A 72,089-nucleotide genomic window follows, 5' to 3' on the forward strand; every position below is an offset into this window, starting at 1 on the left:
TTGCCTAAAAACTCGCCAAATGCCCCAACAAATATCTCTGAACTAGTAACCCACATATTGAGCCAAAATAAATTCGAAGTTATTAAATTTACAATTCTTTCAATTCTTGTCGTCACCGTGTTTTGTTTTGTTTTTCCAAAAAGAAAGTTTCTACATGCAACAATAAAAAATTGACATCGGCGGAAGGCCACTCTTAGGACTGTAGACTTTGTTCCTAACTGATTACAAACAGCTTCATAGTGTCCAATGATTGCTTCTAAAGTTCGCTCCAGCGCCTGTGCTGGAGCGAACGTTCACGGAGCAAACGTTCGGCATAGTCAATTTTTAGGCTGCACGCTCGACCTGCAAGCCTGCCTTCCACTGACGTCACCTCCCTAAAAAGTGCAGGCATATTTCAATGTTTGTTTTTTGAGCATCATTTTCACTGGCCGATTTCACAATAACTGTTCTTAATTATGGCGTCACTAAATATCATACCGGAAACGGTAAACTCCGGTGATTCTGAGAATATAGTTCAGTCTGTCTATGCTAGATCGCAAACTCAACGATGAAGTTAACTCAATCGGTCGCTGATTGGCTGCCCTTTTGGTCACGTGATGTGACGTTGCGATTGAGTTTTTCCCTACGGATTCCGATGGAGTTCGAGCTATGCTGGTGAAATAATGAAGTTCGCGGTGACGTCAAAATGTCGTCATGATTGAGTTTGGCGATGGAGATAACTTTGTAGTAGTCGGGCAGCAAAAGTTGCCAAAGTCAATGAAGATGGCGACGTTCAAGCTCGCGGACGGGGTGGACCAAAGCGGACTATCGCTACGTTTTTATGTGTTCGCCGTTCAAGGTTCGCCAGGAACGTAATCGGGGAATACTGCCCGACACTCGCTGGTGCTGACATTTGCCGTGAAAGCTTTGGCGGCGTCGCGAGGGGCCCCATATGGTGACCGCCGAGCAGCAAGTGCTCTTTTTGAGCGTTGCTGGCGGCACAATTTGCTGCGACGAAGACGTCACCGTGTGTCGGTGTGCTGCGAGTCGCATTCTTTGGATGCTACAGAGGCGATAATCGATAACCCGGGGCTGAAGGTGGGTGGGCTTCGCGCGCCAAGTGAAGGCGGAAAGACGACGACCAAGAAGTTCAGCGATACGAATTCAGTGGTGTTGGTAAGTGCTCAATACACATTTTCTTAATGGGCTTGCACGAGAGCTCTCGGTAGAAAACGGGTGCCTCGTTCACCGTGATGAGTGTCGTGTGAGATAGTCGCACGGATTCAAGCTTACTCGTGATTGCATGTGTATCATCCAAATGTCTCGGGCCTCAACATCTGGAAATTGTTCTGCTGCAGCACGTTGTGTACGTTTTCATTTTACGATTGCAGGTTCAAACTGGTACAGTATCTTGTTCTTTTGCTTGTGTTGTCTGAAACGTTTCTGCTGCTTTTCTGCCACACCGGGTAGGGCGCCTCGTCAAGCTGCAAGCCATGCAGCTTGCCGTTTGACATTATATGTCCCATCTCCCACCTTTGTATATAAAGGGAAATAAAGAGATTATTAACTCAATTGACACCTCTTTGCTCTGAAGGCATAATTTTGGGTATTGTGCAAGACAAGTGGAATATCTCCATTTTTTTTTCAACTTTTTTATTATTACATTTTCAGCCTTTATTACAAAGCTATGCAACTACTATCTCCAAGTAGAGGCTGCATTAGCATATAGAATTTCTATCTAGTCTTGATGTGCTTTTGGACAACTGAAAAGGTTATGAAACAATCATGTCAGATACCGCCTCATTGTTGTGTGCAGGTGACAGCGACAAAACCCTGAAGCCATGCTTGCACACCAATTCCTCGCAACCCCAATGGATGCTCTGCTGTTTTGACTCCAAGCTTAACAAAAAGCATTGCTTAGGATTCTGTCGTAGAGCAGTGAATAGGATGCTGAAAAGCAGGTTCCGGTGGTTGTAAAGGTGCTAGGCACAGTAACATCATTTGACTTTCTGCACAATGCGGGCTTGTATAGCTCTATTTTGGGGCCTCTCCCTTGAGCCCCAAGAGTCCAACCCCGAGGACGGTGCAAGCTTTGACAGCAGAGGACGCGCTGTGCAGTGCTGAAAATCTGAGAGGTGGCCACCTCTGCAAGTATGTGCTGCCTACCAGGGTCTCCCTGCTCAAACTTGAAGCCTGGCAGCTGTCGAGGCTACTACGAGCTTTGTCTCTCGTCACATCTGCGAAATATACTTGTGTGTATCCGCTTGCAATGTTTTGTCATACTTTGTAACTTGCCAAATCAAGTAGACACAGTAAGTCCCTTTGGCTGCAGAGTGGTCTACCTAAACGACAGTTCAAGCAGAGTTTTGGTATGGCACCTAAAAATGGAAGTTTGTAATAAGTTGATGTTTCTGAAAAAGCTTTTTAACACAATGTTTTTGGCAGGGTAACCTTGCAAAAATGCAAACCGCATAAGCGAAACGTCGAGGCATTAGAATAGAGAATAAAAGAGGGCCTCCTTATGGGTGGCATCTTGTTTCCCATTGACTGCATAAGCATTCTGGCTCTAACAGTATATTGTTCCAAGCATAGAGGAAGAAAAGGTGAAGAATTAACTGTGGTTGCTGGTATCTGGACGATTGAACCTGCACCACCGTGTCACCGTTAATTGTGAAATTTCTGGTGCCCTGTATATGAAATATACATCGACATCTGAAGTCGAGATACGAGTCCCGGCACATAAACAATTGCACCGAGATTTCCTGACCCAAAATTTGTATTCGATGTATGACAATTTTGTCGAGTGACCAAGCTAGTGCTGCAAACCTTTTTTCCATGCTATACTGAAATCATGACAGATGCAAAATGGTGCCTAGGGAGCATGTTTTATTGTGCATGGAAATTCTGCACCCCCATGAGGGGCAGCACGAGTGTGGCCAGTGAAGATGACTGCTGGGTATGTGGAGCTGCTTGTCCCTCCACAGCCTGCAAACAAAGTACACGAAAAGGGTGAATGTTTATAAAAACAAGCATTTTTAAAGACTATGTTACAGAAATTGCATAGAACAAGAGAATTCCCAGGGGTGTGGTGAGCAGTAGTGTATGGCATACCACTGCTTTTATCTTTTATGACAATTTTGTCGAGTGACCAAGCTAGTGCTGCAAACCTTTTTTCCATGCTATACTGAAATCATGACAGATGCAAAATGGTGCCTAGGGAGCATGTTTTATTGTGCATGGAAATTCTGCACCCCCATGAGGGGCAGCACGAGTGTGGCCAGTGAAGATGACTGCTGGGTATGTGGAGCTGCTTGTCCCTCCACAGCCTGCAAACAAAGTACACGAAAAGGGTGAATGTTTATAAAAACAAGCATTTTTAAAGACTATGTTACAGAAATTGCATAGAACAAGAGAATTCCCAGGGGTGTGGTGAGCAGTAGTGTATGGCATACCACTGCTTTTATCTTTTTAGAACTCTTATGCAGTGCTGGAATTATCAAGAATGCGAGACTCCTGAAAGACATTATGTTTATGCGGGCACCTTTCAACCAAGGAACTGCTCAGACCAGCAAGCTCATGCTGTGGGTCTTACAGTACAACACGCAACCTGTGAAGCAAGCAGCCTTGAGCAATGTGCACCTAGCATGATCCAATTACTTTGCAGCAGACAGGCCTGCTCTGTCCATCACATGAAAAATGGAAAGTGAAAAGTTGGAAATCACTCACTTCGAAACACAACACAAGGTCCGAAAATGAAAAGGAGCGAAAAAGGAAGAGTCCTGCATTCACTTTCCTTTATGCTATAACTGTCTGTCATAACTGATTCCCACTGACAAGTTAACTGTTGTTCCCGTCAATGTATTTGGCGCTGTGGAAGTCCAGCTCTTCCGCATTGCATTGAGCAAACAACAAAGACTGTGAGCCCAAGCTGCTCTGGGTGTAACTCAATAAAGCAAGGACGAAGAAACTTGGCCTGGAATAATTCATTAGTGCCATATGACGCAGGTTTTCTTTCGACGGTTCTCCAAACAATGCTTGCCAGCCAATTTTAGACCTTGACTGCACTTCTCTACATCTAGGGCACTCGTGCTGTAATGTTGGGTGCCCAGCAGCATGTGCAGTGCAACCAGCTGCTCCCGCTGAGTGGGCGAGAGGTCCTAAACAGTGCAGCTGGGGGCAGTTCAGGCCCCTCACCATCCAGGGTGGCAGTGTACAGCTGCAGCTGAAAAAGATTAGCACAAGTGACCAATGACCGGAGTAGCAAAATTGGGACAGGCAGCGCTATTGTTCCCGAGCGCGCCGATAGCAAGTGCCAGTCATGTTCCATGTCTCAACGTTGGTGGCTGCCAGAAAATTGAGGGATAAGATAGCTTTCGGAATGCAAGCTTTAGGATGGGCTGCTTTGTGCCGGCCACCACCGTGTCGCGATTTTGCTGCTCCGGTCGTTGGTCGCTTGTGCTTATCTTTTTCCACTGCAGCTCTACCTGATGGCTGGTGCACAGTTGACACGACACAGTTTCAGCAGCATGCATACATGGTTTGCAGGTAATGTCATGTCAGTATAAAAGACAAGACCTTTGAGTACTTCCAAGGGCACCGTGTTGGTGACCACCACTTGGTACATGTCAGATGTGGTTAATGGCAGAGGCTGCTCATATTGCCATGCACGTCTCCGAGCAAGCTTGCCCGTGGCCGAATGGTTATTGTGCTTAGCTTGCACACAAAGGGCTGAGGTATGATGCCTGGCCGCACATGCACCTTTTTGTTATTTCTGTAAATGTTGCATTCTGGTTTAATTCAAGAATCCCATTGCTTGTTCAAACTCAGAATGTTCTACGCACCGAACTTTCTATGCCGATTGTTCCAGAAGTCCACGCATATACATGAGGGGCTCTGCGTGGCGATACAGAGAGAGTCTCGCTCTTGCGCTCAATCGTGCTACTGCGCCGACCTTCGATGCCTGCGATGCTACCTCTTTGTATTTTTGTTTTTGGCACAAGTTTGCCAAATTAAACGTTTAGTTTCTGTTCATTCTTCACCTGACCATCTGTCATTCGCGAAATTTTGGTGGATGTGCGGGACATTAACAAAAAGGTGCATGCGCGGCCAGAAATCGAACCTTGGCCCTTTGTGTGGGAAGCAAGTATGAGAACCATTCGGCCACAAATGCGCTTGTTCGGACACGTGCGGGGAAATATGTGCTAGTGCAGGCACTTGGGCCAAGCCTAGGCAGAAGTTTAAACCGTCAAGTGATGATGACAAAGTTTGTCCGTGTTTGTTCAGTTCAGTACGCAGAAAATATTGCTCTGTGTGGTGGCGAGAACCATCTGCTACTTACTGTCAACTGTGACAGATTGTGATATCTAGCCAAAGGTGGAGGACGTGAATACCCGAGTGCAAAAAATGAAGAGAAGTATATAAAACTGCACGCCGATGATTTCGCCGAGTTCGACAGGCAATGCCCAGCCAGGTGCGTCCTGCTTCCACAGCCCTTTGCAGCAAATATTTTTAGAAGTGGACCTTTTATATAAATAGCAGACACCGGTTTTGGAATTGGTGAGCCAGTTTTGTCTTAGTGTCATTCCCTTGTCAGTTTCAGGGCAGTGGGTAGATGTGGTGCTGCCGGGAATGCTCGGTGGAAGCAGGTTGCTATTGGGAAACAGGACCGCAGGCACCGTCTTTTTCCTGACACAGTCTCATTAATTGGATCTGTGTCTTGTCCCACACAAAACTCAAGTAACCATGTGTGGATTGTCTCTGTACCATGTTTACACTTAAGTTTTTGTAAGTCTTGCTGAGGTGTCACCTTGCTAGAAACATCACGGTTGGACCTACAGTCACCTTGGGAGCTACCGACCAGGCACAATATGTTAATGACAGCATCTTCTACATAGTTACGCACAGTGCAGGTCACATTTTTGTGCAATTGCTGAGATGGGTACAAAAGCTGTCACTTTGGGCCACTGGAGCCAGCGCAGTTCACCATGATCACAGTGTAGCAAAGCTGCAACCCCACAACATCAATGGCCACCAGCATGAGGCTACCGACGGCACTCATGCATAATACATGTCCTGACACAGGCGCAAACCACGTATTATGGAGATGAATCCAGACTGTTTTTTATACCTACCATTTGGTGGTGGTGGAGCTGCCATCTGTGCTGGGTCCTCACTAGCACCTTTGGCCACAGCAGATGAGTCCTGCATCATCCAATCAAACACAAGTTAACGCATAACAAATTGGCAGCTTTTCTGGTTCCGCGTTGATGTAATGCCCAATTGCCTACACTTTAGAATTCAGGTATCGGAGTGCCTCATGCACAGCTCTAGAGAAATTAACTCGTCAGCTTGAGCGCTACGATCCGAGCTTTCAAAGAAACATCACGAGGCAGCACACTCGTGCAAAGTCAATAAGACCAAAAACAACACAGTGTCTGTTTACTACAAGTAGCAAGTTTTAGGAGACCGTTACCGTGTTCTGCGGTGGCCACGGTACGGCTGGTAAGGCTTTAAGCGCGCTGAAAAGCATGCTTCAAATATACAGCGCGAGCTCCCAGTAGCAATTTCGCTGCGCACGGCAACGGTACGCTAAAACCGCCCATTGAGATGCCATGCACTTACTTACCAACACTGCAGCCGAGATGCCGAGTGGCGACGGACGAGGCGCGTCCGCCCTCGAAATCATGCGCCTTCTTCCTTGTCTTAGCGAGGAACCTTTCTCATATGGGCCAAGATTCTGTCCTACTCCTCGAGTTCAGCGAGGACACTTGGTTCACGTTCCCCACCAGACCGCCGAGTGGTAATCGCGACGTGAAAAAGCCCGACTTGACAGCAAAAATTCCAAAAGTGAGGCAAATCTTTGTACAGACACACGAGCACTTTTCGTGCGACATCCACCGTCGGCCATGACGATTCATCACGATCGCGATGCAGCTCACGCATTGCGATCATCTAAATTGTTTCACTTACGTAAAAAGACATGATTCATGCGACCTAGACTTGACACCGGTAATTATATTTAGATTGTACCGCATTATACATTTGCAGAAGTTAAAAATGTTGCTTTTACAAGACCCTTCGATGCGGCGTTGCGCATTTCCCTCTAGGGACATATTTTGGGGACAAATCCCGATGAAGTTTCAACTCAATCGCCACTCTCCGTCGACGTCATCAACGCGCCGCGATGAAGTTCCCTGCCAGTTGAGTTCGCCGCCGATTGAGATTAGGCTCCTCCCACCGGCGACGTCACGATGAAGTTTCTTCATCGCTTTTTCCAGCATAGACAGACTGGTCCGTTTACACTCTTGTCGGCCGGATACGACCAAGAGATACGAAGCGTGGTTAAAATCTCTTAAAATTTCTTAGGACGAGAGAACACGCTGGCGCCAACTATGCGGTGACCCTGGAACTGCGTTCCACAAGAGCGAAGGTTTTGCGAGATTTCTGTGGAGAAATGTGCGTAATACTTATAAGAAAGGCTCGTTTATAACGTTGACAAAAGTTTTTTGAGCCAAGAAAGAAAGGATAATGCGCGAAAGAATTGGGGAAATATGCTGGACCGCCAAGTTTACACTGCTACCCAATGGATGGCGCCAGTGTGTCCTCTCGTTGTAAGAGATATTAAGGGGTTCCAAGGCACAAGGTTCTAAGAGGTCGCAAGTGTGTAAACGCGCCTTTAGTTGGGGTAGCTAAAAAAGAAAATCGCCGGAGTACCTCTTTAAAGGGGTCTTGCAACGATATTACAGGAATTTTTCCTGCTTGCACCAGCTTGCTGGCACTAATGGGACCCAGAATACTCGAACGCAACACCATTGACCAAGAAGCGTCTCCGTCGCGGTGGAATTCCAAGGATGAAAGCCGAGCTTTTCTTTCCGTCTCTCCTTCGCAAAAATTGATGACGAAACTGGGGGGACAACGCCAACAATGCGACCCTCGGGAGTGCGTCACCAATCTTTGCTATTCCCGGTGTGAAGATATTTGAATATAGCTCGTACAGTGGACACTAGCACTGCGTAGGCATTCGATTTCGGCTCATGACAATGTTTTTACATGCATTCGGGTAGTGGGTCGTCCCTAATCGCTGAGACGACGGGAGTAGCGCTCCCCGTGCTCTGCCAGCTCCAGCGCGCGGCTGTTAAGACATTGGCGGAGTATAATCGGTTTGAGATTACGTGACCAGTTTTTCTGACTGCGAGTTGAGGGAGCAAACGGTGTTCGTTTTTCCAGGAATTCTACTTCGTGGAGAAAGAAACAACATGTGTTTTATACGTTAGACCCTTTCCGGCAGTCAGTCTACCCACCCTGTGTAGTGCCAAACCCGACGCTCTGATGGCGGAGTTGCACGGTTACTCCACGCCAGAAAAATCGAACGTCTTCGAAAGCACAGAGCAGAAAGGGGAAAAGATTTTGGTCGTTTCACGGCACCTTGGATGCCCGAAATCGAGGGTGCTTGATTTAGCCGCGCATGATGTCCGATCTTCGCCATTACAGCGCCAATGTTGGAGCTTTTGGGACTGCCACAAGGCGGCTCTGACTTGTGACAAAGGTCTATTCTAAGCTATTGGCGACGTGAGCGATCGAAAGCGTCGCTGTGGTCGGCCCATCCCAATTGGCCGAATGCTGACTATGACGTCAGCAAAGGATGTCTCATCGACGGAAATAAGAGGATTGTAAGAACTTCAATTTTGACGGTGTTGGCAATGTTGCTTTGAGAGCGCTATGATTTCAGGCTTCCACCATGCCCATTACAAACACCATCGAACTTGTCGTTCACAAGGTAATGACGTCACGAAAGGTAACCGAACGAGGGCGCCACCGAAACATCTCGCCGCTAATATTTATTGAAAGTGCAAGAATTGTTGCATCGCCCCATTTATTTCGGCCAGGTTCGGTGACGAGACACTTGAATTTATGTACAGGAGGGATTACCATCGTCTGCGGCCCTTCCTGAAGGCGTCCGTTTCCAGAAAAATAAACCAATCAAAAGACTAATGCGTGAATGCATAGTAAAGAAACAGGTCGACAACGTAACTAACAACGTGCTAAATTGCAAAGAGCAGATAAACTCGCAAGTTTTCTGCTCGCTACTTGATTTTTGTGGATATCAACTTCTGGCGAACATCGCAGACTGGAAACGTCTCCTATAACGACACATTATCTAAAAAGAGACGTGTTATTGTTTAAACCTGTTTTCTTTGGGAAATTAAGTACTCGAGAATTACGTCAAGAGTTTTTCCTAGGCCAAGTAGAAACTTTTTCTTAACTACCGACCTTGCTAAAGTTCCAATTAAAAGCATATCCCAAATATTGACCTCAGAAAAAAAAAAACAGTTTGTTATATGAACATTTGCTTACGTGGTATTCAAGGTGTCCGATTACTGATAGGTCCGTCAAATTAAGTCTGACACTCATCTTTCGTAAAAAGTTATCAAATAAAATTAAACGGCGCAAGAGAAGAGATCTGCAAGTTTCGTTAAGTCGAACGTCAAACGCAGCTTTAGAGACCTATGTGGACAGATCTGTATCTGCTTGAACAGCTGCTCTTCGTATATTTTGTCGTCGCTAGTCACTGAAACCTCTCTTGACCATCGGTGATCTTTTTCTTTTTGCGGGCGGATATTTCTTGACGTGTTATGTTAAGGACTTTAGGCACTTTCATGTTGATTCTGACAGATTCCTATGCGGGAAGTCACAACCTTTTCGTTAAAATAAATTTAATTGAGCCGGTTACCTAAATAAAACACTGAAAAAAGTTGACAGTTCAATTGGGAGGATTGTACTAAAAAAAAAACAAATTTTACTCGAAAAAAGATTTGTAGAGCAATGTTGACGGCGAGAGATCTATTTGAAATTCTGGGCGCAAAGTCCACGACGTCACGGAATGGTCAGTAGCTCTTTCCACCTCAACGTGAAGACGAAGCCAATCCACCTCTCCTCCACGCGCCCGAAATGCCGAGAGAGAACACAAGTTTGAAAGGAGGTGACTACCGACTAAATCGCATTTCGCGCCGCCAGTGTTTATTTATTTATTTATTTACCCTCAAGGGCCAGAGGAATTACAAAAGAAAGTGGCGAGAAAGAAAGAAAACAGTACAACGGCAAGAACAATTAAGACACGAAGAATTAAGAAAGGGAAAAAAAACATGGTTACTGACTTTTGAACAAAAAATAGCACAGTCAAAAAATGGTGCAACTGGTACAGGCAAATGGTTCCATTCCTTTGAAACTCTCGGGAAAAAATAGGCAAAATGTTTGTTATAGTGGCAAGAAGAAACGCCTACTGTGATGGTGATCAAGACGAGCTGAAACGAATGATAATAAAATTACCGACTTCTAAAAATATCATGCTCAACAAAATAAATTTCCGTAAAATTAAGTTTTTGAAACGCGTGTCCGAACCAGACTCTTTAAAACAAACTTTTTTTAGGGGCCCTTTAAGAAAATCATTATGGCACTAGAAAGACTGTAGGCATGAGACTGAGCATGGGTATAATATACAGGGTGCTTCAGAGAACGCAGGCCAAATTGATCCTGCGAAAACTACTCATCGCAACGAAAAAAGGCCTGTGACGTTTTGGTCCTGGGCCAGGGGACCGTTTAGGAAAGTTATTAAAGTCCGGGATAATTAAGTTGTTAATTATTTTGCATAATTAACTTTTTTAATATTGTGTTTAAGGGCATGGTTTAAATTAGAAAATTGCTCAGCATCATCGGAAAACACTAAATCAACAAATTGCAGAACGATAGGAGGCACGTGAAGCATTTTACGGCTTTCTGAAAAACCGCACAAAATCGACGGGTTTTTAAGTTTCAGTTTCCTATTGGAGCGCATCTCAGCCCCGGCGGCACCGCGCCCCGTGGAGAGATAGTGCAACGTCCTCTGCTGCGCTGTCATTGCGCGACGCAGCAGAGACAATATTAAAAAAAAGTTAATGACGCAAAAATAATTAACAACTTAATTATCCCAGACTTTAATATATATATATTTTTTTTTAAATGGGCCCCTGGCCCAGGATCAAAACTCCAGAGCCTTTTTTTGTTACCATAAGTAGTTTTCGCAGGAGCGACTTCGCCTGCGTTCTCTGAAACACCCTGTATATTAAAATGTGTTAATAAACTGATCGAGCGAACGGTTATATCGCACGACTTAGAACGTCAAAAAAAGGAAGTGATATTATGACCAAATCTCCCAATGTTGACATATACCATTATCCCTAGCATCCGATGAAATGCAAGTTAAATGTTCGTTACCTATCTTCTCCACAAGTTCCCCCGTGTAACCAAAAGCTACTGTTTTCATTCCGCTATGAATACAAAGAACGATGAATTCAGGGAACACACACACACTGACACATTACGTCGACTAGTTTTGTTGCCTTCCTTAAAATCCGACAAGCGCGATCATAAATATACCTTGCGTTTCTTATTGCGAATGTTCTACCGCAATTAGTAAGCAAGCCCGAGTGTTTAGTAATTGGCCTTTATAAAGTTTCAACCACCTACCTACTCAATCTGCGTCAGTGCTAACGTTGATTCCTGCGCCTCAAATAGCCCCCTCGTACATATCCGGTATGCCGGCGGCGAAAATACTGAACACACGCGTTGCAAAATAAACCGCGGAAGCTACGCAGATAATGATAATAGGTGGTAAATATCAGTATCGGACGACACTTTCCGGAGGACGGCAAGAAAGGCGACAAGTGACAGACTCTTCACTGCGATCCTTCTGCAGATCTCCAGAGAGGTACCTATTCCTGTACTTAAAGGACCGGTGCAACGATATTCAATTGGAATGTTTTTCAATCTACACGAGCTTACTGGCACACCTGGGACTCAAGGATACCCACACGCAACGCTACTGGCCAAGAAACTCCTTTATTGCGGTGTAATTTCAAGGACAAAAGCGATCATTTTCATTCAATCTCTCCTTTGCAAAATTTGATGACGTAACGTGGGGGTCGCAGTACACCCAAGTGACGATATTTGAATGCGGTTCATAGATTGGACCCGAGCATTGCGTGGGCACTCGACTTGGGCTCGTGATAATTCCTAGCTCGAGAAGCATCCGGGTAGTGCCCCGTGTCCAATCGCTGCAACGACGACAACACCCGAGCCATAACAATGTCTGGAACTCAGCGCGTGTCCTGCGCTTTGCCAACCCCAGCGCGTGGCTATGATCAACACTGGCGGCATATAATCGGCTCCAGATCACGTGGCCGCTTGTTCTGGCTGTGAGTTGAGGAGGTGAACGCTGCTCGTTTTTCCTAAATTTTTTTCTGGGACTTCTATTGCGTGGGGTGAAGAACGAACGCGTGTTTCATAGGTCATTAACGTTAGGGATCCGTTTTAAGCGGTATTTGCGCAAAGTACAAAAATCGTTGCATCGCTCCTTTAAGGAAAAGCAGAGCGACGAGTTGACGCAACCTAGTCGCGGGCACGCCACGTGAACCCAAGATGGCACCGCCCATGCGATGTACGGCTTCCATTTTGTCTGGAGCCGTCCGCAGATGTAATCTCTGCAATCACCGAGAAGAAATAGATAACGGTGTAAGTGAGGTGCTTGGCGCCCACTCGGTACAATACTCCACATTCTGATTTTTGATTCTTATAAAAGATGTCCTCATCCACTCAGAATGAGTCTCCACCCTCCCATCGAGCGTCCAAGCCCGGTGGGAACGGTCATCAATGGCAGGAACCCAGGCAGGAAACCCAAGTCACCTGACCGGCTTCGCGGTCAGGTGGAGACCCTACGACTCCTCATCGTGGTTGAGGGTGTTCCGAGTTTACGGTTGAAACTCGGCGATCAGCCTATAGAAATGATCCTATGAAGCATGATCTTAACCGCTAATTCTCACGGAAAGCAACCGGTATGCGGATGGGGTAGGTAATAGGGCTAGTGAGTTGGTATAGATTTTTAATACGTTCTATATACTCCATCATATCATATGTCCTTTAGTTCATTCATTCCTTTTGAAAATGTGTTTATGCTGCAATCTCTTAGTCAAAATATATAGTATTTTCAGCTCATTTCGCATTGAAGCGTAAAATAGTTGTTTCTGCCAATGCGAAATACACCGAGATCCTTCGAGACGAGATCTGGTCGGGCGACCTTCCGTGTTGCGTAGCTGTGTGGACTTGACACTTGGCCAAGTAATCGAGGTTTCTGCGACATGATTGTCGTCGGACTTTTTTGTATGAGACAGATACCCGTTTTTATCTAAATTCAATTACAATTTGAAAAAGAACTTGTAATTTTCGCAAAAAAAAAAAATGTTTCGGACCGTTCTTCAAATAAATAACGTTAAGCTTGCGGACCTTTTTTTTTTTTTTTTTTTTTTTTTTTTTTTTGTCAGGGATCGCATGTTTGAGCGTTCGCTATTTTGTCACTCGTCAAACTCTGCACTGCTGCACTACGTTGTGTGTGTGTGTGTGTGTGTGTGTGTGTGTGCGTGTGTGTGTGTGTGTGCGTGTGTGTGTGTGCGCGCGCGCGTGCGTGCGTGCGTGTTTGTGTGTGTGTGCGCGCGCGCGCGTGCGCTTGCGTGCGTGCGTGTTTGTTTGTTGACGGCAATAAGCAAGTTTTTTTTGTTTTTTTTATGAAAGCAAAGAATTGTTCTCTTATTGCTGTCGATGATTAGGATCAGAAGAACCAAAGAAATTTTGTGGATCTTTTTGTTTCAAATTGATGTACTTACGCTCTTTTCTGAGTTTATTTTCTTAGAATTCGATGGTGTTCTTATGGGGTTTATTTTCTGCTAGAGTCGGTGTTTTGCGGTGATCTAATTTCTGTGTCAAGACAGAAACAAAAAAAAAAAGAACAGACTATAAAAACTTGATCTGAAAAAAGTGATATTTTAACCCCCAGACAACTTGAGCAGGAACCTAATTCATAAAATATCACCCGGTATTGATAAGATAAAGAAACGAAACTAGGGGCGCGGTTCCCGAACAAGAAGCCTCGCGGACACCTCAATGCGATAAAACTTTGGTCGGGACAATCTTTCTTGGCATTGCAGTGGAAGGTACAGGCCCGCGTCCCCTCTCCCATTTTGAGTGTGCGCGGGCTCTCCTCCTCTCCCCGGAAATGGGGAGAGGAGGAGAGCCTGCGTACACTCAAAATGGGAGAGGGGACGCGGGCCTGTACCTTCCACTGCATCGCCAAGAAAAGTTGTCGCGGAGTATAGTTGGTACATATCGATTAAAAGGTTAAAAAGCGCGAACAAAACAAAACAGGAACAAAACAGGACTGAAGAAAGAAATTGCGTTTTTGAGGGGCTATATGCAATGAGAGATAGGAACCCTTATCAGTTCCATGTGTTTAGGCGATCGGGATCGACAGTTTGACAATGTATCGTGTTTCACTAAATCAGTTGGAAGTTGACGCCTGTCCGTGTCGTACGTGCAACTTTTATCGTCTTGTTTTGTTCGTGCCTTTCAACCTTAATGCGAGCTGTGTTCCAGCTCAACATAATATTTAAAAAAAAGCCTTTTGTGGTTTTATTAAAAATGTACTACGTGACTGCAGTAAAATCATGATTGGCTAGACTTCTGACACCGTCGTGAATCGCCTGGCAAATAATACAAATACATTTTTGGGGGTGTAAGGGTACACATTTCTAAAACCCAAGACGGAGTCTACAAAAAGGAGAGCCTCCCTCTTCGGTTTTAGAAATGGTTAACTTTAACCAGCTCGCCTGGCTTATTACTTTATCTTCCGTGTAAGTCGCCGATTTTTTTTAGCTGCAATCCAAAGGCATCATCTGAATGCGGATGACTTTCTGATTCCGAAATGCTATCTTGTTTTCCCAGATTCACTCTTGGTAATTAAAAAAAAAGTGATATTTTCTCGTTGCCGAAACCGAAACATCGTTCTCTCTAGGTTTTCCCGAGTTTTCCTCGCCATCCAAAGCTGACGTCACCGGCGGGCAGCGAGGCGCGCGGCCGGCAATCGGGTACGCCCGCGCCAAACCTTCTCGTGTCAAACAGCGAGAAAACAGGGCGTTTGTACTATCTGAAGTTGGTAATAATCTCTAGTTGCACAAAGTGCGAGCTTGGCCTACCTAAAGCCCCTCGATGTGTTTGCGCTCCTACCTGCTAAACTATAAAAAAAAAGAAAAAAAAGTAAAAAACGAAAGCAGTTGGGATTTTAAGAAAACCGCTTTTGGAACTCGGTACGCTCAAGCCGCGCCTCGCTAGTTTCGCGAAATCGCTAGCAAATCCGTTCTGCTTCTATTAGAAGCTGGCAGTTACGCAGTCTAAGAAATGTCAACGAGTCACGTAATAATTTTTTTTGGAAAAGTTACCCAAGCACCACGGAATATGCTCGGAATGTGTGGACAGGTGTGCCGCACATAAAGGAACGTGTCATTTCTTTTATATGTGCTTTAGAAAAATTACCGTTGAAGACGCTCTCACGTGTAACTACTCGTTTCGCATGCATATGCTCCTCGGTCTTTAAGTAATTTTGCAAAATGTCGACAGACCATTCCAGAAAAGCGCTTCATGTCGGTGACATTTTCAGCGTTTGCGCGTGTGGCGCGTTCTTTGCTTGCCTTTAAAAGCGACGAACATACGCGTTTTGGGCTAGCTGCTACCTGATTCTCGTAGACATTAAAATGTATAGAATGGAATCAACTGCATTCGTGTAAGTCAGATGGCAGTCTACTGTTCATAAAATCGTACTAAAATGAAAATTAAACGAATTCCGTAACCACCAAGCCGAACATCAAGGTGCAATAAAATGCGTATAAGATACACAAACGCACTATTAAACTTAGAAAAAAGAATATTTGCTTAAGAATACAACAGTGCGTAAAATGCAAAAATGCATCATAAAAGTTTTGATTCAAAATAAGTTAACAAAAGTCACCAGAAAATATTTGTACCATATTTTTTTCTTTTTACTGTCCAAGTAGAATGCAGCGCGCTCAAACACTCATTCACAAGTGCACATGGGAAGGGTATAATTGTATATAATTCTTTTTTTTTTAATTAGAATTTGGTTGTGCACAGGTTTCATCAGCTGTAAATTTACACGCCTCCCCTCAACGCCATTGTTATTTTCATAGTTTTAAAAACTTTTCAGCCCCAACATTTCTCAGCAATAGAATAATAAAGACATTTTCACTACCTGTTCTGCTAGAGAATATTGCATACCACCCATTTGAAAAACCATCTATCGTATTTTAACGAAGCTGAACACCTGCCCTATTAAAAACGAAACCGAAACTAGGAAGAAGTAGAAATGTAGACTAGGAGAATGGTAAGCGAAAATCACGTGGCTGTGCGTTCTTTTTTCAGTCAACGTATTTGCAGTTTTTAGAAGTCGCAAAAAGGAATGAGTATCTTATTTTTTTACAGTGGAGCTGTTAAGGGCTAGGTTCCCCAGGATCGTGTCCGGTACCAAACAAATGTCGACACAACACTCTGAACAGCTACCGTCATCTATGAGCGACGGCGGCAACCAGACAACCGGCTGTCGTCCTTGGGGTCGTCCTGGAAGTCATCTTTGAGGTCATCCTAGACGTTGTCCTCGAGGTCGTCCTAGAATTCATCCTTGAGGTCGTCCCACCATAGTAAAGCTTCGCTGGTCTTCTTTCTTCACCAGAGAGGAAAGGCTGAAAGATTTTTTGTCTATTTTTAGTTTTGCGCATGTGCCTTGACGACCCATGGCTGATTATCTTTAATGGTTTTGTTTAAACCATAGAAAATCGGCACGTGACCCCAGAGAAGAAAGTGAGCGCGACTCAAACCGACCAGTTCTTGATCGGCGGTTTTCGGGTGGAAAGAAAAAAAATTTCGAGCCGCAAATTGTGTTCTGGGTAGTGGGGCTCTCATATGTCATGTAACAAATAAAAAGCTTGGCCACCAAAAATTTCCTGTCAGTGTCCCTTTAAGATGATCATCTCACGAATATTAATTGTGCCAAAAGCGAGGCTACCGTCGGCCACATGACCACTTTAGTCCGTGACGTCGCTGCTTGTAAGTTGTAAGGGTTCGAGCAACATCGCTTATTATATTCGAAGCCTTCGAACAGCCTCCTTTTCCTGCACGTATCATACTACACCACACACGGATGCCGCCGACCCATGCAAGTGTGCCAGAGCCCGACGCCGAACCCTTTTTTGACGCATTGACTGAACAGGAGGCCGAGCCGAGCACTGGTGCAGCACACAGCCTGTGTCAGCTCGCTCGATCTTGTTGTGAGGACGTCAAGAGGCTCTGATTACTGCGCGCGCGCAGAAACCAGAGTCACGTGAGAGGAAACGCTTGCGCACGCGCAGTACCAACACCAGCGCCACCGCAGCTTCTTGACGTGAGAAAGTTGAGTTGGTGTATGCTTCGTTTCAGCGTTAAGTCCAGACGCAGCCGATGTGTACGATCTGGTCGGAACAATCAAACGACGCCAAAAGCGCGAGTCACTAGGCCTTCGCTATACACGATGGGTACATTGACGATAGAACACGTACAAAAACAAGACGAACACCTCTGTGTCTGATTGGTCCCGTGAGTATGGAGGTGTCGTTGATTAAAGTCTTCCTATATGCAGTGATGTCTCGTTAATATGGACACCTCCGTTCCCCCAAAAATCGACCATAATGCGAGTTGGCCATAATAACGAGCCAAAAATGCGCGTATTTTTTCTAGTCTGTCCCCGAAAAGGGGGTCTATAAAGCGGGGTATCCATATTAACGGGGTCCATTTAACGAGATTACGACTGAAATATATTTCGGTGCACCGTGCGTAAATCTACAGTCAAAGTTAGGGTTCCCCAGGTCAAATTAGTCGGTTAGAAATCGCTTGGGTCGATTGTTGTTCTGACGTGCGTATATCAGTGCGTTCTGTCACGTGACTCGACCTGGCGGCCAGTAGTTTTGATTGTAGTCCAGTGTATGATTGGGGAATTCGAATGGCAACGCGAGCAAAGAGCAGCGCGTGCCTAGCCAGCAAAACGGGTAGCGAATTTATCAGTTCTCATTTCCGACGACCGTATCTTTCGCATCGATTGGAAAAATAAAAAAGACGCAGCAACGATAAGGTGTTGGCCAGCGTCCTTACACGATCCGCCGCCTTTCGAACTGACCGCGTGTTTGCCACTGCACCGGCCCACGTGGCGTTGGGACTGCTCACCTTGAAGCGCAAGGCGACTTCGACCAGGAACAACCTCGAGCAAGGTACTCTCTCGCTTGCGTCATCCCTTCGTCGTCGCTACTGCTGCAGTCCAAGTAGTCGCACCTAGATAGATGCTGTAACGGCCAGGTAGTCTACATATCTATAGTCGGCGACAGGCTCTAAGCTGAGTGAAAGCTCTTCCTCCAGCACGCGCTTGTTGCCTTTCAAAGGGCTTCGGCTACGCGTGCTACGAAGTGTTGTTACCAAAGCCAGAAAGCTCGGGATCGGGGTGGAGCGAGGACTGAATACTCGGCATGTCACCTTTTCATAAGAGCGTAATGAGGGCGCGTTCATTGCTCTGTTTGTGTGTTATGCACGCGCACTTTCTGACTCTGATTTAGCACTTATGGACAGTGTTTTTTTGTAAACAGTGAGAACGTCTATATTATGCGTAGCTTGCCAGCGTCGCTATTGCTGGGTACTGACGGTTATTTCTACTTAGTGGTTTCTTGGAAGTGTCACTTCTACGGTGCGAAACTAACACGGCGAACCGAACGCTCGAGGCGCATGAAATACTGGCATGGCCGCTAATGACGTCACATGCAAGCTATGTATACCGGTTCGATCAGGAATTAATTTATAAAGCGCAGCTCTTAGGCGCTCGTTCCCGTGTCTTGCGGCGTCGGCGTCGCCGTCGCCCTCGGCTTAACCCAGGGGGGTAAAGGTGGGTGAGGAGGAGTGGCAAATCCCGTGCGCCGACATCCTGGGTCCCGAGTGAACGATCGCGAAAGAGAGCGACAGAACACGAGAGAAAGAAAGCAACGTTGCCATGGTAACGCGAAGAGTGAAAACTCTCAGCAATATAAACAGTGATAATTTAACATTGTAAACTAAATTCTGAGCTATTCTAACGCTTATAAAAAGCAATGAACTCATTACGCTGCATTAACTTCCCTTCTGTCGAAATCTCGGAAATCTGGTGGTTGCGCAGTTTCGTATTCCTCAACCGCGCCCAGCCGCGCCCCACCAGCGAAGCCGGGTATATGGTTTAGTTTAGCGTTAACGCGAGGCCGTACATCTGCGCGCTATGCAAAAAGAAAGCTTCGAAAGGAACGCGAATATCTTTCCACGGGTAAGTTCGTGGATTGTTGAAGTTCACGAAACTGCTCTGATGATGTAACCGTGTTTGGGACCCCGAGGGTCTGCCTGCATGCTCCGCCGCTTGCGGCAGCCAGAATGTATGGGAAAATGGCCGACCTTTTCCTCTAGAGTTAGTATGTATGATCTCTATGGCTTAACCGGAGGAGGAGGGGGGGGGTGGAGGAGGAGGAGGAGGGGAGAGCACGGAAGAGGAGGAGTGTGCAGAAAGAAGGTCATGTGATCACGCGACCTTACGTAATCACGTGGAGTCTACATTTGTACACACACACACACACAAACACACACAACACACACACACATATATATATATATACATATATATACACAACACGGGCACTTCACACCATCGTACGTGGTCTCCGAGGAGGATATAAACGAACATATGCAGATGAATTATTAAAATACGACGACCAACCAATCCATAGATCAGGGCCCCTGATCTAGGGATTGGTTGGTCGTCGTATTTTAATAATCATTATTTATTTATTATAATTATTTAATAATCAAAAATGATTATTAAATAATCATTTTTATTGTTTGATTACATATATTAGAAAGCAATCACAACATTAATAGGAAAACTTATAAAAGTATTAAAATGACTTTGCAAACGTTGCTATTTTCCCCTTCTGTTTCTAATGGCGCCCCTTACAAAAATGGCATATCTGGACTTACATAAAAAAATATGATTCTATAAAAAGAGCATATCTGGCCATATCAAGCACATTAGTTTATATAAGGCATATCTATCCAGATATGCCCAATTTGTTATATATCCATATCCGGGTCTGCCAAATAGGGGTATATCTGCCTGCCATATCGAGCCAGATATGTCCCAATGAAATAAGGCAACCTTTATACATATATTGTTGTCTTCTACAAATAACTACCAAAAGTGACTTCTTATCTGTATAAGAAAAATACCAATTGGATATTGAGTATGTACCAACGTTTATTAATATTTTTACATAACCTGCGCTTTACGCCACTCCTGATATCGCTCAACTTAATTCCCAGGGAAAGCAGGATTATCGACATTCGCTTAACGGATGTCGATGAAACGTTAATGTCGACGAAACGTGTGCCCATGAAGCGTGTATCCACGAAAAGGTGACCGTGGAACGTGTTATCACGAAACGTAGGGTGAATAAAAAAATCTGTATTCTACCTGCAGTTGTGACATGATTTTAGAATTTCGGAGAAAATATTCTCCCGGCAGCCAGGAGGTAGGCACAGCCTAATTCTAGAGGTAATCTGGAAGAGCACCTCTAGGAAAACGATCAATTGTCGCGAAGTAGGTTGCAGCGCACTTACGTTGACGAGACGGGACTTGAAAGATGTAATCCGAGATACATGTCGACACGGACACGGCAGAACCACCACTCAAGCACCAAAACGAGAAGGAAGATGTCCGTGAAGATTCAACACGGTGTTGCACAAGCTGTAATTTGTAGAACCGAACACTAAACGCATCACAAAAAAATTCTCGGGCTTCTTCGAAGAAATCGCTCGTTGCCAATATACGGGTAGGACTTTTCGAGTTTACTGCAGAAGCAGGAATCCGCAGGAGCCACGCAGGGCGCAACACACGCAAACTAGGTCCGGCAGAACGCATTCCGAGATGGCCAACGGCTACGGGCAAATGCATCATCCGTCACACCACGCGACCAGGCTTCTGACATTTCCCGCGCACAGAGAGCAAAGTCTACGGCTGGTTGGTTCGTAAAGCGCGCACATTCTACCACGCTTTCAGCTTAGGGAGAGAGAGAAAAGGAGAAGGAAAGGCCAAAACGGAAGTGCCCACACAAAAGGCTTATCTTCTGGGACATCAATGACCACAACGAGCGGATTTGTCACTTGTACCCAAGGTTGATAGTGCAGTGAATGCTATGTGTGCCCTTGGGCTCCAAGCAGGTGACGAGCTTCTAGACGGTAGGCACGTGACCCTAACCGAAGACACGATTGGCCCAAAACACGCATAGCGTCTAGCTTGCTGTCAATACCGAGGGAACAGCACAGCTCTATGAAGTCTAGCATTTGAATTTCCAAAGAAGCTGTCCAGCTCGATAGTGACCCAAATCGATTTGAGTTTGAAGATACTATGTTTTACGCCGTATAACACACGTTATAATTTTAAATTAAAAAATAAGCGCGACTATTTTTTGCGCACGATGTGCACAAATAAATAGATAAAAAGAGGCCGCATCTCCACGTGGTGAATGGTGTTGATTGGGGCGAAGCTCTGATGGTGCTGATGATACTGATTTTATTGTTCATAGGTAGTGCTGATGGTGATGATTTTTTTTTTATAGCTCATAGGTAGAGCTGAGTTCCGGGTTGCGTTTCGACTTCATTATTACTGCTTTATGGTCGGTGAAATGCAGAGCCAGTGGTACTTCTAGCGGATCAGCTTGGATCCGTTAGAAGCCGTGGAAACGCATCTCGACCGCTTAAGTCAACGGTCGATGTCAGAAAGAGAATGTGTGGTATGGATCGTGGTTATATACGCAGTTGAGCATTTGACCGCAGCGCCCTCTCGTCTATAAACGTTGAGTCAATCCATGCAAACGTTAACGCGATTATATACGCATTTGACCGCAGCGCCCTCTCCTGTATAGACGTTGAGCTGCTACACGCAACGTTGGAGTGGAGCGTTGTGGTTAAGACGTCTGCCTCGTAAGCAAGCGATCCTGCGTTCAAACCCCCGTGCGGGCGTACGATTCTTCTTTTTTTTTAATTTTTTTTTAAGTGGGCCGATCCCGGAGGCAGTGCAATTGATGTGAGCACGGACGCCGGAAGGATGGACAAGGCTAGACCCTAAGGAGCTTCGCCCCTAATAAATATATATTGTTTTTCACTAATAAATTTAAAATTATGTGTACACTGTTAGGTTCGCGTTTTTAAATTTCAAATTTGTTTACGAAAGAGTTACACATAAAAGACACCACGAACAGCACATCTTCCGACTTTCAACACACGATGAATCGCAGACGCTCGAAAACGGAAGGTTGCGATGCTGCGCGAACGGTTTTTGAAAGATGCTGCGTAGGGTACTCCGGTCGCAATGGCTTCGCAGCCGTTCGAAGGGAAAAGGATTCGCGACGACAAAGTAGCGTCTTGCATCTTCAGTAAGCTAACGGTTCGTCCTTCCCCGCTAAATTTAGCGGGGATACATGAACAAAATTAGTTTCACTGCTAGGTTTAGCGGGAAAATTGACGTCATGTCACATAAGTACCAATTCAATTTCTCGCTAAATTTAGCGGGGCGGTTACACCAACGGCGACGCCGACACCGCTTAACTCGGAAACGCGCGCCTAAGAGCTGCGATCTAAAATCCATTATTTGATTAACTCGCGTTCTGATCTTATGCCCTCCGTCATATTGTCACACGTCAAACATACAACCAAATTTCATTTGTCTTTCAATCTTCAAAATGCGCAATTGATTAATTGGTCCAAATATCTGCAATAACTGAACTTTAAGGATGTTAACAATAGTTAACCAATTACATGAGAATCATGCAATATAGATCAATTAACTAGAGTCTTGGCGATTACATATGACGTATTGCTTGCAAGACCCAAATGGCCCCATATATCATTATCAGTGGATATAATCTTACCCATATATGTCGTATATGGTAGTATTTAACTTTTATACAGCGATATAGGATGTATTTGCACACGTATATGACGATCTATGGCCGTATTTACGCACACATATGGGCACATATGGCAGTATTTGCCCACTTATATGGGGATATCTGGCCGTATTTGCTTTTATATGCGGTATATTGCGGTATATTGTCATATTTGACTCCTTATATTATCACATATGGCCATATATAAAATATATCAGTGCCATATCTGACATTTTCGTACGGCCCCTTGTTTCGTGCAAGATTCTCACCAAGGAACACGCCAAACCGAATCTTCGACAGAAGGATATGGTTTACCAAATTTGGTAGATTAAAATGATAAATAGAGTGTAAAATTCGGTGATTATAATTCAATAATAGACCGTGCAAAAGACCCGTTTTCAGACCGGCGAATATACACTGTCGTTTTGATAATTTAAGTAATCGCGGAGGAGTAACTGTTACTATTTCAAAAACCAACCAATTACTATTCTTATCGAAAAATGAAGTAATCTAATTGAACGATATTTAAACGTGAGTAATTGTAACCGATTACTTTTTTTTCGTGTAGCGTGAACGAGACTGGTTTAGCTTTCAAGTCTGTATTCCTACGTATTCCACTACCCTCTCAGTTTGATTATGTTGGTATAGTCTCGATCTGTCATGCCGTTGCTCGCGACTCTTACCGATGCGCCAGGAAGAGCAATTACTTCCTCCGTTATGTCAGGGAAGGAAGACATTTAACTTTAGCCATACCGTTCGACAAAGAAAGTGATCGGATTGACATTATTTTAAACTTCCAGTTAGCGGGGTGCTACATTCACGGGTCGCAACAGAGCCCATATAGAATCCTGGTCACGATATTGTCAAACATTCTCAACGTGTATGTATCCAGAGTTACTCGATCGAGTTGAATTATTGGTTCTCTGGATATAAAGAGGACGATATCAAAGCAGTTTTGTTAGGAACTCGAAGCCATGTCAACTGAGGGTAACAACTCCATTTATAATCAACTTTACATTACAAACGATTTCATTTACATTAATTGAAACTTGGCGGTCGATTTTCAGGATAGGAGGACTGGCGTGTCACGAAACTAACCGGGCATCTCGCCGTACAAAACGTCGATTAATCGATACTGCTTTTTTACGTTAGGAGAGGGTATTGGGAATGGGAAATCTAAAGATGGCATATAACCTCGTCCTTTTCGTTCGGCGCTATTGTTAGGGACGTCGGTTTCTTTCCTTCCCTGGCGAGCCGCTGTCCGAACTCCAAGACTACCGACGTTATGGATCTCGAATTCGATGACACGTTTCGGACTAAGGGGTCATCATTTCAACAAAGACAAAAACGTGGCACGTGGCTTCATTATGCATTTTAAGCGTGTGCGATGCTACGCTCTTGCTGTCATTACAAGATATCGACCGTCAGCATTGACGCGTATCTATTCCCGGGTTGTTGACCACAAGAAATCATTCTGAATTGTTTCGATCCCACGAAGTCTGTCGAGACGTACAATTCCGTTTAATGTGTCAGCAAATTCTTGTTTTGTTTTGTTTTTTGGTGTTTTCTTTTTTTTCTTTGGTCATATTTGGAGTTTCGAGCGTTTGTAGAAACTTCGATCGGCGGTACTAGCCAATCCGTTTTGCTCTGCATTAATCTTTTTACGCCCATTAGCATTAAGTCAAGCTGCAAATATGTTTGTGCTTTAGCAACGTAAGCCTTAGACCCAGAAGTTATGTCGATTTTTTCCCCTTTTTTTAGTGTTTACGCCAACACGAGCATTCTTTATGGTCGAGCAAATCTAGCATGCATTATTAAGACGAAACTTGTAATAGGATAAATAAATGAAAATATTTTATCTGTGTTTCATTTTGCTAACGGGGAAAATCTTTTGGCTAGTCGGACGAGCACAGGAATATTCCTGATTGTTCGATTAAGGCAGTACGGTATTAGTGACTATAGTTGATTTTTGATGATTCTTAGATGGCTGAATATCCGGCTTTTATCTTTTGTTTTTGCGCTCATAAGACAAAAATTTTACAGCAACCATTGTGGGCATCTTGGAGCGAAGTATGTCGGTTATGGAAGTTGTTAATTGTCAAACGATTTGGAAGGAGTATTTAAAATGTACAGTTTCCCCGGAGGCGGAAGTAGAATGTCGGCATTGCAAGAACACGGTGACGCACGTGAGTCCGAACTAAAAATAGTAATGCACCGGAGGCCTTCTTCGGAAACAATTCCCCGATTTCGTGCTTCGCTGAATGGACTTTCAGCACGGCGCCGACGGTTCATACATTTCACATACCAAACTTGTATTTCTTGTGTTATGCTTTCTCCCAATTATAATAACCTTCGCCCCCGGTCATTCCTTAACCTAAGCACACGAGAATAAAAACGGGAAAAAAAAAACGCGCAAGATCGAGCAAACCTAGTCCGAAAAGCAAAACGGGAAAACCGAGAGCGCGAGCCGCCAAGGTGATGGCCGGCTACCATGGCAACAGCCGGCGTCGTCTGATGACGTCACGGCCGCTGCCTTTCTTGCGCGCTCTCTGATTGGTTGGCCGGCGCCGGGTATAAATATAGCTTGCCGGCATCTCCGACAGGACACGACAGCTGTGTGTCGAGGGCGTCTTGTACTCCGGAACAAGGTGCGCTATTTTCCATGTACCCCTTTCCTTTCTGCGTCTTTGAAACATACTCCGAATTCGTCGCTGTTGCCGGGAGATTCCTACTAATTTCGAAGGGGTTCCTTCTGCCGTCTTGTCGGTCGCAATGGAGTAGTAGAGTGTTGCTAGGACGACGACATTTCCGCACGCCGGTTCAGGGTACAGTATTGTGAGGGTTCTTGCGCTTTGGGTCGGCGGTATTATGTTCAGAATTGCGCGTTTTCTTTCTCGGACGTTCGGTCGGTTTGTAATCGAACCGGCGATTCTTCTTGAATAAATTAGGTTTTATCGATTTTTTTTTGTCTGCTGGCTAGATCGCAACGGAATGGCTCGCTCCGTGTCGGATGTATTCTAGAATTGTGATACGTGCTTTGTATTCGAACGACAGTCTCAAGTTCTTTCCTGTTGCCGGTGTCATGTACGGCACGCGCGCGCTTCGGTTTACACAGCTCTGGTAGCAACAAGCGAGCTGAGCTTTTTTCTTATTTTTTTTTATGTTTGAAATTTTTAATTTGGGGGTTTTGCGTGCCAAACCAATGACGCGCATCTGGCACACCCCAGCAGGGGACTGACGAGTCATTTGGACCATCTAGGGATCTTTTGACGTGGAATCGAAAGCTCGGCTACAGGGCACCTTCTCCTCAATAAGCCCCCGTCAGATTGCGGGCACCTCGGCCGGGATTCGAACCCGCCACCTGGAAGTCCGTAGATCGGCTCTTTGTCTCGGAGAATGTACGAAAAATAACGTTGACCCATTTAAATTTGATATTTTGGCACGAGTCGTGTTTTAACGTGTTTCAGTCGGTCTCCCGGAGGTTTAAGGCATTTAATCTGGAGTAAATCGCGTCCTTGAATTTTTTTAATGCTCGAAAGGGAAGCTTGCAACGACTGTACTCGCGAATCTAGAAATTGCCATGTTTATATTTTAGTTACGAACGTCTCTTCGCCTACGAACCGGTTGGTATCTTAATATGCGGTATATATTGGTTACTATCACACTTCTGCCTTTTTTTGACTATAACGGAAGGCCATGGAAAAACCTGTGCAGCTATTATTGGGGGGGGAGGGGGGGGGGGCTGAAGCACTCTCGCCGCCCCACCCCCCCTCCCCTCCTTTCTTCCGAAATATATAACCGGCCTCATCACAATGAAAAGTGTGGTGGGGGACGTAGGTTCAAGCGTGTACAATTTCTTTATTTTTTTTTTGTGCCCATAAACAATTCTCTGTAATATGGCATGCATGGGAAGAGGGGGGGGGGGGGGGGCGGGGCCATGTATATTAATGTTTGCACTTTGAAGTTATCACAAAAGTGTGCATAAGCCGTCACACCTTACATACACAAGGCTCCACACAACCTAAAAAGGGTGGCATCGCAGTTCGATGTGCCGGTGGTGTTCTCGGCCCCATGAAATCTGTCTGGTATCTGCCACGAAATCAGCAACAGAAAAGAGGAGGGTGACATGTGCAAAAAGAAACACTCGAATTGTTTCGTAGATTGTGCCTTTTCGGTCGTGTATGAGATTCCCATGACTTGCGGTAAGGTGTACGTAGGTCAAACGGGCGGGCGTGTCAGTGACAGGGCACCAGAGCACGGGCTGTCAGAAAGGAATTCCCCCTCGGGAAATTGGGCTATCCATTATGATAAATGCCCTTCTGCCCCTGAAATAAAAATAAAAAAAAAAGATTAATAAAAATTCTGGAAAAGTTAGGAAACAAGATTTCGAGAGAATGGTACGAGCCATTCAACATCACAAGGCAAGGGAGTGACAGACTCAAACGAGACCCACTGTTTATTCAACAGATAAATAATTGGAATTTCTGCTTGAGAAGCCCTATTGGGTGTATAAATAGCTCGTGTTGTTTCAATAAACAGTTAGTTGAAACGGTAGCGCTTGTGTTGTGTCTTTTCCTAGTATGTCCTTGTATTGTGTCTCTTTTGTCAAAAGGAACGATGTACCTACTAGGTCAGTTCTCACTGTTGATGCGATTTGCCTCTCTGGCTCTGTTCAAAAGTGGTCTTCCGGAATCTTAGTTTATCTATCGGTATTTACTGGAAAGCCACAAGATAAATAGATAAAGGCTGGCGGACAATAACTCGAAATAGGAATAAAAGTAAGGGATCCATTGTCACTACCCTGATCTCGTGTTTTCACAGCGTCGACAGCTCAGCAGCTGGCTTTTTTATTCAGCCTTTTGTTGCACCCTAGCACTCTTCAGTTTGTTTGCTTTTCGCTTCATACATCCGTTTTTGCCAGCCTCGGGAGAGTTTTTAACTTCAAACCACAACATGACGCCCTGGCTTTCTCTGGATCTACAAATGAAACGTCCGCTGACAGAAACATTTGACTGGGCCAAAATCGCGTGGCAGAGATGTCGGGTACATTTTCATCGTAATCGAAACCCTGACACAATACGAAATCATATAACGAACGACAAGGCGCAAATGATTTCTCTTATCTTTTTGTGTATACCTTTATATATTGCTTTAGACTAGTGTAATGTTTCCTAACCAGTTCGCCTGTGTACTTATTCTTACGTAAATTAAATTACACAAAAGAGATGCTACTTGCGATCGATAGCAATCTGTACAATTGGTCATTTCATAATAGTTAGCTTTCCGTTTATCCGCTGTTTCGATAAAACAAGTGACGTAGGATTTGGCAGCGGGTACTCTAGCTAATGCATTTCCGCTTAGGTTCGAACCGGGATGTGGGATTGCCTCACGCGGCACACTGACTTGAATCCGTAAAAAGAACGGAAGCGAGATACGAAGCGTCGGTTTCAATAAAAAAAAAATTACTAAAACAAAGAGATCATTTGTTCAGCACTTTTTTTTTTTTTCGTCATGATCAGTTGTAGTGCCAGCTACGAGCTGCGAAACAGAAGAGCGTGAACTCTGGTGTTAAAGCAGACGGTATGTTAAAAATAATAATAATAGAAAATTTAATAATTTCTTAATTTTCCTACGAATCCAGTGTTGGTGGGGTATGAAAAAAAACAAAAAAACTCGTGGTATCAGCCCGACTAGCCGCAAGCCCCACGATACAACAGCAGCACAGAAAATAAAAAACAAACAAACATAGTGTTATTCTTTTACAAGTAACCAATACTAAAACATCGTTGAACTTACACAATAACAAATATGCTCTATACACGCACTAAAAGGTAGGGCTGGGAGTCAGTGAGAAATTTTAACCCGATTAATCGACACCCTTTAATCGATTTATTAATCGATTAATCAGTTTCGTTCGTTCTCATGCACAATAATTTAAAAAAAAGATACAATTTTCTTTTTTTGCTTTTGTTGAATATGTGATAAACGGTGCGATGTCTAGTTGAACACAGTCGAAAGACACCCGTAATCACAAATTGCTACTTTACTCAAGAGGTTCGTTGATATTTTCCGGCTATAGCGAACTTTGATTGTTTACAATTGACTCTGCTGCGCTAAACGGGCACTCGCGCGGCGTTGAAGTGGCCGGAACACGGGTAACATTGATTCGCCTACTCGCCCCTACAGTGCACTTTATGTCGAGATTTCACCTAAAGTGCGCCTTCATACAGGCTCGCCCACGTCTGTGTAATGTAGACACTGAATTTTCACTTTCTTTTTCTTTTTGAAAATTCAACCGATTAATTGGTTCAACAATTAATCGCTATTAAAGCATTAATCAAATAATTGGTAGGTTAATCGATCAAATGGCCGGTTTTATGAAAAATGTATGTTATTGCGTCCGCCTTTTTTTTTATTTTCTTGATATTTCCGCAGCAGTCTTAGGCGTTAGATTATGATTGAGGCGTTCTCCTGCTGGAAATTCTTCTTTTTTTTTTTTGCACCATTTGGTGTGTGGATGGTTCCATTAAAAAACCGCAAAGCGGTTGGAAGTTGTAGAAAAAAAATGTGACCGAAATAGCCGGCTAAAAGTAATGATTTTTAAGCCTTTAATTGACAGTTTTTAGGTACATACAAAACACCTTATGTTTAATTTTTGAACCTTCAGATGTGCCCCATTTTGTGTACATTAAACCTCTTGTGGATTTTCAAAAAAAAAAAAAAAGAGCTTCGGAAGGATGAAAATCCGTACAACACTGACCCTTCCTTCGAACGTTTTTAAAAGTAAATATAAAACTCACAAACAGCTTTATTGTGAATCCCTGGAGATTTGACCGTAGAGTAAAAGAAGAGAATGCAGAAGCAGAAGAGTCCGAACACTGGGCGTTTCAAACCAGAACCCCCAATATCGCACTCGCTTTTTTTTTTTTTTTGTAAAGAATGAGTTCTTCCCCCCCCCCCCCCCCCCCCCCTTTCTCCCCTTCTGTTCATGCTACTTTTGATTGTGTTGCCCATTCTTAGGGTAAGCGACGACTGGGGACCTCTCATTTTTACGAAATTGGGTGCCTATGGATTCTCACAAACGGCTCGAAAGCAGTGTTTGGAGAGTCCAGTCTACGTCCCGGTAGAAGGCGAGCTACCGGACCGCTTGAGCTCCGCAAGCATTGCTTCTCTGCGCATTGTGAAAACCCTGAAGCTTGTGCAAGTATGAACCCTTTCTCCTTTCTCTCTGTCCTCTCGTCCAGCCAAAACAGAAACAAAGTTTTTCGAAACTGATTAGAAGATCGAAAATTAGCTCCTCGAAGGTCGACGTCGAACGTGAGGTTCGACAAACGTTCGCCGCACCCCTAGAAATAGCCCAAAAATAGCCGCATAGACCCGGCGGCCTGCAGCACTGGACTAAAGCCCAGTGCTACAGGCCGCCGGGTCCAATCACTAGCCTGTTAGAAACCGCGTGGTATGTTGTTCCGTCGTACATATCAGTGTTTAAAGGGACGCTGAACCGAAATCTGAATTCTCCAAAACACGTGGCAAAAGCGTGCAACGGGATGCTACAAACACCAAAACATCACTCGTACAGCGATATCTCGAACTGATGACCGTATTTAAAAAAAAAAAAAGAGGCACATTTGGCAGGAATGTTGACGTCATGTTTCTCCGAGAAGGAGAGGGAACGGCCTCGAGTCTTCTCCGCCTCGCGGCCTTAAGGCAGCGAAGCGAAGAGAGGAGGAAACTATAGGTATCTTAACGGTCACGCGCCTCGTCGGCCTGGTTCAATCTCGACTTTTTTTTTCAAAAAATATGGCCGTCCATTTAAGATATCATCTTACTAGTAGTGTTGTAGGGATTTTAGCGTCCCGCCTACATCTAACTATATTTTCTGACTCCCCGGCCTTTACCCTTTCTGGTATGCTATTTAGTATCGTGAAATTCATAATAGTTATTGCGAAATCGGCAAATTAAAATGATGCAAAAACCAACATTCAAATATACCCGCCCTTTTCAGTGCCGTGACGTCAGTGGAAGGCAAGCTTGCCAGTCGGGCGAGCAGCCTAAAACATAGGATATGCCAATCATTTGCTCCGTGCTGAAGCGCCGGTCCTGGAGCGAGCTTCCAAAGCATTCATTTGACACCATGAAAGTGCTTCGAATCAGTTGGCAACAAATTCTACAGTCCAAAGAGTGAGCGCCTACACTTCCACTGACGTCACTTTTTCATTGTTGCCAGTAGAGACTTTCAGTTTGAAAAACACAGTGAGGACCAAAATAGTAAATTCAATAACTTAGTGAAAAAAATTATTTTAACCCAATATTTGGGATACTATTTTGGCGATGTTGTTTGGCGAGTTTAGCAACATTTCGAGCAAATCGGGGACCATGAAGAAATCGGCGGAGTACCAGGCGCGTCATGCGGAGGCGAGTTTTTCGTCTGCTTATCAAGCCCCTGCGGCGGCTCCGTCTGCTTGCTGCTATTGAAGACTTCTGAAGGGAATAAATACCACGTGGAAGCAATGGGAAGCAGAGAACGCGGGATCGGAAACAGTGGTCATTAAGAAATGAAGATGAGTCGGATAGAGGTTCGACACGGGGGCGTATGTACGGACCGCGTGCGGAACGGAGATACGTACAAAAGTTGGATTGGATTGTTATGGCTAAGTCACAACGACTTCAGGTCAGTGTTGCCTGCGTGCCTTCTAACTTCTCTGAACAGTTGATATGTTTACGAAATATGTCAAGAATATTTATGAAACTAAATACCATGTACCTTTACTTCACTAATATAAAATAGCGCTCTATCATTACAGAGAACCATAGGCGTTAGATTAGTGCACTTCGTAGTCCGCGTATCGGAATTTCTCTCGCGCGTTCTTTAGCGATGCGGATGCAAACTTTTCTGAGACAGTGTTCAGCCCGCCAGCCTTCGGTCCCTAGTCCATCGTAGGATGAGACGAAGTATAGAAAATATGTAGCCCAATTTTACTATATATAACCCAATCTGGCAACACCGAGCACAGTCTCAGGTGTTACATTATGATTATCTATCACCAACCCACTCACTCAGTTTTTTTGTTTTTTGCTTATTTTGTTAGTGATTGCAGTGCTCATTGATCCGTTTCCATAGCGACCCTAGGTTCTAAAACTGCATTTCTGGTCGGTCGAAAGTGTGAATTCCCTTTCGCGGTGACTCACTGTATGACCGGTGTCGCTCTAGGATCTCGGATAATAGTCGCAAGCTCCCAAGAAGGAACAAAAGAAGGCGGCTGCACTCTATTCTTCGGTGTGGAATACAAGGTTAATGCCCTTAATTGGGCCTTTGAGGTACCATAAATAAATAAATAAATAAATGTTCATATACAGACAAGCGGAGCATTTGGCTACGTTCGACTGCGTTGTGAGGTCTAACACAGATGCGAAAATACACCAAAGGCCGCGGGACGCGATGAGAAGATGAAAATACTCTTACTTGACTCATCATTAACAATGCAAATTCAATAATAACAATAATAAGAGTAATTTATGGCGTTTTTCGTTAAATCATACAGTGCTATTTCATGAAGCATGCTTGTGTGTGAGTACACGCAGTGAAAAAAATAAACTCTCAACCTTCCTAGGAAGAAGTGATGTAAGCAAATTACGCTAAACAAACGCCATTAATCAGTGCAATTTGATATCTGTATGACTGATGATAATTATAACGTACCATTATAACGTATTTTCTATCCAGCGAATCCCCAAAAAGTAATAAAAATTCTACGTAAAACAAAACCCACCAGAAGAAGGCGAAGATCACTAAAAACACAAGAACAAATAAATTTTTTTGTGAAACTATAACTTCTAAATAATTTCTACGGAGAAAAAAAAAAACGCTAACAATTCAATGCGTTGAAAGTTATTACTCTGCACAACACAAAAACAAAAACTGCGAAAATACGCAATTTAGTATAGAGACGTGAAACCAAACGTTTCGCTTCCCCTTCGGAAGGTATTATCAGCATAGTTGTACAGCATATGCGTCGTAACTCTACTTGCGTCGTGTCAGGACGGCAAGTCTTCGAGTAGATTGCAAAATATATTTATTTCTTAAATCTGCTGTTTATATTATTGTTATGTTAAGAATTATATTCAGAATGATATGAAGTTACGGCATTATAGGTGTCGTAATTTAAAATAAAACAACATAAAGCAAGATCATAGATGTTTTTCTTCTTTTTTATATAAGCAATATCGTTTTCTTTTTTTTTTTTCTTTTTTCTTTAACGAAGGCAGTTTTATTGATCCGAGAGGCGGAACCCTTTGTTCTGACATAGAAGTAATGATGGAGGAAAGCGATTTTTTTATTCTCCATCATGCTTTTGGGAATATGAATGGTTCAGATGCCCAAAATGCTGCTTTACACGTTTTTTCAAGAAGACATAACTTGTTAGCTTAAGACAAGCGTGTTTACTTTTTTTACTTCGTAATTTTTTACCTATATAATAGTGAATACTGAAGCTTTTGGGAATATACTTCAGCCATAAAATTGCACTATAACAAAGATTTACAATTATATTTAAAACTGACTATTTTTTTATATGTTGAAAGATTCTTTGTGATCACAGCTGACGTTGCGTGCCTTGTTTTAGATGCCAAAACTGTTATTATTGTTGTTATTTATGGACCCCCACTGGTAATAAGGAAGATTTCTTTTTTTAATTTTTTGGAAGACTTTTTATCTTTTCTTGGATCGACCTCCAAACCATTTTTTATTGTGGGTGATACAAACATCGACTTACTAAAACGTAATAGTTACGTAATAGAGATGAATAATCTCTTATCTGCTTGGGGATGTACTAACGCTGTGACACTGCCCACCCGAGTGACTTTAGAAACTTCTAGTTCAATAGATATATGTATAACTAATCTCAACGCCAGGGAAGCCACATCTGGCGTATTTACACAAGATATAAGCGACTACATGCCAGTTTTCTGTCTGACATATTTCTTTCGTGGCAAAAATACACTGAAACGCGATATTTACTCTTACCGACGCATAAATGAAGAATCACTGGAAACTTTTTTTGTTCTTCTCGAGCCAACAAACTGGGAGAACGTACTTTCGGAACGTGACCCCAACCTTGCGTATGCACTTTTTTCAAACAAATTTAAGCTTTGTTATGACGTTGCTTTTCCGCTTATTCAAGTAAGTAGTCGTCAAAATAATGTGCGAAAACCTTGCATTGCAAATGACTTATACAGGCGTATTAAGATAAAAAATAAGATGTACCATAATTTTATTAAATATGGAAACCAAAATTTTCTCATCGAATTTAAAAAAAAAGAAACAATAAATAAATTGAACTCCGATCTTAAAAAGACCAAATCCGAATATTATCAAAATCTATTTTCAAGGGCGTTCAATGACCCAAGAAGGATATGGAAAACTGGGAACAAAATTACTGATAGGAAAAGACGCGTGCAAGGAACGCAAAGTGTCGTTATCGACGGCAGGAATGTGAGTGAACAAGAAATGGCGAATCTAATGTATATTTATTTTGTTGACGTTAGTTCACCACCAGAACACGAAGATACTTCGCAATGCAGTGTCACAGACGCAATGACTTCCTTATCAAACACGATAATGCTATTATCAACTACGCCATATGAAGTAGAAGGGATTATAAATAAAACTAAAAATAATGCCGCAGCTGGCGCAGACGACTTTAAGCCGAGGTCTGTCAAATGTCTCCAAACAAATATCTTTTATCTTGTCGCATGTAATCATTCGTACTCTAGAAACTGGAATATTTCCTAACGAACTGAAAATCGCAAGGGTTACTCCAATTTACAAGGGTGGCGGGGTACACCTTCTACAGAATTATAGACCAATCTCGGTTTTGCCAATTTTCTCAAACATATTTGAAGGGGTTATAAATTTTATACTAGGCAATTTTTTGCCAGGCACAATGTATTAAACAAATGTCAATATGGCTTTCAAAAATCTAAAGCTGCAAAGCAGGCACTTGTAAAAGTAAAGGATAAAATTATAAACATTATAAACAATACTGAAAGTAGATTATACACCTTAGGCTTCTTCCAAGATTTTAGAAAGGCCTCCGATACGATCTAACATGACATATTACTAATTAAGCTTCAAAGGTACGACATACGTGGGATTGCTTTGACTTTAACAAAAAAAAAAAAAAAAACTACCTCCAGAATCGCATGCAGTATGTTTATGTTAACAACAATTCTTCTTACGGTTTTCTGCAAGGGTCTATTTTGGGCCCCCTCTTATTTCTTCTTTATGTGAATGATGTCACAAATATTTTGGGATCCCTGAGCTTGTCATGTACGCAGACGACACTAACGCATTTTTCGGTTCAACCTCTAAACCGGCCTTAAAATCTTTGACAAATGATTATATGGACAATCTATCAGTGTGGCTTCCAAATAATAAATTACAACTAAACGTAAATATATATATATATATATATATATATATATATATATATATATATATATATATAATTTTCACTCCCATTAATAGGCGCGACAACACTAAGATAACAATTATATTTCGAAAATAAAATTATAGAGGAGGTTACAGAACAAAAATGTCTTGGTGTGTTGTTCAATCGCACATAAATAAGCTGAGCCCTGAGCTATCCCGAGCCATTGGATGTATTTATAAAATAAGAAATCTGATATCTTTTTGGCTATAAAAGAATATATATTACGCTTTATTTTACTCCAAACTGTGTTATTGCATTTTAGTCTGGGGCACGACATCGGCAACCAATTATAATAGGTTGATCATCTTACAAAAAAAGAAAATTCTACAACTATTTGAACATTATAAAGGTGAGCCTCAAGACCTCCCAACTGAACCGCTATTCAGCAAATATGGCCTACTTGAAGGGAATCCAATTTATTATTTTAAATTGTTACAGATAATATAACACAGAAGAACTCTTCGCAATTCCGCCAGAAAACACAACCTATCACACGCTGAGACATAGAATCAGACGACCTCCAAAAATACGTACCAATTACGGAAAACAAACGACAAGCTTCCATGTCGCCAAAATTTTCAATAATACAGAAGATCTAATAGATTTTCACTGGAATATACTCCAATTAAAAAAAAAAAAGACTGAAGACACTTCTGGTGGGCAGTGACATTGTGTTCTGATATGTGTGTACTGTTTACTTATTAAATCATGTTCATATTTCGCTTTTGAATTGTTAAAACATGTTTCTGACTAATTTGTTTTTATCGTTCTATGCTGAAAAAACTATCGTGGGATAATTGATTGATCCTGTTTTTTTTGTTTTTTTGTGTCTGAGTTGTATAGGATTTTATAACTTCTTTTCTCTTTTTTTCGTGTTCACAAATTTATGCACCCTACGCTGCTGTGTTAGAACTGTAAAGGGGACGAGCGGCGGAGAAAAGCTCACCGGAGAAAAGCTCACCGGAGATAAGCTCACCGGAGAAAAGCTCACCAGAGATAAGCTCACGGGAGAAAAGCTCACCGCCAAACTGCCCGGCGCGGAGAAAAGCTCACCCGCCTTTTGACCGATGCGGAGAAAAGCTCACCTGGGGATCTAAGAATTGAGAGTTCATTGAAATACGTTCACTCAACTGAAGTATGCTGGGATGCCTTGTGCTCTTGCGGTCATTCTGCACTTCACTAGGAAAAAAAAAATATTTTTAATAACAAAAACATTCTGTAACACGTCAGGCGTTTCCCTACAAAAATAAAATAAATACTTTCGATAAAACCTTAATTTAAAAAATGGGGAAATATAACCAGTGCAGAGGACTGCAGCTCGAGTAGTTTCTGGAGATCTTTTATGTAGTATACCGACAGCGCCTTGCCAAATCTTCATATTTTCACCATTTATTTAAAAAGGAATGGTTTTAATTTCTACCTTATTCGAACGAAAAATAAACAAATAAATAAAATTATTTCCTCCATCCCTGCTACATCAGAATTAAATATGGTGACACTCACGTGATTGAGATCAGACTGGTCTTACCAGGATGATTTAATCAAAACGTTGCCGCGAAAATATTTTAATTTTTTTTATCATTTCTGTTTTTTTATTATATGGTGTTTTTATATGGCCATATATGTTGTATTTAAATAAAAAATAATTACACAATAAATATTTATATTGGACTGATCAGGAGCAAAAAGCAGTTATCTTCGGAGCAAATCGATGCGTTGAGCTTCATTTCTACCTCCGATTTCGTTCTTCAGTTACCTTTGATTTTTTTGTGAAGAAACCAGAATGTAATATAGAAACGAAAACTGAGAAAGTGATGTCGTATTGCTAGAAAATTCGATTAGAAAAAAATAAAGTAAATACAACTTTTTCTCTAATGGGAAAAAAAGAAGAGAAAACAAATTGCTTTCCTTTTAGTATGGCCGGGTTTCCATGAACGAAAAGCTGTTAAAACTGCAGAAATTATTTTTTGCTGCATTGTTTTCACTGATCGGAAGCATTGCTTAAACAACCACCCATGTTTAGAAATGCATATAGTGATAATTTGAATTTCCTTTTATTTAGCCCACATCAGAGCGATCCCGTGTGAAGTGTGTCATTCTAAACAAACAAATCTGTCAACTTTTTTTTTTTAATTCTAGGAGTTGTTATTAAAACTACTAGTTTGTTGGAAATTGCTCATTTGGGCCACAAACTCATGCGATTAAAGTTGGACGCTGATCGACCCCTTCTCTAAGTAAAATACGAAAAATCGCTTCGCGCTAACTCTGTTGCACGGTGTACCGCCTCCGTGAGAGACGCATAAAACCTTGGTAGCACTACTGCTATTAAAGACCAATTTACATAATTTAATTTGAAGTGAGCTTTTCTCCGGGTTTGTCAAAAGGCTGGTGAGCTTTTCTCCGGACCCGCACAAAACTGAGTGAGCTTTTCTCCGGCGAGCTTTTCTCCGGTGAGCTTTTCTCCAGTGAGCTTTTCTCCGGTCAGCTTATCTCCGGTGAGCTTTTCTCCGGTGGGCTTTTCTCTGAGATTCAAAGGGGACAGAGACCTCGTCAGGCATCACGCCTTTAGTCTCCGCCCACCTCCGATCAATCGCGAAAAGGAAGAATAAAGAAAGAAAAAACCTAAATCAACGGCCCACTGAATTGAATGACATAGCTTGTGTGTTACTGTTGAAGGTCACATTTTCTATCTGGTCGCCATAAGCGGGTCTCTGCAATTTTAAACCGTCTCCCTGCGTGACGTGTGTCACCGTTTGTAGGGTTATTCACTACGCGAGATACTGTTTTGTTGTCAACGCCGTACACAAGTTTTCAAACGATGACCTCATTAGAATCATCGCTGCGTGAAGTGTTTAAATAATGCTCCCTTGATGCTCGCCCGTGCGTGGCAGGCCGCATCGAGTCGACAACACCATCAACATATGCGCAACTTTGTCCACGCTTTGTTGGCTCAATCAGCGTAAACCACTGCTCTCTAAAGCACCACCTTGTTATAGCCGGCGACACTGAAAACAGGAGGCTTCAGCGCCACTCGCCGCGACGCCACAAGGTGGCTTAAATGAGAAGTATAAATACGATTGGTTGAACGACTTGATGACGCGGCGTTTTAGGTTGTGTAGGCTACGTCATGGCGGCGGTTGTCCAATCCCGCTTGAGATTGAGCTTTCACTTTGATGGTCCAACGGTCTGTTCTCCGACCTCTTGTTTTCAAGGTTCCGGGTGTTATAAAACGAATAAAAAAAAGTACCATGACGTCTTTTGGCGGTACGACCAGGTGCGTCGGGTTGCGTGGCTAGCGCTCCGCCAATCGCGGTCGATAGCTTCCGTTTTCACTACGGTTATTGGGCCTCCTTGAATGTTAGTGACGTCATCATTGAAGGGCGGTCTCTTCTATGCCATTAGTTGATTCACTTAACACGGTGCCTGCAGTGGAGCTCTAGACATTGACCAGACGGGTTCTTCTATGGGTAAGCTAACAAATTTTGTGACCCGTTCAACTTTGTTGTGCGCCATGAGAAAATTCTGAGATTGCCCTTCTAGTACACAGTTCGTGTTATAGAACTGCCCATTTAAAGCCGTTTAAATTGTCATTCGTGCGGCTTTGTTTTCCTGCAGAAGGCATTTTAGTCGCAATTTTTTGTTTGAGTGCACAATAATCAAACGTTGATGTTGAGTCTAACTCGCTCCCTTTGTCTGAAGATCGACTCACGGTTTAGCCGTATCGCGATGCAAATATACCAGGAGAGGACTTTATAACGGCATTTTATAGTATATTGATACGATTCTTGCACTCGCTGCATTTCTGTATTAAACCGGTATATATTTGGGTATAATCCTGATAATGCGAGACGATCGGGGGCCGTTATATCTCGCTACTTTTTTGAGGAATCAATGGCATAAGATTTAAGTGTAACTCATAATACTCTACTCAAGTGGCGTTTCAAGTATATATACTTTTTGTGGATAACATGGTATCTTGCAAAAACTTCGAGAAGTCAATGTACGCTAGCTTAAATACTATTTTCAAGTAACTTTTATTTACTTCGTAAGTTACTTTCACTTTTTTTTTTCAGGGGAGGATCGGAAAAATGACCAACTTTGATTGTTTTGGTAGGCGTACTGCGACTGCATGCATCTCGTCTTAAATATTCAAAGGCACACCCGTTCTTAGAAGCATCCCACAAAAGCAGTGTCACCGCCTTAGTGCACCTTCTGGCCATTCGTTTGTCGCTAAACGTAGGACCGAGCGTAGCCCTCTCGACCCAGAACCCAAAGTAGGAGGACATTTGGATGATCATCATGTATGTGCATCTCTAGTTCAGTATAAGTAGGATCTCGTCTTTTCGGATAAATCCACAAAGCTCTGCAAAACAAATTGGCGGTAAAATTTTCGTCGTCGAATTTGTCATAAAAACTGAGAATTTCGAGACAAAATATTGCAGAAAAAAGTAGAACGCAAAGAAATGCGGTGTTTTACAAACAAAAGTATATGTGTACATGGTCGGTAGACCTGAGAGGAGGCAACTTCAGTTTCTTTTGAAATATTAGGCTATTGATAAAAGAGAGTTTTCCATTAATCTCGTCAAGATTCGAACAACGGGTCGTTGTATTTCTGGGCCACGACAGAAACCTTTGTTCCGAGTTCCAGATTAGTGTATACTATTTGTGCTTCGCAAAAAAAAAAAAAAAAGATTTTTTTTTTTTAAGTAAGAGTGAAACTTGCAGATTTCATAGGGGGGGGGGGGGAAGGGGGGCGGGGCAGGGCAGCTGTAGCTTACCAGACGTCCAGGTGTTGATTTCGAAAGATTGACCTTAACTGAAGCAGCGTTTCTTTGCAAAACTTGTCGTGGGACAATGAGTATTGCCAATGGCAAGGGCGCCAATGCCAAAGGTAGCTCCAATAAACTCCGAATTTTCACCAACAATAAACTGGGAAGAACACCCTCCAACTTTGGGAGGAGAGAAAAGCTCACCGGAGGAAAACTCACCGAAAAACCGGCAGATGCGGAGAAAAGCTCACCGCCCTGTGAGCGGATGCGGAGAAAACCTCACCGATTTTTTTAACTTCCGCGACAATCGTGGCAATTAAACACAATTCGCATTCGTCACTTCATTAAAAATATTTCGTCTTTTTTTAATATTCTTGAAGTTCATTGGGCATATTTACTAATTCTTCCGAAATTAGAAATCACCCATTCTCTATATCAATGAAGCCGCAAGTATAATATGAGAACATCGTACACCTGTAAAAAAGACAACAATTGATTGGCAATGCGACGTCAATAGCTCTCTCAAATAAAGATGTCGGCACTTTGCGACTTAATATGAATAGCGGTGTGTGAGCCGTTTATGCTCCAAATATCGCGTAGTGCAGAATAGATAAGTAGGTGTTTCTTGATGTAATCAGCGTCCGTTACGCTGTTTTCTTTCTGTTAATTTCAGTAGCAAAACTTTAGTCGCGAGAACAGCTTCGTCCTGTCGTGTTTGTTATCTTCACTCTGTCGTCATCGTTTGGGCGGTTTCCATCATGTATAAGCTTTACCAACTCGCCCTATTCGCTACCTTACAGAACACTACTTCTTGTATAGGTCGCGAGTAACAACGGTACCAGTGTGCAGCTCTGAAGGTCATGGGGGGCTCACCGTAGAAGGGCACCATCACACAAAAGCAACGTGTGGAAACACCACCACGAACGGTTAGAAAACGAGCATGTCCGTGGAAGAAAGAAATCTCAATATCCTACTAACTGTTTTATCCGGTTAACAAAAGCTTCAAAGGGAATTTCAGGCACCGTGTTGTTTTGCATGCACTTTCAGATTTTCGGCATTTACTGTCTTGATTTTTAGGTTTTAGGCAGACATTATTCAGTTTTGGAACTTTTTCCTGTTCTTCAAGTTCATAAAGATTTCAGTTAGGCTTTCGTTGCCTAGAGACTAAGCCAAAGAAAACACTGGCCCGCAATCATTAATTAAATGCCCAATAAGCTTAACAAATAATACAAAACGTACATTTTCTGTTTTACAAAGATGACGAATTTTAATGATAATAAATTGATATATGTTACGCATGATCCAACAGCCTCCATATAAAAACAAGAAAAAAAATCGGTGTGCTTTTCTCCGCGTACGCTTAATGGCCGTTGAGCTTTTCTCCGCATATGCCGGTTTTGCGGTGAGCTTTTCTCCCGTGAGCTTTTCTCCGAGATTCCCAAATTTGATCCAAAATAAACTCCGAAAGCACGGAGTTCTGATTAAAAGCCAAGGTGGGAGGACATATGTGTCCCTTGGAGCTTTTTAGAGATGGACTGCTACAAAAACCTGGAAAAAAATCAACAATATACAGTTTTTTTTGTTTGTTTTTTTTTGGGGGGGGGGGGGGGTTGGGGAGAATGGAAAGGTGAAAACGCACCTTTTCTCCCGATCTCATGAATAGAACACCTGTTCGTATAATTTTATTTTCGTTAGTTCTTTACTTGCCGAACAAATTGAAGCCAGAAAGAATCTCCAAAATAACGAGTCACGTTTTTGAGTTCAGAATCTAATACTCTACTCAAGTACCTTTAGAGTTAAATATTTAGTAGAGTAGACAGTTACTAATGTAGCTGCTTCTCAGTGCACCTAACTGAAAGGCTTATTTGAGTATTTCGTACAAGTCCGGTTTGCCTCAAATCGAGAAATCGAGCTGACGTTTTCTTGTTTTTGCTTGAGAGGGGTTAAGGAGGGGACGTGAATGCTTTGTGATCGTGTAGGCCAGATAATACGCCCGGGAAATTTCGTCTTAGACCATATGTTACCTCTTGTTAATTCTGTAAAGATAAGAAAACTTCCGGGATGCTTTAGGTGGTCGAACATTCTTCTGCTATATCGGAAAAGTTGAAGGCGCTGGCTGCACGAGCTTTGAAAAGTATAGTCCATTGCCCTCATAGGCGAGGGTGAAGTTTCCGTTTTCTGATTCAATCAACAGATAAAGAGAAAAAAAAACGCTAGTTCATTCCGCCGTACAATATCAGATAACTGGTGATACACGGGCCCTCTCTGGACAAGCGCATGATTACATCTCGAGGTGATCTTAGCGGGTATAAAAATGGGAGCTCCATGCGATTTTGCCCCAGAGGCGCAATAGACGCCGAAAAGAAAACCGCGTTTTATTTTTGGCGGCAAGTTTTGGTCAACCCATTGCTTTTATCACTGCTCTAAAAGCGAAATGTGTATTTTGCGGAAAATTATTTTCCGGCTTCGAAACGTCGTTGTCAAAAGTCATGCTGCATCTCACAGTGAGTACGTTTGTTTGTTGGTTTAAAAAGCTATTCCGTATATTTGTTTAATAAAGTAACTCAAAATCTGCTTTTATTTTTTTTTTTGGGGGGGGGGGGAGGGGGTATGCAGGTATAGAACATCTAGAATATTTTTTTTTTAGAAATATCTATTTCAGTGATAGCTAGTATTTTTGTCCACGGAAAAAATGTACTGCCGTATTTGTGTTTCCAACTATTTGTTCACCTATTTCTAAGATGCGTTTCTGATATATGTCGCGATACTTTGTTATCAATGTATTTCAGAATCATTTTCAAGTGAATGCCCCAGAATCCCCGTATTTGTATTTTCAAATAAAATTTAGTCGGGTATTTTTGCTCAACCGTGATAGACTAAATCGGAACTAATACGGCGTGCAAGTACGTTTGGTCCTTGCTCACCGCGTGCGCTTGTTTACCCCCCTAAATGCGTCCACGTGCTTTTGTCCCCCCCCCCCCCCCCCCCCCCCGACCTCGACCAATGACGGCACGCGCTTGGCTGCCTTGTCATCGCGCATTCACTGTACCACTCTTTATATTGTGCTTTGATTGCATTCCGATGCGCCAAAGACATGGGAGCACTTGCTCGCCATATAAGTTGTTAGCGAGGAGTCAGTTCGGTCGCCTCGCCACTTTTATTTTTGTTTAGGTTCCGTAGGTTCTATTAGATTTCATCAGCTATACTTACCCGAAAGTTCGAAAATCAGTTTCCAATACATAATAAATACAGAATCAATACACAATATTGCGTAGCAGATGATATGACCAAGAAGCGACTAGTTGGTTGGCGAATCAAAGAGCGTGAGGCCCACGAACGAACGATCATGCTGTCGACGATAACTTCTTGAAAAAGCTGAATTAAAGGGACGTCGGCATTCACGCCAACATGTGTCTTAAAGGGAAGCTACGGAGCTTCTTGAAAAAAATGAGTTAGAAGTGAATTCTAGTGTATTTTTACCTCGTGAACCCGAATACCGAAACCATTTTCCGCGCAAGTGTTTTTAAACGCGAGAAAAACGCGAAAGACTGTCGCTGTCCGTGACGTCATCGACGGATCTTTTGGCTTGCCAAGGCTAGGGAGGCGGGGCTTCAGCCCTATTTTCAAATTGCTCGTATTGCTCTCCGGCGCGTCGCATTGAAATATAATTGTGATATCTGCTATTCTAAAGGCCAAATGAATGCAATTCAAGCATTTTTTCTCAAATGTAGAAGTGCCCCATCTTCCCTTTAAGTGCTCCAGGGGATCAACGAAGTGCCCACTTCGTCGACAGCTTGAGGCCTACCTTTGACATGCCCGTGGGGACAGACACGATCTTGAGAAAAGTATTAATCGACTTAATCATATTCTGCACGAAAGTTGCGAAAGAGCAAAGTTACACCATGCAAGTTTGTGGTGTCGTCATGCTACTAAGCAATTGACCTCCTTGAACGATGTTCGTGGTCGTATCTCGAGGTGGCACTCGGATGTTAATCAAGGCTGCTTTCAGTTTATCAAGCAAGAGAACAAGGAAAACTCCCTCGTTAAACTACCAGTTCAGTCTTCAATTAAAGCTTACAGCCCAACTGGCATAGTGGTTTTATTTTCTTTATTTTGCTGCCTACGAGGGTTGCGTCTAGCTTTAGCAGCAGTGCTTTGAACTGAAGTTGACCCCCCTTGACGTACCATCCCGAGATGGGACTGTTGACCGGTAACATCTCCACTGGAATGAAAAGAAACGTCTTGAGGACAACCCCAGCCAGAGTAGATACCAATCTTTGCGTCAGACTGACGCCACAACAACGTCAAGGCGTGCGTGGGCATTCGCCAAGACCGGGAGGTGTGTTCCAGGTACAGCCCTTCTCACGGCTGTCTTTCCTCTTTAAACGTGTTCTTGGCCGGATGGCAACACTGAACGTGCCGTTCTTTTCTGCTTAGGCACGCACTTGGCCGACAGGGAGGAAGTTTTGAGTGTTGCCCCGCTCTGCGAACTGCTCGAATTAGTAACGCCGTGTCCTGTTGCCAAGGTAAAGCGGTGTCGTTCCCTCGGGTCCTTTTGACGTTGAAAGACCGCTGCGGCAAACGCGCGGTGGCGAAAACAGCAAATTGTTTTTGTCTTCTGGGTGGCAATGCAAGGTCTTTTCAGGGCTTCTAACCTCCTTGGCCAGTTTGAAGAAAGGGGGAGTTAGAAAACGTGTTTGCGCCCGTTTTTTGTCTCGTCAAGGCCTTCCCCAACGCACACTAATAGAAATTGTGCATCCAAAGCTTCTTTTTTTTTTTTTTTTGCAACAAAAGAGAAGCAGTTTAGCATACATGTAATTTTTCAAATTGGTCTTCGAAATCCAGTCTATCGTTAATTCACCTCAATGACTCAAAGTTTTTTTGTTTTTTTTTTATTTCGTGATATTTTATTTTTGAATATCAAAAGCCGTACACTACCAAAACAGACACTGTTTGTGTGCACCCGCAACAAGTGGTAGTGGCAGATAAATATGTTAATGAAAAAATGAACAGCAAAATGACGTTAGGCCGGACATCACTTGTTCTCTTCGGGGAAAGAACTTCGGAGTTTTGTGTTGTTCAGAGGAGGATGGGAGTGAAAGAGTTGCAGGTGGTTAGAAGAGACCCTCCATATTGCTGTCACTTCGTGAGCTGTCGTGCTTCCTAAATATTCTTTTAATTTTTGCGGATCCTGTTTGGTATCTCGCTTTCTGAAGTATTTCATTCCAAAAAGTATATTCCTTCTGGCGAATTCCCTACTACATTATCGAGTATGCGTTTTAATCAATTAATTAATGATCAATTAATTTGAAGTTATTTAGAAGTTAATTAATTAATTTAAAGTTATTTAGAAGTTAATTGATTAATTTGAAGTTCTTTTTTATAGAAATTCTCAAGTACTGTGACCATAAAAGCAATTGCGCCAACGACGAAAAAGCTAGCGCGTTTCATTTTCAGGGCTCTTGAAAAGAAAAAAAAAAGGATCGCGATAATGTCTGTACTAGAAGCACGCTGCAGAAGGTCACGTATACGGTATATCGAATGATCGGTCTTCAGCTGTTGTTGTTTCTGCTTCACGCCCACTTTTGCTTCGTTCAATGACAGTCGTGGGACGTCTTGACGTCAGAAGCGCGTCACACCGCTCTGAAACGTACACGAATTATCCGCCTATTAAGACCTGCGACCGGACCCCAATGACCCCACCTTTACCGCGTACGTTACCTGGAGTTTCGAAAAGGAAGCTCGGGCGGCGCTTGTGTGCAGACAATTCTATAGGCTGCCTACATGTGTGTGTCTGTCTCTGGGTGAAGACATCCATTGTTTCCCTGAATGTGCCAGCACGTGGCGCTCTGGCGCACTCGGTGCGAGACTTGTGCGGTAAAATGGCGTCTGTGCATTAGCTAAAGCTACGCGCTCGAGCTGAGTGACACCGGATTGCGCGCACTTCAAAAGGCATAAAAAAACGATTGGGCGGAAAAATGGCTGAGATATTACCACTCAAGCAAAAGCGAGCGTGTGTATGAAGGCACTCTAGACAATTCTTTTTTGATGAGTGCAAAGCTCGAAAACGTCTCATTACTTCTGTTGTATTTGTTGTTGTTGTTAATTCTCGTCCTAACACTCAGTTCAATCGTGAACGAGGCTTTCTACTGGGTGTTTCAAGGAGCGGCCGGGCTGTATAAATTGACCGCGAAATTCTGTTTCTTAATCTATCGCCTCACGACTTTGTGCAGTGTTGCCCACAGATGGATTTTTTTTTTTTTTTTGTAAAATTTTCAATGAGCCAGTTTATCTGAGGAAAAAGTAAAAAAAAAAAAAAGGCCTAGCTTCTATGGAAACGCAGCGAAGCCACAGATCTTCAAACAATACAGCACCGTTTCGCTTGGGAGACAAGAGATGGCGCAAGCGGTCGTGACGACAACTGCCACCAACGAACTGCCACCAACGAACGAGCATACGGCGCCGAGATCCGGCGTCTTTAGCAGACGATCTTTTCGACTCAAAAGCGGAGCGCGTTCTGCTGGCGGCGACAGTCGCAGAAACAAAAACAGGCACGGTAACAACAAGGAACTGCAGTTCCTTGTCTGCTAAAGACGCCGGCTCTCGGCGCCGTATTCTCGTTCGTTGGCGGCAGTTGGCGTCGCGAACGCTTGCGCCATCTCTTGTCTCCCGTGCGAAACGGCGCCGTATTGTTTGAAGACCTGTGGCTTCGCTGCATTTCCATAGGAGCTAAGCCTTTTTTTTGTTTTCTTTACTTTTTCCTTGCGAAAATTTGCTCTTTGCAAATTAAAAAAAAAAAAAACACAATAAAACTGCACCATCTGTGGGCAACGCTGCACAAAGAAGTAGCGCGATAGCTTAAGAAACCAAAGTTTGTGGTCTATTTAAAGAGCCTGGCCGCCCCTTGAAACACCCCGTAGAAGCATGACTGTATAAAAAGAAAACATTGCCAAAGCTAGTGCACGAGCGGAGTGACACGTGAAGTCGAACATCAAGCATTCGTGAGCCCCATGCTCGGCAAGCTCTCTTTCGCTCAGTCTTCTTTTCAGCAAGCCGGCCCTGGGGGGCTATGTTGCACGTTTTGGGCTCCCAGGAGGCTAGGGAGAAGGAAGTGACGTCAACAACGCTCATTGGATGTTGATTGGTGGAGTCGCTGATGACGCGTTGCGTGGGGCTGCTAAGATACCTTCATTCACAGCTACGTCACTTCCTTCTCCCTAGTCTCCTGGGAGTCCAAAACGTGCAACATAGCCCCCCTGGTATCGCCATTAGGAAGGCACGATAGGTTCCCCCTCTGTTCTGAAAACACTTGGGGATCAAATTTGTGCCCCGCGCACTGGCCCCTTTGTCGGTAACGGAGGTGTTCGCGTATGGTATCTAGGAGGTGCGGGCCTGGACCATAATTCGATGGAAATACGTTGTTTTCGGTCGCAGCAATGATTGCTACCCGAACGTACCCTTTTTCAAGACCCCATCAAGCAATATTGGTAGTCGCCATTTGTTTGCGATATCCCACACTGCCTGGTGATAGTTAGGGGAAGAATATTGGTCTTAGAAGGGCTGGAAGAATCGTATGTTTGTCTTTCTAGACTTAGGCTAGGTGGCGCAAGCTACCGCCCGTTACAAAGGGTATAAGCCATTAATATCCATTCATTCTCAGGCACGAAGTGTGAGATTAAATCAGAGTCCGTGCCGAACGCTGAGGATGGAGCCCCTGTGTCCAGCACATTGCTTAGAGTACGTGCTAAAACAATGGCTGACTCGAATAAGTGGCGCAGTAGCTACTAGACGTGGCGCGCATTTTTGTAAAGCATCTACTCAAGATTTTTCTAATTCTTCATTTTTGTTACGTTTCCAATTGCAGGTCAGAGGGAGTAGTATGGTAGTAGGGACACCTTTCACGGAAGAAGACATCGTTCCAACTGACCCTAGGCCAGCGTGGACCGCGGTCTGGCAGGACGCCTGGGCCGTTTCCATAGCAACGCCGCTGCCGGTCCTACGCAAGAACTCCTAACCAGAGGAGCAGGCCGGCATTCCTTGCCGAGGATCTTCATTTGTACCGAGGTAGAGCATGCCGCTTATTATCAGTACTGTTTTAGGCTGCTGTGCACACAATAACCTATCTGTGTCTGTCGTTCTCTTTGATTAGAGTTTTCACGCAATGATTAGTGCCAATTGGCTGTTAATCGCACGCCACAGTATATCAGTTTTCGTCATGTCTGATGGCTTGCGTTGTCTCTGAATTTCTCGATCGTACGTTACATTTAGCACCAATGGTAAGATACTTAGAAAAGCTTCGTGGGGCCGTATTATAAATCTCAATTGATCTGTAATGCGTGTGGTATTTAATGTCCGACCTAGATGCATTATGGCAAAACAAAAAAGAAAATAAATGCGATTTTCTATTAAAATTATTGTTATAATAAAATTGGCTTTCTGTACTTAAAAAGTTTTCCGTCAACAGCGTGCTTATAAAATACCCCTTTGTATTCGATTTCATAGGCAAATATCCCCATAGACTTTTGTAGGCCTATTTTTACATTACTGTAAACAATAATAATCCGCTTTTTCGCCCCGCTGGTCTTTATTGTGCAGCTCTTGCGCGAGTACACTTTGGCGCACCTCCGCGCCTCACGTTTTCCTAAAGTTTTGTAATTCAGTGGTTTTTGATGACGCTGAGCACATTTGTAATTAGTAACACATGTGTATTTTTGCGAAGCAAAGAGTTAATTGAGGCCGCTTTGCTATTTATTCCACATGATGTGACGATTGTCACCTATGTTATGTTCGCTGGAAGTATAATTTACGTACATAGACCACATTGGTGTTCCTTTCAATTTTATATATATATATATATATATATATATATATATATATATATGTATAATCTACACAGCATAAAAAAACAACCTGTACATCCTCCTAACATTCTCCCCTTTAATCACGTTTCCGTGTAGTTGGAACCAAAGGGCGAGGATAAGTCCAGCTTCTACCATGACGGGAAGCCAGCAGACACAGCTAGGCCTTGCGGGCAAACTGGTCGGTGCCGGCTCGGCGGCCTGCATCGCTGACGCCATCACGTTTCCCTTGGACGTCGCCAAAGTGCGATTACAGGTACGGCGATCACTTTCCTACAAATATGGCACATTTTCTAAGCCATTACGGGGAATACTAATTCCAGCATTTTGCTGTGGTTTCTTCTGCCTGTCATTTGCCGTGGTTCAGTGGTTAGCGTTCAAAAAAGGCTTCTTTTCTTTTAGTACAGTGTATTAGGGCAGGTTTTTTTATATCCTATCTTTACATGGCTGCGTTCCTATGCGGTTAACTTGTTTTCTTTGCGCGTAAGTGACACCTGTCAGAGTAGTGAGTTTTAGTATTACGTATACGAGGAAACGCAAGCGCTGTCCGTCGGCGTTTGCGTTGCGTGATCCACACTGCGCGTGCGCGGGAGCCCAAAGATCGCCTTGATTTAGCGCATGGCGACAACACGCATGCGAAGCGTGGAGCACGCAACGTTTACGCGAACGTACTGTGCTTCCGTTTGCCCTTATACGCAATACAAAACCTCTCTAATGCCACCAAACACGTGTAGGAAATGGGACGTAATACAAAACATAGGTCATAAGCTTAAGACTGGAATAACTTGGACGGTGGACAAAATAAACACTTATTTGAGTTACACACTTGCCTGCTTATAGCGCTTGTCCTGTATACTTCTTCTCCTTGTCTTTTTGCGCTATTTTATATGTCTAGCTTATTTGTCCCCCGAAAGCAAATGTTGATTAAGTTTATCTTATTCCTCTCGTGTCCTAGCTGTGGAAGGACAAGTTCACCCTTAGAGTAGAAGTGCTAATATGGGGTTTTTAACGTGATTCATACCTGGGTGCTCAAATGAAGTTAAGCCCTCAAAGCAAGCATTTGCTCCGTGGACCGCGAAATTTTAAGCCAAGAGGGTCGATTAACGAAATTCTTTGCACATCATTTCTCCTTTTCTACAGATAAATTTAGCCTTCGTGAACTCGCGCGGCAATAACGCGTCTTGCATTCAGCAATGATAGCGTATACCTATGTGATTGTCGTCGTTACACGTCTGCTTTTAGCCATTTCAGTCCTTTGTTTTCCTTCTTTCCTTGTGTGCTTCGAAAACTGCTTGTACATTGAGGAAGCTGAAACGGAAAAATAAGTTTGGTGGTAATAAATTCTAAGAGGAAGGAAAACGTTCGAGGTGATCTTGCTTGACCCGCTGCTGCGTCTGTCAAACTTCATTCTGTTTTCCTATTAAAACATTACGCCAAAATCGCTGCTGTTGCTAGGCTGATTTTCGACGAAATGCGTCAGCATTTAGCGCATGGGTGCCAACTCAGCGAAGGATGAGAGTTCCAACCTCGCAACGGGTACCGGTGTGTTCAGAGAGCCAGTCTATTCTCCAGCGGATCGGTGGTTCTTTCCTCGATTCCCGCCTACGATCTGTATGCTGCTGTCTTCGGATAGCCAGTCCTTCCTCCTGGCTGTCGGCGGTTTCACGCAAACGGCGTCGTCGTTGCGCCTTGGTTTTACGTCGTCGCGTATGCGTTGTGCCACCGCCACGGCCGCTCGATCCCCTAGCTCCTCCCTCGCTCCCGCGGCGTGTCGTTAGAAGCGTGCCAGAGCGTAACAAGCTAACGAAAAGAGCGGAAGAGCACGGCTGGAACCGTGCCACGGCCTCACGAAAACCATCCTGTCCAAACCACGACCGTCCAAGCGAAATACGGTTGCATGCAAACAGGGAAATAAATGGTAACGCGATTAAAATGCACACAATTACCCAGCTCGTCCCCTAAAATGTTGTCCAATTGTAACGGGCTATACCCATATTAATGGGGTACACATTAACGAGACATCAATATGTAGCAATGTCTGAGCATTTTGTGCAGCGTGTTTTCTCAGTCCCTTGTTGGCATGAGGTAGAACTTAGTGAACAGACTATGACCTTCTGCTAAATTACCCGATCACCAAGGGGCGCGCTGCGAGTCTGGTTACAGCGCTGAACGGGCCCATGTTTGCAGCAGTGACCACTCTAAAGCAAAAGTCTAAAACAAGCGGCACTTTGCACGCGCGCTTCTCGACGCCCTGTTTTGGTGATTTACTTCGAGTATATTTCACAGAATGCGAGCGTGTGCAGTTTCCAGCAGTCTTCCTCATGGTGGGGTAATTCATCGACGCGTTTATTGCTTCTTACCTTCAAACAAGCTGTAACGGCCATAATCGGAATAAATCATTCCGGAAAATCCCAAAAGACGTTTTGTCGCCCCGCGGCGCGGGAAATTGTGGGGCCGTTGCGATGTAGGTTCGAACAGGCTCGTATAGACGCTTTGCAGCAGCTGTGCATGGACGCCGCCGTAACTGACGTTCAGTTTTTGTTTCCTCTTATTTCGTTTATTTCACTTCATCATTACCATAGCAGGCCAGTTTATTGCCATATCGGACTCAACTGTGTCCTTTTCTAAAGCATCGGCCTTTGTAGAGGACCGTCAACTACCGTTTTAGTTGCTCGGCATCTCGGTAAGACAAGAGAAGGTCATCAATGGCGGCTGTAATTTGGCGCGTGTGTAAAGCGTCTATACGCTCCATACGTCTTGGCAAGTGGCTCGTGTCTTTCTCTCTCACCAGTGCGAAGTCAGAACACAAAGAAAACAGAGCGAATACATCACAAAGGCGATGTGTACCCTGACTTGTTATCGCTCGACTTCCTTTGCGTTCCAAAATCGCAAAATGCTAAGCGAACACGAGCCGCTCCTTCTATTTATAACTGTACTCAGTCACGCGCGGTACAATCAGATGGCCGCAGCGCGCCGAAAAGATAATGCGAGGCGCTGTGTATTTCCTAAAGGGTGAATCACGTACAAGATAAAGTATCCGGTGCGATAAAAGATATTATTATCCGCAAAACATCTCGTCGCAAATAGCAGGCTTTATATGACATGGCTAATCCCCAAACGCGCTGTTTGTCAAATGTATGTATGTATGCATGCATGAATGCATGTATTTATTTATTTATTTAGCGATACTGTGTATTTTGTCAGAAAACCATAAGAGTGGTACTATATGGGACGAGGGTCTGATATATAAAGTAGTAGTAATATTATTAATGGTGATTCTATTCAAGGAAATTTATACACAGGTCCACAAAACTTAAGAGTGCTTGTTTGTGGGGCTAGGCAAGCCCGTGAAACACCATTACATATTCAAACATCACTCTTCTAACACTAAGCAATTGTTTTCTACTGCAGTTATTAAAACAAAACTTATCCAACAAAAGCACTTGACTGTCGAATACAGGGTGAAAATGCGTAGTTCAAAACAAAGCAATTAAAATCTAAAAGAGAAGTCAGAAGATTCAGACAACATCATCATATTTTTTTTTTTTTTTTAGAGCAATTTTTGCGAGTTTTGAGGAGCTTTTTTCGAAGGTCTCCGCTTTCCGTTTTTCTCAGCTCCAGGGTGAAGGAGCCCAGAGTGGCGCCGTGAAACAATACCGCGGAGTTCTGGGCACCGTGGTCACGATCGCCAAGCAAGAGGGGCCCTCCAGGCTCTACGGTGGCTTGGGGCCCGGTCTGCAGCGACAGGCCTGCTTCGCCACGGTGCGCATCGGATTCTACGACAGCGTCAAGGATGCCTACAGCAAGGCCATCCTCGGTAAGCCTCTCTTCTGGGACATGTCGTCTGCCATGAATCCCAGGCTGTGCAGTGTGGCTATAATAACCGAGAAAGTGATAACGGCAGCGACGCTGATCGGCAGGGTGTGCTTTTTTTAACTCCCGGTGTTGAGCACGCGCTTTGTGCCTCCCAGCCGTTTTGAATTTATCAGCGACTATCGGCGAACGTGCGCTACGAAAAGTGTCGCTGTGATTGGCCTTCCACGACTGGCCGAACGCTCACTAGGACGTCAAGGATAAAATCATTTCTGCTCTCGTCTACGAAAATAAGAGCAACGTCAAACTCTGGACCCTGACGGTGTTGATTTCGGGAACGGGTGACTTGGCTTCCATCGCGCTTCTTACGCACCATCGAACTTGTCGCTCGGTGCTAATAACCTCGTCTCTGGCGTCAGGGACACGAGCCATAAGAGGGCGCCACCGAAACATGTCGTCGCCAATAGACCATTCCATTTAGTGCTCTCTGGGCGGCACCATTTGTTCAACCGCAGCACCCTCTCCACACATCCGGGAAGTTCAGCGGGTTCGGCGGGGTAAAACGAGAGAGAGGGCACGTGCCCGACTCCGCTAGCAGACGACAAACCGGGAGGTTGCCGTTCTCCATCTTTGGGCTGTATCGGCGGGCTCTACCGAACATCGAACTCTCGCTCGTGGCTGCCGTTGTGAAGTGGTTCGCGTTCTTAGAATAGTTGCGGCTACTCCAAAATCAGCCTATAGCTCTCTGTTGTTCTATTTTGCTAAATGATCAACTAGCATATCTTTTTTTCCGTTACTTAAATAGCAGTTGAGTCAGCCGGCAGTACTACCCTCAACTAGTGCTTGTATTGCGGCAGGAGAGCACGTTTTATTAATTATTTCAGACTTCCACTCATGGTCGCTAAAGGCCTACACCAGTACGAATTTTTGTATAGTAAAAAAGGTGCAGCAACCGGATTTTCCTTTCGCCAAAGAGACCGGCCAATCTGACACAGTTTTTCCTATTTTTGTTTTTTATTTGCACGCAGGTAAAAGCGCACTTGGACCCTGTGAGTCTTTTTATCTAGCATAGTATTACACGATAACTTGCATACCAAAATCTGCGCATCTGCGCTTGAAAGCTCCAAAATGACGCGATTTTAGACAGAGTTTGCACGCCAGCCGGACGCTAGCTACAGCCCACTCGGCGGAGCGGACGAGATGCGGGGTGAGAGGGGGAGTGCATTTTTTTCTCTTTTACCCTTTCTGCTATGACCCTAAGTGCGCCGCCATCTTGAATTGACGTCACTTCCAGTATGGGCGAAAACATTGTTTTGCCTTTGCCACGCCAATAGAAGTCATTTAGGATATAAACGTAACCGTCACACTTTCTCGTTTTGCCTCCCCTTTATTTTTTTAACTATTTGCAGGTTGACACGTTGGATTATTTTTTCGTCGCCCATACCGGATACGCTTATTAGGTGGCCGGGAACGAGAGTACACAGAAAAGGTCTATTGGGGAGGAGGACAGACCGTGACGCCCCAAGCGGTTAACCTAACAACTACACGGATGGGGACAACAAATGCAATGACGCAGCGTTCGGCCGACATAACCGAACGCGGCGTCAGCGTTCGGCTGGAGTTCGTGTTGTCCGGCGAGGGGGAGGAGGTGCTGTTTTGTTTCCACTAGGGCCTACATGAACAATGCAGCATGCACGATTCCAGCTCAGCACAAAAGCCGAAGTGGGTCAAGTTCGCATTCTCTGAGGATAGATCCGGCACTTAACGTCGCTTCGTCGATTGTTAGTATTTTTTACATTAAACTGCGCCCCGCGCTCTATTGTAGAAGATGACATGGCCATGCCCATAAGGCCTGTCGGCATGTGCACAGGCCTTGTGTTGAGTAAACACTAAGCGTGGGGAAAACAAACGGGTCAGAGCGCCCCCTATAGTTCGATCTCCTGCCTGAGAGATCGCTGTCCGGGCCCAGAAGCTGAAAATTTTGAGCCACTTATCGCATTACCGGAGATCGTGCTTCTCGTGAAATTCCGACTACAGACGGGCGCTCAACAATCTGCGCATTGGCGACGTGCGCGATCGAAAGCGTCGCTGTGGTCGGCTTGCCACGATTGGCCGAATTCTTACTGTGACATCAGCAAAGGATTTCTTATCGACGGGAATAAGAGTAATGTGAGAACTTCAATTTTGACAGGGCTGGCAGTTTTGGTTTCAGAGCGCAATGATCTCAAGCTTCCACCATGCTATTTACAAACACCATCGAGCTTGTTCTTTGCAAGGTAATGACGTCACGAGAGGGAACCATAGGAGGGCGCCACCAGAACATCTCGCCGCTAATAGGTTCGATTACCCCGTTTCTTTGTCAACAGTCATACGGCTCGCACAGCGAAGGTTGCGCTAGATTTGTAGTTCTTGAGTTAGTGTAACTAACTTCACCCATCCGAGATTCAAATGGTCACGGTAATTGAGTTGTGAGAATCCTCCAAATATGCGCATCTGCACCTTTGAAGGTATTACAGTTAAACCTCCACGAAACTCGATTTTACGAATTTCCCGATTTAACGAACAAATTCGGATTCCCCACGCAACCAATGCGCGAGGTCTCACTTCCTCGATTTTACGAAGTTCCCGATTTAACGAAATAATTAGCGGGTCCCGGTGACTTCGTCAAATCGAGGTTCAACTGTAATAATATTCCAACACCATCAAGCAAAAAAGCTTAATAGTGATTGTTACTTTTAACGTTTACTTTATATAGAAGGACCGGTTTTCATTTTCCTCCCGCTGGACACAAGCTGGCTCCCCAGTATGTATAGGTATACTAACCTTCTAAAGTAGAGCCTTTGTCTTCCTTCTTTTTTTTTTGGTTATGTACTTCTGCAGAAACTGTAAATAATATTAATCATCAAAATTTTGGCCATGTCACTCGAGTGACCTTTGTGATTTTTTTAGCGCATATAATCTTTATCACCGTGTGGTTTCGGAGTTTTTAGAGCGCAGATCTTAGGCGCCCGTTTCCGGCTTGAGCCGCGTCGCCGTCGCCATCGGCGTAGGCGCGTTGCATTAGCGATTTTTTTCATGATGAAGTCACAAAGGTCACTCGTAGATGTCACGGCCTTTCGTTAATGAAAGTCACGTGAAGGTCATGACCTTCACGAGTGACGTCACGAGGGAGGAGGGGGAGAGGGAGAAGGAGGAGAGGTGCGGAGGAGGAGGAGGAGCATACCCTCCTTTTCGTACCCTCCCCTCCTCCTCCTCAAGAGCTGCGCTCTAATTCGGCATTACTGAAAATTGTAAACGTTTTTCTTTCTTTTATTATTTTATACAGCTGTCGTTACCTGTCTTCTTTTGCGAACGTCCAGGCCGCACCGAGGGCGCCAACGCAGCGGCCATGATGGGCGTCCGTATCCTGGCCGCCGTCACGACGGGAGGCCTTGCCGTCGTGTTTGCTCAGCCCACGGACGTCGTCAAGGTCCGGATGCAGGCGCAGTCCGGAACTGCCCCGAGGCGCTACAAGAACTCCTTCCAGGCCTACAAGACCATAGGCCGCGTAGAAGGGTTCCGAGGACTCTACAAGGGTGAGCTGTCCTGTCGAAAGAAAGTTCATGGGCCCCCTCCGAAATTTGAAGGGTCACAGTAAACCTTTCATAAAGCGAAAACGCACCACTACACTTGGGAAGAAGCGTCGTGGAAGTCTCGAAGTGATAACTGATGTTTTGTCAAGAAGATTATGCAGAACTTAAAGAAGGTTGAGTTTCTTTGCGGAACGTCTCCTGTCGCTCCACAGCTTCCGTGTAGCTCCTTTTGAAGTTCTTGCGATTGGCTTTGACCACCGTTGCATCTTGTTTTGACGCACTACAGCGCAAGGTGCCATGATGGAGCAAGCTGGACGCAAGGGAGACGTTGATTCAACCAGTGATTGAGTGCGAACTTTGTGGTGAATCGTCACTGATTGAGGCTAACTTGTAATCCTGGCGCAATATTTTTTTGTTTTTGTTCTTTTGCAGCTGTTATTTTATTATTATGTATCAGGTGCTAAATCTTTGAGCGAACGACAAACGAACACCTTGTTGGTGTTCAATTGTTTGTTTAGTCGTCTTGTTTGTTTCCAAGCAAATATAAACACGAATGTTCATTTTCTTTTCTGCTTAGCTGAGGGAGATCTACAGCGAACTTTTTAGACTGCCTGAAAGCAGCCTGTAGGCTCACTGTGGGTTTCCAAATGCACTATTTTTCTAGTGTTCTTGTTCATAAATTATTTTCCTCTGTTATTCTTCTGCAGGTACGCTGCCGAACATCGCTAGAAACAGCATCGTGAACGCGGCTGAGCTGGTTTGCTACGACAGCGTCAAGGAGGCCATTCTCAGTAGGAACCTCCTGCAGGACAACATCATCTGCCACTTTTTTTCCGCCTTTGGCGCCGGCTTTTGCGCCACAGTCGTTGCCTCGCCCGTGGACGTGGTCAAGACGAGATTCATGAACTCCGGAGCTGGAAAGTACACCGGGGCCACGGACTGCGCCATCAAAATGTTCCACGAAGGAGGATTCAAGGCTTTCTACAAAGGGTGAGGCTGGTCTTCGATTCAAGCAGCCCTTGTTTATGCTGGCTAGGATTCCAGAATCCCGCGCATTCTGGGATCCTAGCCAAAGACATCCCAGCTGATGCAGTTATTTCTCAACAGTGAAATCTGTGGCCCCTACTAATAATGGTTCCGCTTGTCAATTTAGGTGGTAGTCGTCAACTACTAATGCGAAGTAAATTTCAAGTGTTGGACCAAGGACCCTTTATAATATTATGTATTTAATAATGTTTATACACGTTTCCATTTATTCGCGGTCACTGCTTGATCACATACTCTGATGGATGAGCGTGTGTTGGACACGAATATGACGTCAGCGTTCGGCGAAAACTCGGATCCAATCAGGCGTCTCGTGTCCAAGCAGTGGCGACTGCCAATGTTGCGTGATAGACTTTTGAGAAGAAAAAAAAAACAACATACCGCTCTCTTTAAAAAAAAAAAAAAAAAAAAAAAAAAGCATGGCAGTTGTTGGCGTTACATTCGCTGGCACTAAGAGAGACAAAGCAAACTAAGACGCAGTTTCATGTTCCGCAGCAGCCTAGTGCAGTCTGGGAACAGCGGCATACGCGTTAGGTTACAGCTGCAAAAAGTGGGCGCTCGCGTCTGTATGCGGAAAAAAGTGCAGCCCCGATTTCGCAATAGGTGAATAACTTCTTTACTTTGTTTCAAGGTTCACGCCGTCGTTCGTGCGCCTCGGGTCCTGGAACATCTGCATGTTCGTCACCTACGAGCAACTGAAACGACTGTTCCACTACCTGGGCAACCAGGACATCATTGCCGGCACCGAGCCGCACACGCTACATTTGTCTAGGTATTCTGTCCTTGCTGAACCAAGCACCGCAATACTGCTGTAATTCTTTCGGTCTTTCAAAAGATTCTTTGTTGTTTTGTTTTAACACGTGGACCTATTTTGGAACACTCAGTATTCAATGTTAGACCTTGGGAAACGACTCTGTTTGCCGCGCCATGTTCACGACAATCACTGCACTGTCCGCTACATCTTTGTGCATTCGATCGCGTTTGTTTTGTATTCATTTACTGCGGTCACTCACAGCCCAGAAAACACAGAAGTGCGGCGAGCCGTGAGCGTCTTATTACACCCTCCGCACAGAGTGAAACCGTGGCATCAGCCGGTTAGAAGGACGAAGAACGAATGACGGAGAAAAATGCATCAACGTAATAAATTACGCCTTGCGTTTCTTATGCTGTCGATAACTCTAGTGTGCACAGGGTCACACCCACAACTTGCAAGCGTCGATGGTCTCTAGCCTTTTCAGCGACTTACCCGAGACTTTGCATCTTGTTACGCGTGCCTCACGGGGTGGTGTACACGTCCAAGTGATGAACGCAGCCTGTGTTTTATGTCACTGCGAGCCTTTCCTCTTGTTTTATGTATTGTCACATCGTACGATCTCATGGGCATTTATCGAACGCGTCTCATCCAGAGCATCTATTTTGTTCTAAGGTTACACACGGGTCCGATGATGTGTATACGATTTCTCAAACGCTAGGAATACCGGATGAAAATGATCGTGATGGATTGTTATGCACTGGTGATCATCTCTTAGTAATGCATTGTCCTCCTACTAAACGTATCACATTGTTCGAGGGACGTGGACCTGCCTATATATGGATACCGCGATATATACTAAGCGTCTTTCAACCCGTACGAAGGCACTGCATAATAAGCCTCGTATAATGTCATGTCGACTGGGCGATCATCAGGGTATCTGTTGTCTCGAAATAACCTTGGACCAACACGACCAATAAAGCCCTTGTGCGAATAACGAGCCTACTGTTGTTGTCTTGTCAGTCACGGAAGCACATATGTGGTTATACTCTAAATAACCAAATTCATATCGTCTGGTTTGAGGGAATGACGTCTAAAGCGCCACATATTGCTCGGAAAAGTTACTGTATATGAGCTTCGCGACATTGCAGAAAACCGAAGGCGTGTGCAGACTTGGGGCGTTTTTTGGTGGTGGAAAACCTCTTTATTGGTCCTGCGAAAACCCCTACCCCTCCGTCACCCCTTCACCAACACACCTACGCACAGTCTGCCGGTGAAGCAAGCGCCGGGTTCGCTGGACGAAACCCCTTTGTCCCTCCAAGTCCACACACATCACTCCATCCTTGAAGTCCTCCGGCCAGTCCTGGGTCCCCGATGCCTCATGCCCCCGTTGTTCACAGCCCCACACAATATGCTGCAGCGTTGCCCGACTGTCCTTACATACCCTGCACAAGTCACTCTCAAAATTCCCTGGGTCCACATGTCTCCCCAACACCGGGGTAAGTTCCGTCTTGGTCGAGTCATATGAGCGGAGTTCGTTGACGTGTTCTTTGTTATCGGGGCACCGGGTAATAGCAAGATCCCTCATGTATACTGACAGTTCCTCCCACAGGCACTGCAAAAGCTACGCTTTAAGGTAACCACACTTCAGCCATCGGATGAATGCACGGATGGATAATAACGGCTATATGTCTCGATTACGGGCGGTAATCATTGCCCATATCTTGGTGCTTGAAGTCATTGTTCCGAGTTATTTAATGCTTTTTATGAAGTCGCAAGAAACGGTTTTGCAAATATTCACAAATCTTAAAACAGTCCGCGACAGGACAAGACGATATCGCCTGAACTTCTGGAGCTCGGGGAAAGTCGCATTTTTGAGCCGTAACGATCTCCACGAGAGCTCGCTCTGCACCATGGTGTACCGCGTTCTATGCACCCGGCACTAAAATAGCGGCGCACCTGGAAGAAAATCGGTAAATAGAGTGCCTATACTCTCTCTAAATGTAGCTTATTTATGGACGCTTTGCAGCAGCTATGTATGGGCACCGCCATAACGGACCTTTCATTTTTGTTTCCTCTTATTCAGTTTACTTCACTTCATCGTATACCACAGCAGGACAGGCTATATTGCCATTTTAGTTCCCACCGTAATAGGACATACTTTTAGGTTGAAGGTTTCACCCTTCTGGGAGTGACAGCACATGCTTCAATGGTGTGCCTTCACCTCTTCTAGGGGCAATTACAGTCAACCAGCTTACACCCTTTCTGGGGCTAACTCAACTTCGTGGATTCCACACAACGTACAAGAAACGAAAACAAAGTAGAAGGGTGTACACAGGACGTTACCACAACATTCGGCTGGGAAGCTGCCATAGGAGCCTGGATTATAAAAGTGGCACCGATCAGTACTCGAGAATCAAACTAAACGCGATCGTAACGCCGCCATTTCTCCCGCAGCGGCCACTCCAAGAACTCCACGGCTGCATCTATTCGTTCACGTCGAGTCGCGGAAGGGCCGGTGCACGGCGCCATATCGCAGTACCCAGAGTATCGCTTTCGATAGCGTCCACTGTTACGGTTCAATTTTGGCTTTGATCGGCCATTCTGGCGCCCAAACGCATACAGTGGAAAGGTTTCATGGCTATCAACCCCTCCTCTCAACCGGACGCGCTACGATTAATCGCTGAAGTCAGGACGCACCCAGGTTGGTACGCGCTACCTGAAGTCGCAGTGAGACATGGCTGCATAAAAATAATATTAATTGTGCCACAAAACCCTGTAAACTAAAATTGTGTGCAAACATAACGCTCCTGTCATTTTGTACTAATCTCAAATAAAATTTCATACAAAAAGAGCATTTTTTGTTTGCTTTTACGCAAAAACATGCTTTCTAAAGGTTCATAATGAACACAGTAAAGAAACAAGAGTGAGCAGCCATATTGGGATCTCGAGCCTGGGAGTTTCGGTACTCTGGGAACATTCAGTGACTCAGTAGACATATAAAGCAACTTTCATGCTTCAACTCGTCGCTAAAGGATGGCGCTGTTATCGTATTTATTTATTTTATTTATTTATTTGAAATACTATTGGTCCTACGCAGGACCAAGATAGAAGTGGATTTTGCACAACACAAAAAATACACGCGCTCAAAATGCACAGATTAATAACACGTATTCAACACAAGGATGAAATGACAACACTAGGTTAGCTTGTCTAGACACTCCTAGATATGAACTACCGTGATTTGCATGAGATGCAAGAAGGACCAGCGTTCCACCGCCGACGAAATCCGAATGAGAACGACTAGTGGCGTGTGGGCTAACTTTTCCCCCTAAACACGTATTTCAAATAGGGGGCGCTAGTATTTGTCTCCCTCGAAGAGGTCTGGTGATCAAGGCACTTCTTTTCTCACCAGACTGAGCGTATAAGAGTTGGTTATTCCACCCTTTTGGCAACCTTTTTTTTATTATTATTTAAGCCTGTAGAAGAGCCGTGTTATTTCATCACCCCACCCATAAAACAAAACATCTGTCGCAATGCGTAAATTTTCAATGTCAGTGACAATGTCTGAAACAAAACACACGCCACGCGTCTTTGAGCGCGCGGAGATATACACAATATAACGAGGAGCCCGATGCTGTCAGCATTCCTCACAAGGCCTAAACTGATTTACAATGCGCGGGCTCAATTACGTGTCGCAACCTTGACGCCGGGAGTGCTTGCTCAGTCTGCCGACCGGAACGACCCCGGAGACGAAGGCACCGGGCGTGGCGAATGCGACAAGCGGAATGACTATGCCGAAGTCACAAACAGAAACACGGAAGTGTCTGGAATTGTTTGTGGCTCGTGAACGATTGCGTCGAAGCATTGGGCATATAAATTGCAGCAGTACGAGCAAATATATCCATCAACCTTCACTTATTTCCTCTTTTTTTTTTTCTCCCACGCACAATGGCGTTGTTCATCAGGAAGTGTTGATAGGCTACGCTAGAGCCCCTCCAGGTTTGAAGGTGTTCTTTACGGTGCTCAATCCTATCTCTTCCTTACCTTGCTTGTCAAAATTATCAAGAATGACAGTCGGTTACGGCAGGGAAGCTCATCAACCCGTGCTCAGCAGAAATAATTTTTTTCCTCCTATAGGGCATTGCATATACAACGAATTTTACCACCTAAGTGGGTGCTCACAGTGAACATATTTTACGATAAACATCCAGTTGCCAGAAAAGCAATAAAGCAAAGGCCGACGTACAACCTCCGTTTTCTGCAGAAAATTCGATAATCCTCTTAGCGCTCCCGTCTCCTAAAGGGGTATTCACACAAGGGAGAAATCCCAGGGATTTCTCGCCGGCACGCGCGCATCACGAGATGAAAACCAGAGGCTTTTGCACATCGCAAAGCTTGACGTTTTCGTCGTAGGATCCGCGTGCCGGGGAGAAATCCTTGGGATTTCTCCCTCGTATGAATACCCCTTAAGCTGCGAGGGAAGCCAAGTTGAGGTCAGGCAAAACGTGGAGAAGGTGTAAGAAAGGAGAAGGCGGGCAAAACTGAAAAGCGTGAAGTGTACGTCGGACTCGTCCAGAAAGCACACAGCACATGGCGTGCCGCGACATAGCATCGGCTAATGCCGTAAAAGTTGCCGTGCGCGCTGTTGTGAACTGCCTTCTGTTATGTCTGGTGTTGAAATCGGCCTTATGGCTTTAAAGTGAAACAAGCCTCAAGAAGGAACCGTGCCGGTGGTGAATCGTGTCTACGGCTCAGCCACGGTCTACGGCCCGTGGCTGCATTCCGACGCGTCGGCTTTCTTCTGCCTGCGGGACCGTAACCTTGGTCGGCTCCGTCTGCCTGAAGAACCTTAATCTTGGTCGGCTAACTGGACGACGAAAGTGCCTGTGGCTGCATTCCGAGGCCCCTGCTTTCCTCGAAAATTAAACAATACTAAAACCTGACCTCGACTGCCGTGTGTTGTGTACGCGTCTATTGTGAGTCACTCTCAGTATACGGGGGCGCCCGCACCAGAGCAGCGAGATACTGCCGTCTGGATGACTTCCATACACCGGCGCCAGGATTCCGACTCCGAAGGAAACTTCCATGACGTCACATCACGCGAGGGAATGCCCAGCCGTCTGACGAATGACAATGCGGTCCCCTAATCCCAGTATTCGTTCTATCAATGCCCGTCTACCGCACTCTCAATGTATACTCTCTGATATTCACGCTACCATGTAAATAAACGGCTTTAAGGAGAGACGCCTTGGATCTCGACCGTTCTTCCGTTTTGACGGGGCCGGTGCAGGGTTCAAGCGGAACACCAGCCCCTAGTCTACCCCCGAGTTATTACAGCCGCAGCGCTTCCGTTTTCACTCTGGACATCCACCACGCAAACAGCACCGCCTCCTCTTCGCCTCCTCGTTGTCGTCTTTTCATCTCTTGTTTTCGGGAGTTTGAGGACTGATAACATGGCCTTGACGACAGCCGGCAGAGTGAATGAGTTGTTGTCCGCACCCTTGTGATGGAGCACGCTCTATAAGCCTCTGTGCAAATACGCAAGGAAAGGTCCCCCAGGAAAATAATAATAAAAAAAAAAACGTGCGAAAGCTGATCAGAGTTCAGCGCAATGTTATAAAAAAAATTGTATCAGCTGTGACGAGACATGCCATATACTGTGTTCTGTTTGGACACCTTTCTAAGGGGGATCGGTGGCCGAGTGGGCTAGCCCGTCCCTTTTCGGAGCGTGGAGGCCTCCTGCCCGTTCCGATCTGGATGAGTTTCGTACTGGCACGCGTTTGTGTTATCACTACCGCGTGGAGCAGGTTTAAGACCCAAGCTTAGCAGTTGTACTGCACTGGCTAAATATTTCATCTGCAGCTAAGAGACAAGCCACCCGTTGAGGCGCGCGAAATTCAAGGCTGTCTAAACGTACAAGCAACACAATATCAGTCTTCTGCTAAAAGAACCTGCCACGCCGACGACCTTCTGGCTGCCAAACAACTCCAGCGCAGTCTCAAGAAACAGATTCGCGTGGCTCACCGGTTGTTTGTTGAGGACATTGCCGCAAGAGCGATTAGAGAACCAAAACTGTTCTGGGCCTACATAAACTCTCAACGCAAGCAGTCGCAGTGCCCACGTTTTCTCATTGATGACACCATGGTTTCCTCACCGTCCTGCATCTCGGAAGCCTTCAACTGCCATTTTTCGTCGGTCTGGTCGACATACACAGTGTCGCCTGAGCCTATCCTGAGCCCCACTACCGCCATTCCCTCGGCTCCCAGCCTCTCCACTGTAACCATGAGTACTGAGGACGTCCTTGAGGCTGTCTCCCTCATACATCCCTCCCAAGGCCCTGGCCCCGATGGCATCCACCCACTGATTCTCAAGTGCACAATACAGAGTATGGCTCCTCTTCTGTGCCGCATGTTTCAGCGCATTATTGACACGGGCACGGCCCCCGATGCCTGGAAGCTTGCCCACGTCACACCCGTTTACAAAGGCCATGGCGCCCAAGCGAGTCTACTGTCTTCCTACCGTCCTATTGCGTCTACATCCATTGTCTGTCGCACTTTTGAGCGTATCCTTAATAAGAAGATCCGTTCCCATCTCGACGACAACAACCTTTTGTCACCTGCTCAACACGGCTTTCGCCAAAACCGCAGCTGTGAAACTGCACTGGGTGTCTTAGTACACACACTGAGTGCCCACCTGGATAACCGCACACCTTGTGAGCTTGTACAGCTCGACCTTTCTCGAGCCTTCGATCGTCTTCCACACCCCTCTGTCCTGGCCAGCGTTAGCGCCAAGGGTATACCAGGCACTGTGCTCGCCTGGTTAGCATCTTTCCTGGATAACAGAATGCAGCGTGTTGTCTACCGTGGCGCCAAATCTGCTTCCAGTGTTGTCCGTGCTGGTGTACCCCAGGGGAGTGTGCTTGGGCCCACACTCTTCACCATGTTCATAGACAGCATCACTGATTCTTTACACTGCACCCCCATACTCTACGCAGATGACATCTCACTCTTGCAGCCAATCCACAATCCTTCCGACTATGCATCCTTCCAGTCTGATCTCGACCAGTGCTACCAGTGGACGCAGCAGCACCAGCTGCCCATCAACACTCAAAAATCAACGACTATGACTGTAACTGGGTTGTGTCGCCCTCGACAACCACCCCCACGGCTCACTGTTGGCCAAGTGGAGATCCGCAGGGTCTCCTCAAGTGTCATCTTGGGTGTAGAGTTTGATGAGCGCCTGTCATTCTCTCCTCACGTCCAACGCACTCTCGCCAAGTCTCGCCGTATGCTGGGCTTCATTACCCGCACCACGCTCAACATGCCTCCAAACGCATTCCGTAGCCTCTACACAGCCCTCGTTCTCCCCATACTCGAGTACTGTTCAATATTCTGGTTCCCCCATTCGGTACGCCTACGGTCGTGCCTCGCCAGTGTCCAGCGACGTGCAGCATACACATTTTATAGCCGCAGCACTCCTAGAGCCCGCCGCCTGCCCTATCGTCAGATTAGGACTGCTGTTCTTCTTCACCATGCGTCCTGGCAACCGCTTGCCTCCCGGATGCATGGCGCTTCCGTGCGCCTCCTTTGCAGACTTCTCAGCCCTGGCCACCAGCTGCTTATTGATGCGCCCCGCCTCTGTCACCGCACTGGCCGCCTGCAGCCGCTGCATACGCGGACTGAGCGTCACAAGTCTTCATGGCTACCACGTGCTGCTGCTTTGTGGCAACAGTTACCGCCGGACCTCACACGACTTTTCCCCCTTAAGACGACAATATCTTGTCCCTGGTGAAGGCTGGCCAGCGCCTGCACTAGCCTTCAACTTGAACTCTATAACCTTGCGCATGTGTGCGCAGTTCCTGGGTCCCCAGGTTGGGTTGCAAGCCTCCCCGGCATGGGCAGCTATGCCTTTTTGCACCCCCAGCATGCCTGGGATACCCTATCCTATCAATGCGAATAAAGTATTATTATTAGTATTATTATTATTATTATTAGCTGTTTGGGAAACTGTATGGTACTACGTAGTATAATAAACGAGGAAAGATACCGTAATTTCTTCCATTTTATTTCCTGTACTACAAGCAAGCAAGCAAAAACTTCATTTTGTATAGGGGCCTATATACGTCCTGGTCCGGAATACATATATCTTGCCCCCATATCCAAAAATTCTCACTATACTTTCAACACAGTACTGTTTTCAGAACCCCGCGATCTGACATCTTTCGAGGCATTAACCCAACTGTACTGCAGACGAAACGACAACCGTCAGATTGTAGGTAAGCGTTTCTTCCTAGTTTAGTTTCTGGTCGATACCCCATTCGTCCTACTATGTACATATGAGGACGTATTTAACGGTTAGAATGATAACGGCCGAGATGTGTGCTCTCATCGCCTCCGGTTCCGCATCCTGCGGTTGGCGGGGCAGTATTCGGCGTACTCTTCCCAGCTGCAGCCGACTTCGGTGTCGCAGCACTCGTCAATAATGCTCCTGGTGCGGATGTTGTGCTGCGTCGCTCTCCGCTTCGACAACTTTCCGGTCAGGACGCCCAGCGCCGCCTCCGGCTTCAGGAACAGGTCCGTCATCTCTGGGAGCGAGAAGAGCGAGAAACGTACGTTAGGATACGACGTCCAGCAGACCGTTTGTTTCGTTTACGCATGTGCCATCTGCAAAACATCACGGCCTCCATAGAGCCCGAAAGGCATTCTGGGAAACGGCTGTATAGAACCGGCTGTGGTGCATTCGAAGCGAGAACCACGGTACGGGGGCGCCACTGAATAACACGTGAATGTCACGTCATACCCGGAATGTGGAGATTCGAGGTTTGTTTACATCGTGCGGGTCATTGGGGAGGAGATTTGACCACTGCGCCCCAAACGGGCAGCTTTTGAATTCTACCCAAGCGGACAACAACAGTGACGCAGGGCTAGGCTGCAACAGCCGAACATTGCGTCACCGCTCCCGGCTGGGGCTCGTGTTCTGCCGCCGTTGTAGCCACCTCGGCCCAGTGGTGTAGCCAGGAATTTTTCTCGGAAGAGGGGGCAGGAAGGGGGGGGGGGGGGGGGGGGGGGGTCAAAATACATGTGTATAGACCAACTCATGTTTACAAAACCGGAGCGCCCCTAGCGGACGCCGCCGGCACCGCGCATGCGCGATGGAGTATGGGCAAAAAGCTCGCCGTCGTTTATAAACAAACCATTGGAATGCGATATTGCCGTCATCGATGTGAGTCCTCGTGCTCTTTTTCGCGTTGGAATTCTTGATTCTTCATCTTCCTTGCAATGTCTGACTATTTTAGCGGCCTCAGCGAAATTTACGAGGCTCGTTACACCGCAAAGATTCGTGTGAATAATGTGACATGCGGCGGTTTATTCCGCGTCAAAGCCGTAGAATGGACGCTAATGCCGGATTCCCATAATGAGATTTTGCTCGCTATTTTCACTCATGACGTCGCTCGGGCTGCAAAAGCGTGAACCATAGCTGAGATGGTCGACGTCGATATTGAAAATCGCAAGCAGTATCGGACCAAGAGAATCAGGCATAACAAGTCAGTGATGGCCACTGGTAACAATTATCAACATCCCCTTGCATGTACTGTTTACACCGAGCCTACTTACCTCAACCAACCTTCAAACTTAAATCTTTTGAGGCCTGCACTTCTTATCGCAATTACCGGGTCAACGTTTGGTCTACGGGCCGCTGTTGTTTGAACGAGCAGACAACAACAAGCAGAACCGTTTGAAAGAGCAGACGACTGTTCAAACGATCACGCGGCCGTTTGAACTTGACGACGCACTGAACGTAGTCCGCAGGTGGTTCGTACAACTTGGCGGTTCCGCGTTCGTGTTGGAACAAAACAAATAAATCTGACGACCACAAGTTTCCGTAAAATCAACCCTAAGTGCTTCCCGCACTTTGCTAATGCGTAATCCAATGGCGTCTGTTTTTTTTTTCTTTCTTTTTTTTTTTTTTTTTTTGTGACAGTTTTGCTTTTCGGCGAGCCGAGCAGGCATAAAACGCGCGAAAACTGACCTTTAAACCTTTCTTGACTTTTTTGGTACAGCCCCAGTCGCGATGTTTTGACGAAAATGCATGTTTTTTTTTTTTTTGTTTTTTTTTTTGCCTTGTTTTTTCCAAGACAACACAGGAATGCACGCCTGGCATGGCGACTTCCGCCCATAGCCCCAAACCGGAGGTGCGCCCGACGGGCCACAACCGCGCCGTGACGTAACAGAGTTGAGTTCGTGTATATTATGGGGTCGGCGAGAGGATTTCAAGCGGGAGGGGGGAGGGGGCTGAACCTCAATAAGCCTTCCCCCAGTCTACGCCACCGCTCCGGCCTGCGTGAACAATGCAGCATGCACCGTGTGTGTGACCAGCACCTGATCAGCACTGGGTAAAGTTTCACCTCTAGAACACATTCGCCTTGAGGACGGTTACGATCGGACGCGACGTCATATGTTAGTTTCATCGGCTGCCGCCAGTTCAGTGCGCCACGGAGAAAAATCGCGCCGTCGCAGGTCCTGCAGAAGCAGAGATTTGTACTTCTCATTTTCTACTTTTGCTCTCTTCCTCGTCTTTAAAATCCTCAACTATCTCAAAATACTAGTTAGTGAAAAGACAAGGAACACGCGGAACCGCGACAAGGAACTATTTAGGAACGCTTTTGAGATTCCCTTTCAAAAAGTCTGGCAACGGTGAAGTAAAGAAGCTAGATCTGGCTGGGTATTAGCGCCGAGATGTTTCGGTGGCTCCCTCTTATGGTTTCCCTCCGTGACGTCACAACTGGGATTTGCCTCGCCGTGACGTCACCAGTTGTTATTCTGGCTACTTACCATCGGGTGCGACGACGAGTCCGATGGTGTGTTTAAAAAGCACAGTGGAAGCTAGGAGTCATCGCAATCCGAAACTAACACCGTCAAAGTTGACACTCTGACCGTGCTCATATACCCATGGTTTGGCCAATCGTGGAAAGCTGACCACAGCGACGCTTTTGGCCGCGCACATCGCTAATACTGGCAGCGGCCGCCATGTAGAAGGATGCTCCCGGTTTGTTTACGTCGCCCCAGTGCGAGCATCGTGATGTGGTGACGAGGTCTGTGCGATACAACTGCCGTTTCCTTATTTTGCGCTGAAAAATTATGTATCTTTCTTTGAGGTAAGAGCAAGAGACTGAGTGGTACCATTCATTTATTAAAAGTGAGAGTGAATTAGGTCCTTGAACGTTCTTTATCTGTTTCATAGGTGCGTTCGCCTCCACCTTCTTGTTGAAAATAAGTGAGTCCGTGGCTACGCGAGTTGAAAGGCTTGCTGTTGCCTCATCCTTTTATTCTAGAATCTATTCCCGATTAGTCACGAGCTTATGTAACACACAGTCCACGGTTGTCGCCGATCCGGTGACTAAGGGTCCACCGATTGGTTCTTGATGCGCTCGTAAGTCCTCCGACTGCCGAACTCACTAGCAGGTTGTAGACAGCACGCGAGGCCGGTAGGCTGCATGTCTACAAGCAGTTTTGCGAAGGCAGTGTCCTTTTCCGTTTTCTGGGATGGCGCTAGCATATCATATGTGTAGACTGGTTATGTCAAAGCCAAAATTGATTATATTGCAGTTCTCACTGAGCGGTTTTTAAGTTCTGCCACTGATTCTGACATTCGCACGCACACAAACAAAGTATCAACCTTAAAACTTGTAGCACAAGATTAATTTTAATTTATATTGCGCAATAAGTTGTGTCCCTAGACAAATCATTTTTCCACGCCTTGTTGAATCTAGTTGCAATAACGATATCCTTAGAAAATAATTGGAACACGTGCTATAACTACCAAATTATTGTGAGAACTTCACTTTGAATTGTACTTAGCAGTTTGAACGCTATAACTAATCAGCTGTTTAAATCTGCCAGACAAGCTCGTGAGGCAGTAGTTTTACTTATCTTCCGCGTCAACGAACGGAACTTCACACACGAATAAAGTCGTATTCAAAACCGATCGCCGCACATTTTTTTCATAAAGAACAATTGTAACCCAATCTGTAGTGTATGAGGCTCACTTGCAAACCTCGACGAACGACCTCGCCATGTCGAACGGGCAGTAGCCACCCCGATCTTGGCTGCCTTTTAGTCCTGACATCCAAGACAAAGACTATTCATCTGACTTCGCACAACAAACTGCGAACGTATAGTGAATAGCTTTGTAAAATTGAAAGGTGCGCAGACTGGCAAGCGCGACTCCGTATCCTTCAAGATGGCGTCGGGGGCTAGTAGCCTTTCCGTGCGACAGATGGCGCTCTTTTATCTAAAAAGTCTACCAAAAACACAACTGGAATTTTTTCTTTTTTTTTTGCAGCATTACGATTAGAGATTTTTAGATAACTACCCCTATGGCTTCGGTTCACCCACAGTGGTTCGCCCAAGCAGAGCCGTTTATACTGAGAGAGTTTGGCCGATGGGCGGAGCTTGTTGGCCGCTAGAACAAGCGGATTTCGCGATAACACAATATGGCGTTACTTCTTTGTCTTGTTCATTCCTGAGAAATCGCGTAGAGTTCCTATGAGTCAGATCCACAATATGGCGGACGGAAGTAGTCATCCCCCGGTTGTCAGACTACGCTGCTGTGGTTGTCAGACTGTCAAAATCTCCTTAAGAAGGCCAAACTCTCTCAGTATAAACGGCTCTGCGCCCAAGCAGCTTGGGGCGCCGTACTGCGGATGCTCACGAGTTCTGCGCACGCGCAAGGTGACGCGCCAAGCTGCTCAGGTGAACCCAATGCCCATTGGGGTCCCCTATTCTAAAAATCTCTGTGATGACGCTTGAATAGGAGGGCGCTAGAGCACTAGGAGTCTTCTTTCGCAAAGAACCGCCGTTAATTGCGCCTCTTCACATCAGCCTAAACATGTCCTGTCATCGACTAATGCGGCTCGTTTCGCCGAGCAATCTACTTCCTTAAATGTGATGTCTATTTTGATGGGTCCTTCTCTATGCCCTCGTGAGACGTCAGGCAGAATTCGCAAGTGCGAGTTTTGTATTAGCGTAGCTTTCATTGTTAGTGTAGAACGTTGTCAGTATAGTACGAATATTTTCACCTCTAACTATAGTCGGTTACAGGTGGAAGGGTACTAGGGTGGATTTCGGGACCCTTTTGTTATAGCGCAAATTCAATCTGTCCGCCCTAAGCATCATAGAAAACGCAAAACTATAACTGTGCGTGGCCTTTTTTTTTAATCGCAATTAAACATTACGACGCGTGTTTTTTTTTTTTTTTTTCTGAGGTATCTAGAAAAGGGACGCACCACGATGTTTGGTCGCACTTTTAAATGAAGAAAAGGACACGCGTGATTGTCTCGGATGCTTGAGGTGCATAGATTCAGTTCGCGAGATAAAGGACGATCTCATGATCCACTTTAGTGCTTCTTTAAGAGTTCAGGCGAGGCCCCTCTCCCAAACCTTTCCACTTTGGCACAGCGAACGCTGGAGAGGAGGCGATCTCCTCTCCAGCGTGCGTTCAGCTAAAGCGGAAAGAAGTTGGAGAAAATTACGATACTGCTGCTCAAAGGATCGACGGCCCCTTCTGCTTCATGGTGGTATAGGAATAGTTTTTGTGCTGCCTGTTTCGGAAGGATCGTGATGATTGAGCTTACAAGGGTGCTGAACCGAAATTTCGATTTTGGAAAATAAGGCCGCAGAAGCGTTGAACTGGAAGCTATGAACTCTGAAACATCACTCATACGTCGACATTTATTTATTTATTTATTTATTTAGAAATATTGCCAGACCCCTAGATGGTGTCCAAGGACAAGGTGAGCACGGTACAGCAAGTACACTGTACAATGTAGACACACAAAGAATAACATAACAACAATAAGCTAAATTGCCATTACAACGCAAAGTGACAAGAGCATACAAA

General features: G+C 44.9%; 2 protein-coding genes and 1 non-coding gene across 4 annotated transcripts in view; 1 reads left to right on the forward strand and 2 right to left on the reverse strand.

Annotated features, from left to right (window-relative positions):
- Positions 1-12,601: 12,601 nt before the first annotated feature.
- On the reverse strand, positions 12,602-12,817 carry LOC115325375. The gene has a single exon (XR_003919456.3). It is a non-coding gene; the product is annotated as a small nucleolar RNA U3 (small nucleolar RNA).
- A 5,234-nt stretch (positions 12,818-18,051) lies between these two features.
- Positions 18,052-59,187, forward strand: LOC115323779 (mitochondrial uncoupling protein 2). Of its 2 annotated transcripts, none has more exons than XM_029984169.4 (7): positions 18,052-18,149; positions 48,014-48,213; positions 49,119-49,263; positions 52,623-52,824; positions 56,180-56,395; positions 57,100-57,382; positions 58,068-59,187. In XM_029984169.4, exons 3-7 carry the CDS (start codon positions 49,144-49,146, stop codon positions 58,249-58,251), a joined length of 1,005 nt encoding a protein of 334 aa, XP_029840029.3. In that variant the 5' UTR covers positions 18,052-18,149; positions 48,014-48,213; positions 49,119-49,143; the 3' UTR covers positions 58,252-59,187. The 2 variants fall into 2 exon arrangements, with proteins under 2 accessions (XP_029840029.3, XP_029840025.3); XM_029984165.3 differs by lacking the exon at positions 18,052-18,149 and adding an exon at positions 42,499-42,653.
- Positions 59,188-66,238: 7,051 nt separating this feature from the next.
- The window catches only part of LOC8028105 (probable insulin-like peptide 7), a 21,114-nt gene continuing 15,263 nt past the window's right edge, over positions 66,239-72,089 (reverse strand). The window contains exon 4 of the mRNA XM_042293317.1: positions 66,239-66,774. Coding sequence (XP_042149251.1) covers positions 66,575-66,774 — 200 coding nt within the window. The 3' untranslated portion in view covers positions 66,239-66,574. The remainder of the gene's footprint in view (positions 66,775-72,089) is intronic.

This window comes from Ixodes scapularis, unplaced genomic scaffold (genome assembly GCF_016920785.2).
Source record: "Ixodes scapularis isolate PalLabHiFi unplaced genomic scaffold, ASM1692078v2 PGA_scaffold4__175_contigs__length_147842914, whole genome shotgun sequence".
In the NCBI taxonomy this organism is placed as follows: domain Eukaryota; kingdom Metazoa; phylum Arthropoda; class Arachnida; order Ixodida; family Ixodidae; genus Ixodes; species Ixodes scapularis.

Bases quoted from the DNA above. Each gene is read 5' to 3' on its own strand.
- LOC115323779 (XM_029984169.4), top strand. From the start codon at position 49,144: ATGACGGGAAGCCAGCAGACACAGCTAGGCCTTGCGGGCAAACTGGTC. The intron at 52,825-56,179 runs GTAAGCCTCTCT...GCGAACGTCCAG, and splicing joins CTACAGCAAGGCCATCCTCG to GCCGCACCGAGGGCGCCAAC. The intron at 56,396-57,099 runs GTGAGCTGTCCT...ATTCTTCTGCAG, and splicing joins GTTCCGAGGACTCTACAAGG to GTACGCTGCCGAACATCGCT.